At 39.3% G+C, this 57,731-nt stretch overlaps 5 protein-coding genes across 6 annotated transcripts; 4 read left to right on the forward strand and 1 right to left on the reverse strand.

Annotated features, from left to right (window-relative positions):
• The first annotated feature begins 1,219 nt into the window (after positions 1–1,219).
• Positions 1,220–2,656, forward strand: LOC134638756 (myosin regulatory light chain 2, atrial isoform-like). The gene is made up of 6 exons (XM_063489622.1): positions 1,220–1,336; positions 1,573–1,648; positions 1,824–1,928; positions 2,018–2,096; positions 2,405–2,453; positions 2,552–2,656. The coding sequence occupies exons 1-6, from the start codon at positions 1,301–1,303 to the stop codon at positions 2,654–2,656; spliced, it is 450 nt and encodes a 149-aa protein (XP_063345692.1). The 5' UTR covers positions 1,220–1,300.
• Positions 2,657–5,444: 2,788 nt separating this feature from the next.
• Positions 5,445–7,435, forward strand: LOC134638636 (myosin regulatory light chain 2, atrial isoform-like). Its single transcript, XM_063489404.1, has 7 exons — positions 5,445–5,555; positions 5,742–5,843; positions 6,215–6,290; positions 6,465–6,569; positions 6,659–6,737; positions 6,839–6,887; positions 6,985–7,435. Exons 1-7 carry the CDS (start codon positions 5,553–5,555, stop codon positions 7,087–7,089), a joined length of 519 nt encoding a protein of 172 aa, XP_063345474.1. The 5' UTR covers positions 5,445–5,552; the 3' UTR covers positions 7,090–7,435.
• A 3,556-nt stretch (positions 7,436–10,991) lies between these two features.
• agpat9l (1-acylglycerol-3-phosphate O-acyltransferase 9, like) lies at positions 10,992–18,973 on the reverse strand. Of its 2 annotated transcripts, none has more exons than XM_063489104.1 (14): positions 18,919–18,973; positions 17,804–17,993; positions 17,633–17,699; positions 16,225–16,373; positions 15,983–16,128; positions 15,574–15,648; positions 15,373–15,462; positions 15,189–15,282; positions 14,961–15,076; positions 14,662–14,717; positions 14,367–14,452; positions 14,120–14,248; positions 13,806–13,885; positions 10,992–13,619 (listed from the first exon to the last, which is right to left on the reverse strand). In XM_063489104.1, exons 2-14 carry the CDS (start codon positions 17,945–17,947, stop codon positions 13,493–13,495), a joined length of 1,359 nt encoding a protein of 452 aa, XP_063345174.1. In that variant the 5' UTR covers positions 17,948–17,993; positions 18,919–18,973; the 3' UTR covers positions 10,992–13,492. The 2 variants fall into 2 exon arrangements, with proteins under 2 accessions (XP_063345174.1, XP_063345173.1); XM_063489103.1 differs by lacking the exon at positions 18,919–18,973 and adding an exon at positions 18,290–18,335.
• Positions 18,974–21,164: 2,191 nt separating this feature from the next.
• Positions 21,165–40,102, forward strand: adamts12 (ADAM metallopeptidase with thrombospondin type 1 motif, 12). Its single transcript, XM_063489102.1, has 24 exons — positions 21,165–21,544; positions 21,687–22,045; positions 26,856–27,033; positions 27,188–27,396; positions 27,478–27,561; positions 28,334–28,458; positions 28,561–28,710; positions 29,519–29,662; positions 31,065–31,209; positions 31,297–31,389; positions 31,542–31,687; positions 31,870–32,039; positions 32,655–32,788; positions 32,964–33,084; positions 33,996–34,240; positions 34,451–34,592; positions 34,711–34,837; positions 35,491–35,701; positions 35,833–36,987; positions 37,083–37,235; positions 37,431–37,607; positions 38,083–38,229; positions 38,358–38,511; positions 38,701–40,102. The coding sequence occupies exons 1-24, from the start codon at positions 21,427–21,429 to the stop codon at positions 38,814–38,816; spliced, it is 4,803 nt and encodes a 1,600-aa protein (XP_063345172.1). The 5' UTR covers positions 21,165–21,426; the 3' UTR covers positions 38,817–40,102.
• A 7,183-nt stretch (positions 40,103–47,285) lies between these two features.
• On the forward strand, positions 47,286–54,031 carry fgf10b (fibroblast growth factor 10b). Its single transcript, XM_063490016.1, has 3 exons — positions 47,286–48,232; positions 52,872–52,975; positions 53,319–54,031. Exons 1-3 carry the CDS (start codon positions 47,773–47,775, stop codon positions 53,508–53,510), a joined length of 756 nt encoding a protein of 251 aa, XP_063346086.1. The 5' UTR covers positions 47,286–47,772; the 3' UTR covers positions 53,511–54,031.
• Positions 54,032–57,731: the final 3,700 nt, after the last annotated feature.

Here is a 57,731-nt window from a genome sequence, read left to right on the forward strand (position 1 = left end):
ATGCAAACCTCCTATGGCATTTACATCAGCAGGAAAACTGTGCACCAGAAGCTTCTTGGGATGTGTATGTTGCCCCAAACCTTTGTCCATATATTCATATGTATTATTAAATACATCAGGGAGTGCTTAACAGTGTTAAGCAATAAGAGGACCAGAGACTCTTGAAACAGTTTGCATGTCCTTGAAAAAGCCCTGGTCCAAACAACATACCATTACATAAAGAAAAAGAAGAGACAGATACCTAATGTACCTGTAAGTATTTTAACTTGAAAATATACTGGGGGGTTTTAACAATTACATTATTATTATTAATGGATTGCATTTATATAGCGCTTTTCGGGGCCCTCAAAGCACTTTACAATTCCACTATTCATTCACTCTCACATTCACACACTGGTGGAGGCAAGCTACAGTTGCAGCCACAGCTGCCCTGGGGCAGACTGACAGAAGCGAGGCTGCCATATCGCGCCATCGGCCCCTCTGGCCATCACCAGCAGGCGGTAGGTGAAGTGTCTTGCCCAAGGACACAACGACCGAGACTGTCCGAGCCGGGGCTTGAACCGGCAACCTTCCGGTTACAAGACGAATTGCCAACTCTTTAAGCCACGATCGCCAATTAAATAATAATTGTTATTTTTATTTAAACATCATTACTAAAAGAAAAAGAAAATAAAACAGAAAACTTTTGAGCAAACCCTTGCATTGCAGTATAATCCAATATTATTCTCTGTAAAAACTTACATCGTAAGTTAAGCTTCAGAGCTTGATTCAATCAGTGAATTATAAGAATTTATTTAAATGACTGTCAAATGTCCAAAGTCACTTTGCTGGTCTCCTTTCCTGTCGTCTCTGTTCTTATCTGTTTTTTCCAGCCCAGAGGAATCCTGTGTGCTTCAACACTTATCACGTCCATTCAGCCACACACTGAAACAGCTTTAACCATGTAAGGGTCTCAGCTATCCATTGCAGTCTATTATAGGAGAGTAGGAGATAACACAGGCTATACATAAAACCCACCTAGCATCATCGCCTGGCTGGGAGCCCACCTTCATTCATTCAGACATGGTAAGGGAGTCACTGTTTTTAGTCTTTATGGTGATTTTAAAAGTCTTTCGCAAAATTGTAGATGCTGTGTATTTAAAAAAATTCTTTAAGTACTGTGAAATCAGTTGTTTTGATCCGTTCAGTGCCCTCTATAGGATTATGTATAAGAGTTACTGTTTCTTCGTCTCAGGCAAGCAAGAAAGCTTCCAACAAGAGGCAGAGGGGAGGACAGAAATCCTCCTCAAATGTCTTTTCCATGTTTGAGCAGTCTCAGATACAGGAGTTCAAGGAGGTAAAGTACTGGCTTATGACACCACTTCCTTTAAATTCCTGGGGAAATGATCTTGGAAAAGATGTATTACTGCAAACTTATTTTTGAGTATTTCCGAAAAGTATTGACAGTAAGTCTCTAAACTTGTTATTCGATAAAAGTTAACAAACATTTTTTAATTATAAAACACTTTCAAAATTGAGAAATGGTTCCGTGTCACACTTTATTTGAAATATTCTTTGTTCTTCATCCTACAGGCGTTTGGTTGCATTGACCAAGACAGAGATGGTGTTATCAAAAAACAGGACCTGAAGGAAACTTATGCACAACTGGGTAATTTCTTTACTTCCAACATTTGATCTTTTCAACATTTCAAAGGTGGGAAAATAGGTATAAACTGATAACAAATAAACTACAATAAGTAAAAGCTGTAATGATGTTGACCTGCTACTGTTACTGCATTTAGTAAATGTATATTGGCATGTCTCTGTGTGTTTTTGTGTACCAGGGAAGCTAAATGTCAAAGAGGAGGAGTTGGATGAAATGTTGAATGAAGGGAAGGGTCCCATCAACTTTACTGTATTTCTGACACTTTTTGGGGAGAAACTCAATGGTGAGAGATTTACAGACGTTCAAAGAGATCTTTGAAATTCCTGTGAGGTGCTTTTAGGTGATGGAGAATTATATTTGATCTTCCTCCAGGTACTGATCCTGAAGACACCATACTAGCAGCCTTCAAACCTTTTGATCCTAATGGGACGGGCTTTGTTAATAAGGATGAGTAAGAAATCTTATCAATTAGCTTTCACGTTGTTCCGTGTGGCTCATAGCATTATAGCAGGGGTCTTCAACTGCAGTCCTTGAGAGCTACTCTCCTGCAGCTTTTAGATGCATGTTGAATTACCTCTTCAGTATGCCATCAAGTGTGGCAAAGGCCTGGTAACAAGCCATTTATTTGATTCATGTGTGTTGGAACAAGGATGCACCTAAAAGCTGTAGGACAGTACCTCTCAAGGACTGGAGTTGGAGATCACTGCATTAAAGTATCTTATTTTTCCTCTCCTTTAACATTTATTTATTTTCATTTAGATTTAGACGACTACTGATGAATCAGGCTGATAAATTCACAGCAGAGGAGGTTTGCGTTTTCAGTTTTAATGTATTGTTTTTGACAGATTCTTGTATATTTTTTAAGATATTATTCACTAGATAAACTTTCTCTTTATAAACCTACAGGTGGATCAGGCCTTCGCTCTCGCTCCCATAGATCCAACTGGAAACATTGACTACAAGTCTCTCTGCTACATCATCACACACGGAGATGAGAAGGAGGAATCATGAACAGCACAGTTGTGTGAAGGCATATCATGAAGTCCAACTAAACCCATTTTACCTAATATAAAAATGCAAATGACTGCTATCAAAATTATATCTGAAAGTATTACACTCTCTCCACCTCATACCTTTGTAAAACAATTGGAAATTAAGAATTTTCTCATTTGTAAGTTACTAATAACTACCAATAAAGTTTTGGCCTCCTCAAATATGTTCCTATTGCTTACAAATGCTCATGTTGTTAGGGAAAACTATATATTGAGTAAGACCAAAAATGCTGTAATTCCAAAAGAAATACATCTCCTGCATATGGGAACGGTCAGTAAAGATGGTACAAAATATTTTAAGAGATTTTTTTCTATAAAAGAAAAGAAAATAATTCCCAAGTTTAAAACCTAAGCTTGTCACAAATGCAAGATACTGCAGGCACAATGGTAAACCAAAAGCAAGCCTTTAAATATTAAAATAACTTCCCATAAAATAAATAAATTCTTCAAACAAGAATCCAAAAAAGCAAAACAAAAAAACAACAACAGCAACAAAAAAAAACAAACAAAAAAAAGGAACAAGCTGGGCTGCAAGAGAGGGAAATGTGTGATATCTTGGCACAGGACACAGGGAGGATTGAGCACACACGGAGGGCTGATCAGGGATTAAACAGGAAATTATTGATATATTAATGATCAACAACAGGTGAAAACAATCAGGGAATCGGGTAAGGACAAACAGCAAGCAAAGTTAACTTTGAAAGTGAAGTCAAAGGAGTTTGCAAGTGAAACAGAAAAGAGACAGACATGAAAACTAACACCAGACAAGTGAACACTGGTAAATGGACTGCTTCTCATATTGTGCTTTTCTACTCACACTCAAAGTGCTTTGTACAAATTGCCTCATTCTCCAATTTACACAAGCAGATTTTTGAATGCTTCTCACATAAGTGTTTTCTATCTAACATTGAGACACATTCACACACATTCATACTGCATTGGAGAGCAACTTGGGGTCAGTATCTTGTCCAAGGATATTTATCATGCAGACTGGAACAGCCGGAGATCAAACCCCCAACCTTCCCAACCAGTAGATGACCTCAACCTTCTGAGCTAAACATGGAAACAAGTCATGTTGGTTATGGCATATAGTTGTAAAAAGGGTTTCTGGCTACGTTGGAAGTTACCACATAGATTTCTCTCGCACTAGCTTGCATGGTCTGGCTCTAAGCAGTGAACACAATTATCATGGCCCTCCTCCATAGGCACCTTTATTCCACAACTTTAAACAGCTGTGCTCCCCTGGGTTAGCCCTAATCCATCAGTGAAATGTGCCGATTATGACTGAGGGATATGCACTTGGGGCACAAGTCACACCTTATATTCTTAATGTCACACAGGTTCGCCTAAAAAGCTTTGGATGTGACGCTGTTTCTTGTCTATAACAGGTGGAAATGAACAGCAACTAAGCTCTCCCACAGTGCAGGGTTTTCACAGTCCCCTAGCTCTGGAAGTCAGACAGAAATTGCCAACACCACACTTTCCCCCTGTCTTTACTCTCTGGCAAGTCTGACATATCTTCCAACAAGGTCAAATTTTGCGTTGGAAAATAAAATTTCAGTTCCATTTTATTTATATAGTGCCAAGTTTTGCACCGGCCTGTGTAGGAGAGACAAAAGCAATCCCTGAGAGGGGTATGGGGACCAGCTCTCTTCTGGCAAGGTAAGGTGACACACACGTATGCTGGACTATGTGGAAATCAAGGATTTGAAGAAGCCACGTATGCATAGTGTTTATATAGCTACAATGGCAAGTAGGGCGTGGCCACCACAGGTGATGTGTCTTAGAGTATCCATGTCATCAGTCCTCATACATATGGAATATGTGTAGGGTTTCCGGAGTGTCCACACAATACAGAACAAAACAGTTTCAGTGTAATGAATCCACTTTTGACCAATAATGCAAGGCAAAACTGGATGTGGTTTTGAATTCAGGTGTGTTCACTCCCATTACCACAGGTGTATGAAATCAAACAACTCTCGGCTTTTACAAACATTTGTAAAAGAATTCGTCGAATGGTAAATGGATACTACAAGTCAGTGTGTGAAATTTTCTTCTCTGCTAGATATTCCACAATCAGCTGTAAGTGGTTTTACTGCAGAGTGAAAATGTTCAGGAACTATTGGAAACCAGAGGCTTTGTGATACATGATCATCACAAAACCCGACAACATGGAGTGTCTGAGAATTATGTAAAGAGACAGAAGATAAAGAAATCGATAGCTTCTGTACCTGCCAAGTATTTTAAAATCATATTTTCTACCAAGAAGGTGTTCACTTAAGGAATAGAGCTGGGTTAAATAACTCTAGATTTATACTTATTTTAAATAGAAAACATACTAGGCTTTAAAAAGCCTAGTATAGCTGTTTCATTTGTTAATAGCTGTATATGTTGTTATTATTATTATTATTATCATTATTTCACTAGTTAAATAAAAATATAAAGTTAAGGCATTAAGAAAAAAATATTTAGGTCACACAGTTTTTGAGAAAACCCTTGCATTGCATTATAATCCAATATTATTCTAATATTTCTCTGTAAAAACTTTAAGCTTCATTGCCTGATTTAGTCGGTGAATTGTAAGAGTTTATTTAAGTGACTGTCAAATGTCCAAAGTCACTTTGCTGGTCTCCTTTCCTGTCGTCTCTGTTCTTATCTCTTTTTCCAGCCCAGAGGAATCCTGTGTGCTTCACCACTTATCACGTCCATTCAGCCACACACTGACACAGCTTTAACCATGTAAGGGTCTCAGCTATCCATGGCAGTCTATTATAGGAGGGTAAGAGATAAGATAACATGGGCTACACATAAAACCCTCCATCATCGCCTGGATTGGAGTAAACCTTCATTCAGACATGGTAAGGGAGTCACTGTTTTTAATCTTTATGGTGATTTTAAATAAGATTTTTTTTTTTTTAAATTGTGAATCCTGAAGATGCTGTATATTTAAAAACATTATTTACGTACTACGAAATCAGTTGTTTTGATCCGTTCAGTGCCCTCTATAGGATTATATATGAGATATATTTTTTTCTTTCTCTCAGGCAAGCAAGAAAGCTTCCAACAAGAGGCAGAGGGGAGGACAGAAATCCTCCTCAAATGTCTTTTCCATGTTTGAGCAGTCTCAGATACAGGAGTTCAAGGAGGTAAAGTACTGGCTTATGACACCACTTCCCTTAAAAATGAATTCAAATTCATATTTAACTTATTTTTCATTGTTGTTTAAAGCCGACTGAAAGACTAAATAGAAATTTTTAAATTGCTTAGAAATTTTAGTTAATTACTTTAACCAACTTCAAAAGAAATGCAAAGTTCCCAACATCCAATAAAAAGCATCAGGTTTTCACTTTTTTATCCTCCGTCTGAAAGAAATGTGTACAAAGTATTTCTAAATTTATTGACAGTTGGCCTCTAAATGTGTTATTTATTAAAAGTAAAAACATCGTTTTTCAGTTATAAAACTCTTTCTATGATTCAAAAATAGTTATGTGCCACACATGTGTTCTTCATCCTACAGGCGTTTGGTTGCATTGACCAAGACAGAGATGGTGTTATCAAAAAACAGGACCTGAAGGAAACTTATGCACAACTGGGTAATTTCTTTACTTCCAACATTTGATCTTTTCAACATTTCAAAGGTGGGAAAATAGGTATAAACTGATAACAAATAAACTACAATAAGTAAAAGCTGTAATGATGTGCCCTGCTACTGTTACTGCATTTAGTAAATGTATATTGGCATGTCTCTGTGTGTTTTTGTGTACCAGGGAAGCTAAATGTCAAAGAGGAGGAGTTGGATGAAATGCTGAATGAAGGGAAGGGTCCCATCAACTTTACTGTATTTCTGACACTTTTTGGGGAGAAACTCAGTGGTGAGAGATTTACAGACGTTCAAAGAGATCTTTGAAATTCCTGTGAGGTGCTTTCAGGTGATGGATGATGATATTTGATCTTCCTCCAGGTACTGATCCTGAAGACACCATACTAGCAGCCTTCAAACTTTTTGACCCCAATGGAACAGGCTTTGTTAATAAGGATGAGTAAGACAGCAATTAGCTTTTGCGTTGTTGCAAATGGGCTGTAATGGTATAATATTTTATATTGCCTCTCCTTTAATTTTTGTTTTTGATTTTTTTTTTAGATTTAGACGATTACTGATGAATCAGGCTGATAAATTCACAGCAGAGGAGGTTTGCGTTTTCAGCTTTGTGTTTTGTTTTTGACAGATTCTCATATAATTTTTAAGATATTTTTCAATAGACAAACTTTCTCTTTATAAACCTACAGGTGGATCAGGCATTCGCTCTCGCTCCCATAGATCCAACTGGAAACATTGACTACAAGTCTCTCTGCTACATCATCACACACGGAGATGAGAAGGAAGAATCATGAACAGGACGGTTGTGTGAAGGCATATCATGAAGTCCAACTAAACCCATTTTACCTTGACTGTTAATAATTTGACCTGTCTGCAGTGCAGTGCTGTCCTTGAGTTAGTGAAAGTAATAAGCCCTATGCCCAGTACATGTGAACTTAACTGAAATCTAAGCCCAATGAGATGTGGGATAATCAATATCAATCAAAAAGGAATAATCAAGCATGATTTTAAGATGGGGAATCCTTTTCTGACACATGGTCACAGGACCGCATGGTGTGAGAAGAAGGTAAGAATTTTTGCTCTAGAAATCATTTTTAAAATGGCATAAATTGTAAATGACAGATACGTGTATGTGCTGTATAGAGGGTTTTTGTCAAGTTTCGTGATGTTTTTTGTATATTGAATGTTCAGAAACTACGTTTTTCTTTTTGTTGCTTCAGGGCAACGTTGTGAAATAACGTGTTCTTCTGGAGGGAAACTTTGCTAACATTGTGTTGGAATGTAATCATATGTTATTTCATGTATTTGTGCACATATTTGTGCTCATTTTACATGTTGCTGATGTGATGCCTCTTGCACATTGGGATGCCATCCAAATAAGTCTCCCTTTCAGAGACAGTTGCCAGGCCACAAGAGATATGGGCGACTATGATAAGACAAGATTCAGCCTCTTCTGAATCACATGAAGCTGAAATGGCTTCCTATGCATTAGACATTGTGTGTGGATAAGCAAATGATGCCATTTAAGGGCAGTAAATTAAAGCAGTACCTACCCAGTGAAAAATGCTGTTTCAAAGTATTAGTCCTTGCTGGATTTATTTTATTTTATTTACAAAGTCCCAAATCACAACAATATGTGGCATAGATGCCATTCCACGCATTTTTGAAGATTACATTGAAAAAGCTGTCCAACTGCCTGGGCTTCCAGGTGTAGGGAAATGTGGTCTCAAATCCCAATTCGCACGGAGTTTGTGCAAATCCAAAGATGAAAGCAAGAAGAGAACAAACCAGTTGTGGGATATCTCAAAAGCGTTATGAGAAGAGGAAGAAGCAGGGACCCACGGCTCTCAATCCAAATCAGCATGTCCACCTGGACAGTGCATCACTCTGGCCAATATGTGACAACCCCCTCATCACCAACTGCAGATAACTACACCACCCTGAGATTGGTTCTGCTGGAGGTTTCTTGATATTAAAAGGGAGTTTTTCCTTCCCGCTGTTGCCAAATATTTGCTCTTTGGGGGTCATGTAATTGTTGGAGTTTCTTATATTGTAGGGTCTTTACTTTAAAACGTAAAGCATCTGAGCTTAGTGCTGTTGTAATTTTTGGTGATATATAAATAAAATTGAATTGAACAAAGGAAGATGGAGGGTGCCTGGGTGCACAGGACATCACAAGTGATTTGTATATTGTGCACCTCTATTTGACACCACAGAAGAACTGTTTTGTGAAGTTTCACACAGGGTGACAGCAATATCTGCCAACATGAGAATCAATATGACAAGACACTGGACAATTGGAACCTAGCCTATTGTTGTTAAGTGTTTTTCAGTTTTTCGTTTCATAATTTTTTGACATTTTTTGAAGATTTGCTGATTGTGCTTTTATTGGTCTCTAACCGTTGTCTTATGAAGTGAGGATGTCTGGAATATTTTTTTTTGAAGTTGTTTGAGAATAAAATGGCCCAAACCAAAACAGTAAATGGTGTTGAATAAATTTCATCATGTACCATTGAAGTGTGTAGTAGAGGCCTAAAAATATCAAAATGATGTAATCATTTTAAATAAGTAACTAAGAATACATTTATGACATCTTCAAAAACGTCCTTATTGATTTTAAATTTGACTGTGTAATTGTTTACAGAGTCACCTAAAAAGCAACGGTAAACAAATCCTTTTTGGGGTTGTGTCTGAAAGGGCATCTGTGGTAAAACTCCTCCAAATCATGGTGAGCTACCTGCTGTGGTGACCCCTTGTGACAAGGAAAAAGGCAAAAATAGCTTATCTGTCTCCTGTATTTCTGTAATGCTTTAGATATAATTATTGATGTGTGTGGGCAACTGTGTATGGCGCATCTTTTATTTTATTTAACAACTTTCCTTTTAATGTACAGCACTTTGGTTAACTTTTTTGTTTCAAATGTGCTTTATATTTATATATAAAAATGATTGGATTGGATCAAATAAAACATCAATCAACCATAAATATCATATCAACCATATATCAAACCTCAAATATATCAATTAAGACTCCAAAATAGAAAACAACAACAACAACAAAAACCCAGACCAAATCCTGATGACCATGAATCCATAAATGGCAATGACATTATTTTATATTGTCCTCTGCTTACAAAAAAGATATTGCATTATATATTCTTATTGTACTATTATTTTTGTTCCTATAGTGAGAGAGCTGCAAGAACTGATGAATTACTTTCACTTCAACCCTTTCTGACTTTGGTGTCCTATTTAAAGTACAAAAACAAGAATGCATCTGTAATCAAAATACAAAATACATCTCATCTGTTATTTAGAAGTCTGCTGAGTATGATGTGTTCTTTTTTGAGAACATTTCTTTAAAATATTTTTATAACAGATTTGATGTTAGTTTTTACTAAAATTGAGTCATTTTTTAAAAATGACTCATTTAAAAAAAATAAATCTAACAGCAACAAACAAATATATATATAAAAATACATATATACTTTTTAAGAATTAAAAGTAAAGAAGGTGGCCCCGACTGCATTCATTGCAGCCGCAGGCACTGCTGTTTCATTCTTTTGGGGGTACTGTTGCCATGGATACAACAACAAACATCCACATAAACTGCAGAGCCACACTTACCAACTTACCAACATATCAGCCAAGTCTACAAGAGAACAAGGAGTGTGTGAAGTCCCGAAAGGCAAGCTCCTCTTTCAGCTACAAGAGCAACTGGGCATGTTTGCATCCACATGACTGAGAGTTTTGGTTTTGATTTGTTTTTTTCTGATATTTGTACTTCTGCTATCAAACATGCCAATTGCATCTGGAGCTGCAGGCAGGGTGGATGTAGGAATAGACACAAGCAAAACATGGACACCACAAGGACTGAAAAGGAAAACAAATTCTACCCACAGAAGAAACGACTCCTATCTGCAAAGGTGAGATTACTACAGATAGTGATCAAACGTAACTGCAACTTTTTAAATATGCTTGATCAACAACATTTATAGCCTCGTCTGAAGACAAACCACTGGACAAAATTGTGACTATTTCATCATTAGATGAAATTGTGTTATTGTTTAACACAAACTGAACAGCAGTACTTTATAATACAGCGATTTAAGATGTTTTTGCTGTGAAACTGCAACTGTATTCGGCATTCGTCTGTCTTACAAATGAATACTCTACATATACTGCTGGTTTTATGATGACCAGCTGGCTCATGTTAGAGGCAAGACTGCTCTTAATGGAATAACCACTGCATTATACTATGTTGTACTATAGACCTGCTAGCCTTTATTGCTAGGAGATAAATTTAACTCTGTCCATTTGAATCAACAGCAACCTGTTTGTCATCTGAACTGGGCAGTGGAGACGCAGATGTTTGACACTAATTCCACTCATAAATATTTCACCATCCCGTTTGTTTTTCCAAACCGGGTTACTAAAAGAAGAGACAAAAAGACTCGAAAGCTGTGACACACGGGCTATATTTACAGTTAGATCCTTTTTTATTTGGACAGTGAGAGTTTTTGTAGTTTTACCTCTGTACCACACCAAAGGACATTTTAATTCAACCAATCAAAACGAAGATTCTTTAATTCAATAGTTAAGATCAATTTAACATTAACTATTTAGAAATCACAGCCATATTATACATAGTATCCCATTTTCATAGGTTTAAAATGAGTTTGACAAACGAACATAGTTTTATACATAAAGACCGGTTTTGATACTTGGCTGAAAATCCTTTGCACTCACTGACTGTAAGTCTAGAAACCATGGACATCACCAAATGCTGTATTTCTTCCCTTGAGATGCTCTTTTCTTTTTCTGCAGTCACTTATAGTTGTTGCTTGTTTGTTGGTCTTTCTGCCTTCAGTTTTGCATTTTTTATAACTGAAAAGCTGCTCTACTAGGTTCAGATCAGGTAACTGACTTCTTAGCCCTTCTTTGCTTTGAGAAACTCTTGGTTTGCTTTTGCTTTAGGTAATTGTCCATTTGCACTGTGAAGCGCACTCTGATCAGTTTGCAGCATCGTCACATGCTCACCTAACCTATAAACACCAATAACCCAGTTGCACTGGCACATCTCCATAATTTCTCATTATTTTTGTACAAGTTCATCTTGGTTTCCAAAGATTTTATTTTTTCCAGAATTGTGCATTTAGATGTTTTTTTGGCTTTCTGAGTCTAACCAGTGGCTGTCGATTGTAGACTTTGACAATATCACACCTACCTCCTTCAGTTTGTTCTTGGCTTGTCTAGATGTTTCAAAGCTGTTTTCATAATAATTCTGTCATTGTGCACTTCAGTTGTCTTCTATGGTCTTTTAACCCTTTCGGTGTTGCTCAGCTGGCCAGTGGATTTCTTCTTTTTAAGAAACTTTGTACACATTGTAATTATGGCAACAGACCTTGCAAGATCACAAAACTGCTTGTCAGTTAATTGTCCAGTTACTTTTGAGTGTCTGAAAAGGAAGGACCATGTATAAAAATAGCTGTATATTAACTGCGTTAAGGGACTTTGTTAACACCTTGAATGAAAAAAAGAATATTCTTATCTGAATACTTATGGACCTAACTATAAAACACAAAGTCATTCATCTGACTGCAGAGTTTCTTAGCTATGATTTCTACTTTGTCATTAATACTTGCAGATATCAGGAACTCAAAGCACAACAGAGAAAAAGGGACTCCTTGCAGGTGAGTACTTTCATCAGTCAAAGGCCGACTGGTTTAAAGGTTTTCAGACAGAATTTCATTGATTCAAACTTGTTTTTAAACAGAGCACTCAGGACAAAACAGAACCCAGTGATCACGAAAATGATGGTGAGATCATTGACAGTTTGACAAACAAACAGAAAATATCAGGACACGCAACATTCAAAAAGTCTCCCTAAAACAAATGCTTCTCCAATCTGCTTTAAGGGCCCAAAGAGGAAGTCCCAGAGAAAAATGGAGGCCATGAGGATGAAATTTCAGGAAAAGTATCCAGTGAGAAGCCATCTAAAAAGTCTGCTCTGTGCGTTATACTGTGAAGCAGTTACAGCTCATGTTGTCATTAAATGAACTGGACTGTCACGCACAACAACGTTAATGTTCATTATTCAAGTGTCAAACTCGTGTGCTTCTTTTGAAAAGCAGAAGAGGTCAAATTTCCCTTTTGAATAACAACTGCTAAGCTGCTGTCAGTTTTGAACTCAAATGTGTTTGTTCGTTCAAGTTTACTGAGAACTAGCACGGTTTGGTAGCTATCGGTGTGAATTCTTTTGCAGTATTACACGGCAACACCTGAATTTGTTTGTACAGTGCAACATTTGTACCATAGGCTTTTGACATGTAGACAAACAAACAAACCAAAAAAACACAACAAGTAGAACACATTTAAGTCGACAAATTAGACATTCATCAAGCCAGTTTGTTGAACCAGTGGCTCATCTGCAATCACACATTTCACATCAGTAAACACTGTGCTCAGTAGTTTGGGGTCACTTAATACGTCTTTGTTTCTGAGACAAAAAAAATAGATGCTTGTTTTCATCTAATACCACTTTTGACGAAAAGGTTGTAGAATCAGTAGAACTTAAAATCATAACTTATGATTGCAGCAATGTTATTCATGTATTACAAACACACAGCTACCTACCACAAATGTATCAAATTTATCATGTTAGCACAGCTGAAAACTGTTGTACCCTTTAAAGAAGCAGTTCAGTTGGTTTATTGAGTGCATGAAGCTTTGTTGCATTATAGTTTTTAAAATCCTAAAGTTGTTTTACTGGAAGTGTTTGAGACTATGATCAAACCGACAAGTGCTGTCAGTCAGCCTTTTCATATGTTGAACTTGCATTATTTAAATCAATGTGCCACTGGAACACTGCAGTAATCATTGCTGAAACAAAATGTCTCTGTATTTTCTAAAAAATAAAAAATATAGAACATGCTGTGTGACCCCAAACTCTTTTTTTAAAGCAGCAGTAAACACAGAGAGCTTGCCTTTTTCAGTTCCTCATAATGTTCAATATTGCACTTGTGTTATCTATGAATCACTGAGACTTCCCTCTCTTTGGCTGTACCTAAGTTCTCACAGTTTTTTAAATCTACTGTCGTGTATTCCCAGTCAGTTACAGCCAGAGAGAAAACACTGGAGGACCACTGCATTTTTTTTCCAGTAGATATTCTCCAACACAAGACAAGGCCTTCGTTTATTAGTCTGACTGAGGATCTAAGTCGCTGTTGCTGCTGCTGTCATCTCTCACCACCATGTTGCTGTACTTCTTCTGCTGCTGCTCTTTGAATGTCTCCTTCACCTTTGCCCTCTTGAGGCCTCCATCCCTGCATGCAGACAGAACAAAACAATTATTCAGTGTCATATGTTCCCCTATGGCCAGGTCATAAAAAAAAAAGAGCTGACTGACACTTGATTAGCATTCAGACAAAGGACTACATCTTTCTCTATTACTCTTCTCTGTGAAATCATTAAATTAGAATCACTTTAAAAGGGATGAGGTAAGAGCTTACCATTGCAGATCTACCAGCCCTCCCTGGTGAGCGATGGCTGACTTCACTCTGTTGGCAAACTGGACAGCATCTTCACCCTCCTGACATTTTTTGGGGAAAAAAACTCAGTCCATTTTGATGCAATACTCATGTTGTGTGAATAAGTTTATTGTCACAAATAAAAGCAGTTTTATTATAAAGACTAAAGACCAACAGTCAATTTAAGCAAGTTAGGCAAGTTGAAGTCTCAAGAAAACAAATGTGATCCGAGTTAAAGTCCTCCTAAGTCTATACAGATATGTACATAGACTTCATTCATCACATGTTACACACACCTGTTGGTGCATGGCTGGCAAGTACCAGACATTGCATACAAGGGCCCAGCTGGTCATCATCCTCAGCAGGTAACTGACCATGCTGTGCTTGGAACTGTTCCAGAAAGCATCTCCAAACTTTGGGTCATACTAGGAAAAGTTTAAAAAGCACAGAGACAAGCATTAAGTAGCAGAAATGTGTGACCTAAAGGGCTCAAATATACATGACTGAGAGATGAAGGATGAATGCTAGACTGGGTTGAAGTACCTTAATGGCGACTGGGTATATTGTTGTTCCAATTTCAAAACTTCCCTTTTTAAACATCATGACAGATGTGTTGTTAATACAAGTTCCTATAGAAACGGGAGATTAAAGAGACAGCTGTGTGAGCTTCTTCCAAACCCACATAGAAAATATCTGCTCGTGTGTCACAGCTCAGTGGCCAGACTGCCATCAGACACGGAGCTAAAATAACAGCACTCACTCAGGCTTTTCTTTGATGATACAAAGATCAAACTGCAGTGGATAAAGTAACTTTATCTTTCTACTTGGTGACACTTACCCTCTGGAAATATCAATATAGGAAGCTTTTTTTTGTCGTTCACATGGTCTTTCAACCTGGAAACAACAGAACAGGTAATGGAAACCATTTATAAATACACACAATAAAAATACATTCAACAATTAGAATGAGTGCCTTACTGAGAAGGGATTACAGTAAGGAGACTGGAATCTAAACTGCAGTGAATCCAGCATCAGCGTTCCCAAACATACTCGTTCTTGTTTTGACGATAATAAGTTTGTACTTCCAAGCAAAAGACCAGAAAGAAATGTGTTGAAGTGAATGAGTGAAATATGAACCTTTTGGTCACTAGATGGCGATCTTTCATCTCTGACCTCTCAAACCAGACATGAGGACAGGATCTCACCATGGCTCTCTGAATAATTCCCATCAGGCCTCCATGGACCTGACCCACCTAAGAAACACATAATGTAAAAAAAAATTGTTTTACAACAAATCAGTTTCTAAAAAACACTTTATATGTAAACCTCCAAATAAATTGATTTGAGGGTGGCTTCTTTGCATACCATAGCATAGCAGCCATCTGTGCACAGAATCACAATGTCGATCGGAGAAGTATGATTGGCAACACAGATTCCTCCTTTTTTGGGTTTATTTTCCCTGCGGAGGAAATGACAACACTGAACTCAAAGACAAAGGGTAAAATCAGTCTTTTTTTAAGGATGGTACATAACAGGAAAGCATTTGTACCTGTTGTGGTAGCGAATCGTGGCAGAGAGTCCTCGAGCACAGATTCTGTAGCACATCACGTGGACCAACTCACTGAGCCAGAACTTTATCCTAAAAATAAATGTTTACAAGAAAAAAAAATGACACACGGTTGGGAAAAGATTTCCATTATAGTACTTTTTCTAATGTATAAGAGAAAAAAAAAAACATGTTTTTAGTCACCTCCAGTTTGGAAGCAATCCAACTGCAGATGTTCCTATTACCAACCAGCTAACACCGATGATGGTCAATGTTATTCTGGAGAGAGAGTGAGACATTTCACCTTCAAGCAGCAGGTCAGTTGGAGTTTAGAGTTTTCATTGAAACTTAACAGAAATATAAATTACTGCAAGTTATGTAAAAAATGAATTTTAAATTGCACATTTTTATTCCACATTCTTATGGCATTTTAATGGCATTAACTTCTTCCTCTCATACAGCTTGCAATTTTTTCAGTAGGTTTTAACTCAGTTGAGATATTTTTTTAACACAACCAAAGGCACAGTGAGTCTTGACTCTGTCTTCCACATTGCTTCTCTGTGGAGGACAGAGTAAATTTGGGGCAGGTGGACTCTGTGCAGTATTTTTCTACCTGAGGGGGGCAAGGATGCAGTATCTCACAATGATGCCAAGGCCATAGACCAGTGTCAGCTTCAGACTTATGTACTGGAAATCATTGTTGGTGCGAGTCAGTAAGTTCCAGGACACCAGCTCCTCAGAAGTGAATCGCTGGGTCACCTGATTTTAAAATAGAAAGCGGACAAACATGACTAAAACATTTTCATTTTAAAATTAAAACCAAGGTTTGCAGATGTGTTAATAAAAAAAATGTACCTGATCATCTACAATACTCTCAATCCCTTGTCGGGTGAAATAGAAACAGTCACTTAGTGTAAAATCACCACCCACTGGTGGTTTTGGGCGACTTCGTCGAAGTTCCTCGAGCTCCTTCTCCATTGATCCATTTTCTCTTTGGATGAGACCTGACACACATGCAAACACACACACAGACACGCAGACACACACCGTGATGCAATTAAACTAGCTGATATGATTTTTTATCTTAGTAACAATCACATAGATAAGTCAGCCTTGCCAAATGTCTTAAGGCAATGTTAGTGTTAGAAGATTAAAGAATTTGCCAGGGAGTTCAATCAGGAATGTTTTCCTTGGAAGAGCATTATGTGCTGCACTTTGACAAAACGCATTTAAAAAAACAACAACAAAACATGGAGACTGAAGCCATTCAGGGCATGAACTCAAGATAAAAGGTCTTTAAAAAGAACAGAACTGAATCTGCATCACCTCAGTGTCATATGGCACAACAGGCAGGCATGTAATACTTTTAGTGATAAGATACTGTATCTGGAGTTCTCATCATAGGAGGGACTTTACAAGAAAGATCAACTTAATTTATGAAATGTGTCGCCTAAAACATGTCCTTACACCTTCTTACTTGTTTTTGCTTGCAGTCTTTATTAATAATGGTCATACTGAACAGACTGTAAGGCAAACAGGTCTGAGAACAGTTTAAAAACAGCCTCAGCTTGGATTCCACATTACCTCATATCTCAGCAGGCAAAGTTCAGAACCTACACTAACACACGCCGTGTTCAGTCAAAACATTCAGTACAATGTCTGCCCTGTTTCTGTTCTTCAGGCACTTTTACTTCTTGCACTCATTGCTCATGTTAAAAATGTTCGGCTCACACACTTTGAACTTTGGAGAGAGCAATTTTTGCTGACCAAACTGTCTTTCTGTGCTCCAGCATGGGAAACCATCCTGTGAAGCTTGGAGATTGATAAAGAGTTGATTTATTGCATCTTGTGAGATAAGACAAAGTTCCCAGAGCAACTTTACTTATTACCTATCATAAAAGTTACTGAGCCTCAGCACCACAAAGAGAGTTTTTAGTGAAAAATTAGCTGTAGTATGGTAGAAAATATGAACATTTTTCCTTAAGACACGGCACGTTTTGCTCCGAGAGTATTTTATATGCATGCATTAAAAAAAAAACACTTTAAAGGTAAATCAGTCTATTTTTTAAAATGTGGCCATATCATTGCAACATGTCAGCACAGACTTATGATGAAGTATCTGATGAAATCTCATATTGCAGCAGACACAAAGCTTTCCTTAAACCAAAGTTTCACAATAAGGGATATGACATCAACTTATCTGTAAAAGAGTGCCCCTGCCTCATTTTCTTTAGATCTATCAATCAAATTTCTTTCTACTTACCATTAGATGATGAGGGTTTGAGTGTTCTTTCATCTGAATTTGCTTTCTGTATATTCAGAGTGGCCCACTGTGGAGAACAGACAGCATATATTAATGGCCAAGAATCAAAATATCTCCACCGCTTAAAGCATATCAACCTATGAGGGACATAAAAATTACGTGTGTTAGTACCTCCAAGGTTTTCACCAATATGGTCATGTAGATCTCGGAAATGCCCAGTGAGAATCCAAACATGGATGGGATCATGATGAGGATGATTATGAGGTACAGCCAAATCTCCAGTGCCCAAAGGGCTCCCGCCCAGAAATCGTCCATCTCTACTTTATTCCCTGAGGTAAACAAGAGCAGCCCTGTGGCTCAGCTGCATGAGAACAAAGGGGGGAAAGAAAGACTTCACTTTCCTTTCTTTACTTCTTAGACAACTTGGAAACATGTAATCATAACAAGGGGGTGAAAAAGACAAACGAAACGCTGAAACACTCCGGGTCACACTACACGGTACAGGTACACACTGATCCCACGTACAAAAACACTGGCGATCAATAGCACATGTAATCCTTCCAGTAGAAACAAATTCACAAACTCTGACAGAGCTCCTCTATACTTTAACTACACAGCTACATTTATCCTGTTTCAGATTGTACGAGATCAACTTACCTGTCAAACTTCAGTCCATTTCCTTTCCTACAGCGGGTAATTTAAGAGACTGAACACACACAGAGCAAACACGCCCATTTACTAACTAGAACAAAGTTCATGACCTACAGCGCCTTCCTGTGGACATCTTTGGACACTATCAAAAAGACTTCCATGAGGTCTACAGGTTTGATTCATAAAAAGTTTTATATTTTAGTCCATAGGAAGACACTTTAGTCAAACGTAGACCAAACTAACTAGTTACTATACAAGTTGACCCGGCTAGGATCACATTTGAAAATACTTTTTGGAGACGTGTTATTTTTGGATGAGTCTGAGCCAGAGGAAGCACTCAAAGCAAATGCCACTAAGGTTGAGTTAAAGTATGTAGATGGAAGCTGCTTCTTATAATACTGAATTTGTATTTACTGATCGTATCATAATTTTGTAATTTTAAGAAGTAAAGCATTGTTAAAAATGTAAAAACAAAACAACCCCCCCCACCCCCCACTGTTTGAAAACCAAAAGTTGCTCTTTCATATTTGCCAAGCCTCCGTATATATCAGGCATCCAGGTTGTTTAAAGCTGACATAATTGACTGAAGCGTTAAGAGAATCAGTAATATTAATAAAATGCCTCAGACAACTCACCAGAACACAGGAAAGCCTTAATGAGGAATGTGGCAACAGTCTCTGTGTGGCAGAGCCTCCCTCTCTGACCTAAAACTAACAAAAGGTCCTGATTATTTTCTAGGTTCAGACATTTCACAGTCTGTTGCTCATTACTGTAACAGGGGACTTAAGGGGGGCGGTTTGGGTAACGTCTCTGGGAATGATAAGAGGTTCACTTCATCCTTCTCTGGATGGGGTTCAGTTCATTACGAGAGCTTTCTGCACTACAGCGTGGAAGCTTCATAAAGATGAATTTTCAAAAGACAGTGGGCTACAGAGACACGCACAGATATTGTGCCATACAATCTTTAGATTCACTGCAAAATTTTTGGACCCTTTAAACATTTTAAATCTTTGATTGATGACACTGTTTATTGTTAATAAACCAAACAAACTGCTCAAGCCTAAGACTCTAGATGTTTATTGAAATTCCTGTCAATGTTTGCCCTTCATTGGGTGTGTTAGTTCCAGTAAGGCAGTGCCTGTTAGTATGAACGAGCTCATTTTTATTGTAAGTCTCAACACAGACAGCTCACCTCGTGTTTCAAGTTGGTTTTACTGGGTCCTGTTATTGGACCTCCCCAGTGGCGCCCATTAGTGCTGTTGTTGTTGTTGGTTTTTGGTAGAAGAAGAGGAAGGTTCCATATATTCTGTATGGAACTGTGTGCTATCTATTTTTTGAAAAGTCTTTTGTCAAGACCTAAGTTTTCCAAGATTATCTCCTTTCAGTTCTAATATATACTTGATGGAGATGGAAAAAATCTATGCATTAATATTTAAAAGTCACTCCTCTATAACCCAGCTAGAAGATAAGTCTGTGGTAGGCCCACAAGTCTTCTCTTGTGTTTTAGATAGATAAATGAAAAAGATAACACTGATGAAATCAGATGAGTTCACTTTGTCTCCCTCTGTGTCTCCTATGTACAAAGGCAACCCGGGTGGCAATGTGTCATGTCTCAGTAATCTTTTAGTCACACATAAGTCTCCACCAGGGATAAATAGTAGACACCACACAAATATGCGGTAAGAAACTGTGGCTTTAAGGCTCTATTTAAGAGGATATATTCAAAGTTCTTAAAGAAACCTCATATCTTTTAAGCGTCAGAAAAACTAAAGGTACAAAAAATGTATCTGAGGATAATTTCCTTGAATTCAGTACATCCTGCACACAGGACATCGATGAATAAAAACAGAAAGAGAATACAGCTGAAAGCCAAGCAGTTCAAAGAACACTGTTGCCATTGCAACTTGATCTTGATACTAAGGTTAAAAGTATCCGTCCATCCAGACGCTAGTGTAGATGAATCACTGCAAAGAAATTTCACGTCTAAAAGAGCGTCTGAATGTGCCTTCCTTCTATAGCAAGCTTTTGAACGAGTGAATGAGATGAGTCGCCCCCTGCTGGCTATGAGAAAAAAAAATGCAAGTTTTAGACAATCCCGGATTGCCCCCTTGTTTTTATATAGGTTAGTCTCTGGATGTTTGAGAGTGGGCAAAGACCAGAGCATTAAATAATCTAGCATTCATTTATTCAGTAAAACAAGCCGGCTCATTTAAATATATTTTCCACACAGCTTGACAGTGGAGTGATCCCGCTCATGGCGCCGATTGGTTAATCGTTCATCTTTCACCACGCCCACTCACGGACACTTATTTTTAATAATTAAGAAACCAACGTTTCACGTAACATTATCACGTCACTCAACCTAGTGAGGTGGACAGTTGGTTGAAAGGGTCAAGGCCAACACATATGCCTATAAATAGAAACTAATACGTAACTATACTGAGCTAATTCATTTTTACAATCTTCAAAGCACAGCACGCTATTCCTCCTTTGTTAGCAGGGCTTTGATTTTTGAATGACAGGTATTTAGTCTTATCATAGAGCCGATATTGCTCCTATAAAACGGGATGATGGACTTCGTGCGTGCACGTTTGCACATCTTTGCAAAGCTTTAGAAAACTCTGCAAACTTTTAACGCCCATGCACTAGTGATTATGCCACTGGTAAAGGCTGACTACGTAGCGTAGACAAATGCAAACAACAGTTTTGATTGCTAGAGCTGCTGGATTTAAACTGATGCAAGCAATGGTCCATTAATTTTATTTGCGCGTCGAGTCGCATTAATGATGCGCCATCTGCGGCGCAGGAGACAAGTCTCGACACAGGACGAACCGGGCTACTCTCTGAAGCTTGCTCTTCTGTGGTAGCTTCTTGTTCTGCTCCCTCTGCTCCCCCTCACTCCTGCAAGGAAAATAGACACTGGTCCAAAGAACACTCCTCCCCTCCTTCCTCCACAGAGACATTGCTTTCTCCCTCTTTAAACCATGATCTGGCTCCCAGCTTTCCTCGGCGCATGTTTCCCCTCTGAGCTTGCTCGTGTCATGACACAGTGCAGCGAAGGGTCGCAGTGGTCCCCTCTAACGCCACGGGAACCCCAAAGACGTGGACTCTTTTCCAGTGCTTTGAGTTTGGTTACATGAAATATGCCATGTTCGCAGGAGTGCACGGTTCTTTTTCTGCTGCACTTTGTTTTGAGTTTGGCAGCTGGCCACGAAGGGCTCTCGGTCTCTGGCAGTCTCCTCTCCTTCTTTGCAGAACAAGGTCAGTGTGCTGTGGTGCAATTCTGTGCATGGCCCGACTAAGTGCGTGACTAAAAGAATTTGTATCGTTAAGTGCATATCACAGTCAGTATGCACTAAAGGTAAAAGGTCTGTATAACCTGTGTTTAAACGCTGTTTTGTAGGTCATTTGTCAGAGTCAGAACTGTCCATTGTCCACCCAGTGAAAACCGGCGCAGATGGAGGATTCATCTCCCACTCTTTGTCTCACCACTTTAATGGTGGGAGAATCAGGCGAGACTTGCAGTCCCATTCTCAAGAGAAACAGGTTTACTACAAGGTAATCTTCAAGGGAAAAACCTTAATGTTCAATTTGACTGCAAACAATCACCTGGTTTCAAATGACTACATCGTGGAGAGCAGGAATGGCAGTGCCAACAGGACTGAGCATCGTCTTTCTGATGGAAATTCTTGCCACCTTCTTGGCACCGTGGAAGCGTCTGATGTGCGAGGAACTGCTGCCATCAGCACCTGCAGTGGGCTGGTAAGGTGTCACAGTGTTTTATAGCTGTAAAGGTAATTTTATGCTCACTCTCATTCATCAAATTGAGCTGGTGGATGCTTGTGTTTAAATCAACATGCTTTTATCATGATTTTTTTTTAATTACACCAGATAGCAGCTATCACTATGGGTATACTGGTATGCGGTTTAGGCAACTCCTCCATCTGACAGTGCCCTGTCTGTTAGTTTGCTCTTCAGAGACTTCCCGACACTGTTTGCTGAAGGACTGTGCTGCAGACCTTCTGACGACTGCTGCTTCTCAGACTGACATGAGACCCTTTCCGTCTTCCTTGTGGTTCAGATGTTTTCGTCTTCTTTCACCCTCACTCACTCATTCAGAAATTTGCATTCATGGATTATCTGTTCCTTTAGAGACACTTTGCAAACGCCAACAGGATGTGAGAAAGTTTCAGTAATAGATCTTGGCACATTCTTGTGCGTGAGTGGAGCAGTAAAGTTTGACAGATGGAGAGAGAAGTTGAGTGCTTTTTTTTTTTTAACTTGGGCTATAGTGTTTCTGTTCAAATAAGCAGTTTAACTACAAAGCAGAGAGGACACCTGGAAAAAAAATCAGAGTGATCCAATATATGAAGAAATATTTTTTTAAATACGACGTGAACAATTTGTGGTTCACTGATTTCTGAAAATTTTAAGTTGTAATCCATCTATTCAGCACACAGTCTTATTTCAAAATGAACTCTGGGGTTTTTGTTTACACAATATTACAACATTTTGAAATGGCTAAAAAGTACGAGTATGTAGAAGAGGATGAACTTCCTGCCTTTGAAATGATAGGATGTGTCACTTTTAGTCACAAAGAATGTTTCAGTGTTCATGTTTGATTGTGTCACAGCAGGAATTCCACTCCTGCAGGGTCTTGCCTCCTGCCTCTGTGCTATGTGTGTGTGGGTTTCCCTGCATGTTTACACAGTTCATTTGTAACATGTGACTCAGGACGAGACCAGAATGACAGCCAACCTAGCAACATAATTTATATCTGACCCATTTCACAGCCGCTCATATAATCATAGAAGGAAAAATGTGTTGCGTCACTCAAAAATCCACATATCTGCAGCCTAATGGCGTTCTGGGGATTTTCCTGCAACACAGAATTCCCCAGTTAGTCCCTTCACTCCAACCTACGAGGGAAACTGCTCTGATTTATTACACGGACTTTCTGTTCTGTGAAAGAAGGTTTATAGCTGCTAAACCCAAACAGAGACCACTAAACAGCTAGACTCAGCCAGACAGATGTGGGAGTGAAGCCCTACCAGCTGCTGCAGAGATTATTCACCCTCACGAGACAAGTTGAAGTGGACTACTTACAAATAGGAATTCAAAATAATTATTTGTTAATGTTGCACAAAACATGAGTTGCATGCTTTTGCATGAATAGGAAGCAAAAGGGATGGAGAAAAATGCTTTATACAGCTCAGTGATTCCTGATTTTAATTTATATCCGCAATTAAAATTAATAATAACACAGAGTTGGTTCAGTTAAATTGTTCAGCTCCTTTGTGCTTTGTTTTAGTGAAGATAATTTCTCTATAAATCTTCTCTGTAACAGTTAGCATTGTTGTTGTCTTTAAATTCAGAGCTGACTGAAGAAAACAATATAAAATCTTTACCTGTCTTCCATCTTCCTTTGGTCGACCAACAACACCAAAAAAAAGATATTAAGTTATTTATATTGTCAGAATTTTAAAAGTTGGAACCAAAGGCAGTTTTCACTTTTTATAGTCATAATAAATGAGTTACAATTAAAATATTTGACCAAACGTGACAAACTCCACCCATTAGGCAGCAGACAATAGAGCAGTGCCATGATTCTTCGTTGTCGTAAGGCAACAGTGAAGCTGCTGTTACATTAATACCTCCAACTGCAATTTTAACATCCTGCTTCTGGTTGCAAAAACAAGGGTGCAGTTGCTCAAACAAATACACTTTTGCATTACACTGTGTCTTTACAGCATGCAGGTAACCCCTCACCTTTTCTATTTACTGCAAACATGGAACCATGAGGTGGATAGCAAAAGGGTGGAAAATGCTTTCACTGTTCCTTTTATGTTTCTATGGTAAAACCATTAATTTAGGTAAACCTAAAGCTTTCTCAGTGGAGACTTTTCTAATCCCTGAGGCCCAACACGAAACAAGAATTTACAGGTTCAGACCTATTATACTGGTATTTTCCCCACTTAAATGCATGTTTGTTCCACCATGCACATGAAAAAATGGCAATAATCTTTTTGACCTCTCAGGAAGAAATGAGCTCGCACATAGAATCATCTTATGAATTAAAAAGAGAAGAGAAGTAAGTGTAGGGAAACATGCAACTACTGATAAAAAGCTAAGAATAAATGCACGTTTGTTTGCCAGTAAATTGTTGTGATTAATCATATTGCAGTAACAAGCACCGTTTGACCCCACCTCTCCTCGTGTCGCTCTAATCACTGCAGAGTCCACAGGCTATATAACAGAGACTTTATTTCAGACCTAGTTGGCCAGCACTCAGAAACCCACAGAAGCAGGAAACAGAAGAAAAGGAGTTCCATATGGCTGATGTATTTAGAGCACAGACCTGTGTTATGGTAACCTCCCCTGGCTTTGCCACCTCACACCCAAACAACATGCTGCCTCAGAGAAAGGGGATTATTGGTCAAGGGGGGCTAAAGGGGAAAGAGCTGGTCAAAGTGAAGACTGATATCCAGTTTAATGCTGTTGTCACAGAAATTCAGGATTTCATTCTTCAACATCCTTCACTTTGTTAAAATGGGAAGCAAAGTCCTTGTTAGTATCCTTGCAAGTTTCCTTTGTTTGTTGAGCAGAGGCATCACAGAAGATCTGTACCTGGTCACAAGTAACATCATAACCATACTGTATAAGCAAATGCAGACCGTGTTCCACAGTAGAACAGCATTTGGTATGCACATCATGCAGAGAAATGGTCTCAGTGTTTGGAAGGGCCTCCCTGTAGCATTCCTGCTTGGCTGATCTGTACTCCACCACCTGTCTGTGTCTGCTGGGACTGACTTGTGTTTTCCCACAGGAATACATACAGGAGACTATGATAGCAAACATTACCAACACAACTGCCCATCACATGCTTGATTTATTTTCATACAGTCTATGTTTTTCTTGCAGGAACACGATACAACTCCAAAAGCAAAGATATGATGTTATATTATTCCAGTCACATAGTGTTTGCATGAGATATAGAGAAACAGTGAAATCAGCTGAGTGTTCTCTGCACAGGGCCTTAGGGAAGTCTTCCCAGCTGACTGTAGATATATCATCGTGCATGCCTTGCAGATGAGACCACCGCAGCTCTGGGAGCTCTGGCTGAAGGCCACGCTCTGAATAAGTCCTCTTTGACCTTTATCAAAATTGTCTTTAATTTTCTTTAATTTTTTTCTTTAATTCTTTAATTGTCTTTAATTTGATATATATATATATATATATATATATATATATATATATATATATATATATATATATATATATATATATATATATATATATATATATATAGGTAAAGTTTGTTTAGTACTTGCAACACCGTTGCTTTAGGAATGACTGAAAAAACAGTCCTGAGCAGCTTGTTTCATAAATTCATTACAGCATATAGGGTAAAGTAATCTTTTCAAAGATTGAACTCCCTGAATCAAGCGATGGGATATTCAGCCAGTGACTTTTTTCTTCTTTTAAGAAACAGATGTGAAACTTGTCAGGATGACCCAGAAAGCTGAAACTACTACTACAGTAAACAGTGGGGTAGATCCCCAGAACCACAACCAGCCAAACCATAAATACTGCATGGCCTAATTTTTCACATCTGCCCTTGGCTGCTGAAACTATCTGAAAAAATCCAAGAATCATGTTCATGTTTTTAAAACGTTATTTTTTTTGTTCATTGTGCAGTAAAGAAAAAGAGCCTCTCTTTGCTCAGCCGCACTGACGCAGACTCTCTTCTTTCCATTCTACTGTTGAAAGACTGTTGGTCGTATGTCTGTCAGTCTGTGTTTTGCCAGTTGGTTTAATGAAGGAGGGACAGGTTCATCCTGGATCAGTCTGGGCATGTTTGGACTTATCTTGATTAAAAAAATAAAAGCCCATACAAACACTCACAGAGTCACTTTAACTTAAACAACTTGCAACATTCCTCTTGAATATGTTTATAAGCAGAAAAGTGAACAGATTTGCATTTTATGCCTGATTGCATGCATGTCCTGTATTTTTTCATTTGCATTTATGTGTGTGTTCACCAGTAGACCTCACTGAGCGGCAAGTGAAGAAGCCGCACCAGTAAGAACACGTATTGGCATACTTAGCAAGAAGTTGTTGTATTACTGCAGCAGCATAGAGAATGTGCCTGAGGGAAAGGGAAAGGCTGATATTCAGATCTGTTCACTAATGACAGCTTCCACTCAGATGGAAATTACTCTGGAGCAACGTTTTTTAGCAGGTTTAAGGGAACGCCAACGCCTCAGCTTTGTGGTGTGGAAATTGTAGAAGCACTATACTTTTTGGTGATTTGTTGTCAGGCTTTTAAGTGGTGCAGCACAATAGTATGCTTGATAGGCTTCTTGTTTCACTCACAGTCTGAGAATGCCTGATGTTAGGCTTTAATCCACATTAAGTCTTTGGCATGATTTGGGGATAAAATCTGTGACTGAGTACAATACAATGATGTTGATTGAGAGTGTAGATTTGCCCTAAAAACTAAGCTTGCTATACCCACACTTAAATGTTTTTACTGTACACATTTATTCCATCAATGTATTATTTTCCACAGAGAGGCTTCTTCGCCTTGGCAGAGGGACACTATTTTATAGAGCCTGTCCAGAAATCTTCTGATGATCCTGCAGGGAGTCGAGAGCCCCACATTATCTATGCAAGAGTTTCTACACAAAGTCAAAGAAAAAAACGAAGTCCTGAGTCCAAAAAGACGCCCAATCCCTGTGGAGTTCGAGGTGTGTATGTGAGTCCTGAATTAGTGTATGGCGTGTTTGTGAGTATTCTTCTGCTGGTGTTCAAGGATTTTTTTTTTCCTCTGGCTGTTCTTGTGTCAAGAAAGATAAGCCACAAGTGTACTGCAAATAATGTCTTCAATTATTCATGCTTTAGATGCTCCAACTGACTCCATCCAGGTGGAGATGGAGAGGGAGGAATGGGAGAGGGAGCATCGGAGAGGGGAGGACCAGGGTCAATCGCGTTCACGGCGCTCAGTCAGTAGAGAGCGTTGGGTGGAGACCATGGTGGTGGCTGACTCCAAACTTATCCAATACCATGGCAGTGATAATGTGGAGTCCTACATCTTCACTATCATGAATATGGTGAAGGGTTTGAATGAACTTTTTTAGTTGGTGTAAAGGTCTTTTAAAGCCTTTTACAATGAATTCTCTCACTGTTGACAGGTGGCCGGAATCTTTCATGATGCTAGTATTGGGAATGCCATCCACGTCATCTTGGTGCGCCTCATTTTGCTACATGGAGAGGAGGTACTCTTCATCTGAATGAAGTCTTTAAGAAACCTCAATGTGCTTTTATAACATTTGCTTTGGCAATTCTTACACTAAATGTGGAACAAGAAAAACAGAAATGGATTTGTGAAAACTGAGCTCACTTTCCAGGTTAGTCTGAGATAAGCTGGACAAACTTCTACAAATTTGCATAGTTTTCTAATGTGTAATAAGGAGCTCTGATGTCTTGTATATAATGTGTATGCCTTGGCTTACGGCCTTACCACACCCCAACACACCAGATCTCGTCCAAAGCTAAGCAGGACCATGCCTCGTTAGTACTTGAGTGGAACACTAGGTGCTGCAAGTTTAGAGTGTATGAAGCTTAGATGTTAGAGCAGGCTGCTTGAGTCTGCATGCCAAAAGGTCTTTGGGAAAGATACTGAACCCCAGTTGATCTCTGATGTGTGCATCATCGTGTGACTGTTAAACAGAAAGCACTTAGGTCGAAGGAATGTTGTATAAAGCAATTGAACTGTTTGCGAAGAAGAGTGCAATATAAGAACAAGTCCATTTAATAACCACATTATTTGGAAAATGTGAATGAAAATTAATCAGTTCTGACGTCTCACCCCTCCTGACAACATCTGAAGCTCTAGGTTACTTCTTTACACCTTATAGTACACACTGAGATCTGCAAGTATTGAAGACAAATGTTATCAAGTTATTTGTTAACTGTTCTGTAGCTATAGTTTAAAAAAAAAACCCAGAACAACAAGTATGTGAAATTATTTGTTTGTGCTCGTTGCAGAAAGGGTTGAAAATTGTTCACCATGCAGACACCACCTTGGCTAGTTTCTGTGCTTGGCAGAAAAACCTAAACCCCCAGAGTGACACACACCCGGCTCATCATGATGTGGCTGTGCTGATTACCAGGCAGGTGGCAGATAACCCAGCATACATCGGCACCCTCAAAAGCTTAAATGAAATGTTTATACAGATGACATACAGATGACTTGCATGCGTCTCCCCCTATAGGAAAGACATCTGTGCTGGAATGAACCAGCCATGCGAGACTCTGGGTCTGTCTCATCTGTCTGGGATGTGTCAACCCCACCGCAGCTGCAACATCAATGAGGATTCGGGTCTACCTGTTGCCTTTACAGTAGCTCATGAAATGGGCCACAGGTCAATATGTGTGTGTGAGAGAGTCTGGATTTGTAATGACTGTGAAATACTAGAATATTGTAACAAAGAAAGCATCTGTAGTTCCTGTGTTCGGTTACTGTCTTCAATGTAGTGTCATAAAATCTCCTACCATTAGCTCACCAGCCTATTAGTGGACTGCTGGTGTGCAAATAATGACTAAGTTTCTAATAACCTGAAAGAAAAGGAAAGGATACCTGAGAGTCCTGTTGTATTGTGGGTGTAGATCATGTAATAGCACTAAAAGTGAAATGACAGAGGTGTTGGGTTTCTTTTTAACTTTAAAGAGACACAGAAAATGATTATGTCTCAAGTTTAGTTAAATCCAAAGAATCATTTGTTCCATCAGAGGAGGCTTTAACTATAAAATGAGAGCTGTTCCACGTTCCATTCGTGGTTAATTTTTGGTCTTTTGTCATGTTCAACTTTGGTTAAGCACCGTTAATGTCAACAGCTCGACTGATGTCAAACCACACCATATAATGTAGAAGTTATGTCTATTTGTCTTCTCATTATTTTGTTTGTGCAGTAATTTAAAGTGCTTTTCCACTTTTTACTGTCATGAAACTCTAGAGTAAGAGTTATATGTACACAAACAAAAGTAAGTCAAATATCTGTTGACCTATTTCAAATGTGGAAACAAATGTGTTACACGGCTGGGACTCAGCACATTCACTCATTGTGATTGCTCCATTATGGCAGTGTGAGCCATAAAGACCACTATCCTTGTAAAATACTTCTGTGTAATCATGTTATCATGAATATTAATGCGGATTGTGTCTGAACACAGCTTTGGAATTCATCATGATGGCCAAGGGAACGACTGCGAGCTGGAGGGGAGACATCCGTTTATCATGTCCAGACAGCTGATGTATGACAGCTCGCCTCTCACTTGGTCTTCCTGCTCCAAAGAATACATCACACGTTTCCTTGAGTAAGCCTGAATCTGTACTTTTGTCTAAAGTGGGTTAGTTTTAGATCTATTTGTCTTTGTCAAAAATGCATGAGATGTGTGCAATCTGTGGGAATTTCCATGTACCTTTTTCTCTCTTTTTTTTTTTTTTTTGACAGCTGCACGGAGATTTAACAGATATGCTAGTGTGGATTTGTATTGAGGTTGTGAAATTGATCCAAAACACACATTGGGTGTGGTGTGTGTTGGGGGGGGAACACAGGCTATTAAAACAAACATGCAGTAAACCATGGCTGCAATGGCAAGTTTAAAGTGAGGCAAAGAACTGAAGCAGGAAATTATGTAAATGACAGAAAAGTAAGAAGAGCCTAAAGTAACATTCAGAGGGTGGCAACCCCTGCACAAGTATCTGCAAAGCTGGTTTCACTCATTAACTCTGGACAGCTTAGGATGATCAGGCCATAGCATTGTTGGGAATTGTTCTATTTATACAACACGACTTAAACACGTATGCAATCCTGGAAAAACTAAATTTCCAGTTTATCTGGGCCAGACATCTACATCCTTACATGAAGATCCACTGGTAAGAAATTTTACATCTACAGAAGTGCAAACATATATGGTCAATCGATTAAAAATATATTTGTTCACAACACTTTAAAAGTCCTTTTTTAAATGTAAAATCCTTCTTCTCACAAACAAGGTCCTGAATAATCAAGTCCTATCTTATCTTAAAGACCTCATAGTATGATATCACCCTAATAGAGAAATTGGTGCTGAGACTGCTGGCTTACTTTTGGTTCCTAGGATATTTAAGAGTGATGTGGGAGGCAGAGCCTTTAGCTTTCAGGCACCCTTTCCATCGAACCAGCTCCCAGTTTGGATTCAGGAGATAGATCCCTTCTTTCTTCTCTGTTAATCATTAGTTATTATTAGTTATTAATTTCTGCCTCTCTTGCACAATGCGTCTTGTGTCCAATCTCACCCCCCTAACACCAAGCCAGTCATGCCAGATGGCTGCTCCTCCCCAAGCCAGGTTCTGGCAGAGGTTTCTTTCTGTTAAAAGGGAATTTTTCCTTCCCACAATTCCCAAGTATTTGCTCATGGGGGTTCGTCTAATTTTTTAGGTTTTCTTTGTATTATTGTGGGGTCTTTACTTTACAATATAAAGCGCCTTAGACCAACTGTTCTTGTGATTTAGCCAGTTGCCACAAAGTCGAGGTCAGAGCTCATATATGTGAACTGGCATATTTTTGCTATTATAATTTCTGCCTTTTTAAGTAGTTTTCCCAGGTTCTTGTCTATTTAAGTGTTAATGTCTAGGTCTCTTTGCTTGAGTTTGAGCATTCAGATTTTCTTCTTTGACTCCCAACCACCATACCCTGTGATAAACAAATATCATATCTTTGTTTATCTGCCTTAGTCGTGGTTGGGGTTTCTGTCTGGATGACCGTCCTTCAAAGAGGGACTTAACCACGCCGCTGGCACGCCTCGGTGTACGCTACACCACACATCACCAGTGCCAGCTCCAGTATGGACCAAATGCTACCTTCTGCACTGAGGTTGATGTGAGTATTGCACAAGCACAGAAAAGTAAATTTTGTAGAAAACACTTTCTTCACTTTCTTATTGTTTTGGGGTTATGTTTCTTTCAGAATGTTTGCCAGATTCTTTGGTGTTCAGTAAATGGTTCCTGCCGCTCTAAGCTGGACTCACCTATAGATGGTACTCGCTGTGGACCAGAAAAGGTGAATTGTGATAGTCTAGGTTTTGTTTCCTTGTGTAAACAGGGAGGTACCAGCAGCATCAAGAAGGTGGTACTGTCACAGAGACATCAGCATTGTCTTATACCAGCTGAAGTGGTATTTAACTTATATCACTATTCTGTATTCTAATCCAGTGGTGTATCTCCGGAGAGTGTGTGATTGTGGGTAAACTCCCAGAGACAGTGAATGGAGGCTGGGGACAGTGGAGTACCTGGTCTTACTGCTCCAGGACCTGTGGTATTGGAGTTCAGTCAGCAGAGAGGGAATGTAACAACCCCAAGTAAGAGATGAGTCTAACACCCATTTGAAATAGTTTTCACACTGTATGGCTATAGAATTGTTTTTTTGTTTTTTTGTTTTGCAGTTCACAGGTTTAATGTCATCTGCCCCCAAAATACTGACATCGTGCTGATTTTTTTTTTTTTAACTGGTTCGTTCAAAGTGTGCTGCTCTTTTCCACAGGCCAGAATTTGGGGGCAAGTACTGTACCGGTGAAAGAAAGCGATACCGGACCTGTAACACAAAGCCCTGTCCAAATAATATACCAACTTTTCGAGAGATGCTGTGCAGTGAGTTTGACACTGTGCCTTACCACAATGAGCTCTACCAGTGGATCCCTGTGGCAAACCCATGTAAGTACTCACAGCCTTAAATATGCAAGAAGCTTGATTTTTCAACATGCCAGTGATCACAAACACTGCCAATGCATTTAAATCACACCTGAATAGCAGATCACACAATAGAACACTGTCAGTCATAGGCTGGTCTCACAGTACAGTACTGTATATTTTACTAAAATTAAACTTCCTTTCTATTGGTAATGATTATTTTGTGTAGTGTGTGAGCCACACAAAAAAAATTGAGACCCACAGATATAAAGTGGAAGATTAGTAGATGTAATAGTATGTGTCAAACAAAAGGGGGCAGCATTTGTATTTAAAAGTCCACACTGATGCAGCTGCCAACTACATTACAGCTCAGCAGGAGCACAAAACTGTAACTCACTTCCTGTCTGATGTATTTTTGTCTTTCTTTTCTTTTTTTGTGTTCATATCACTTTTATTATTGTCAATCACTATATCTTGAAAATAACAGAACAGAATTCTTTTCCCTTTTTAGCTCTTTAAAAATATATAACAAAATACTCTCACGTCTTAAGTGAGAAGCATGACTCATAACTGGCTCAAATAGACATTTTAGCAATTTGACAACATTAGCAATTTGTTTCATCTCACCGTTATCCTCAGTAAATCCCTGTGAGCTTCACTGTCGACCAGTCAGCCAGTATTTTTCTGAGAGGATGTTTGACACCGTGACAGACGGAACACCGTGCTTCATGAACAACAAGTCCAGAAACATCTGCATAAACGGCGTGTGCAAGGTAGTGTGGCTGGGTAAGAGACAAATAGAGACTGGGGAGGGCTGTAGTGAAGCAGGCTGATACACTGCAGAGTTACTAAAATGTTAAAAAGGGATGTTTTATGGAAAAAAAAAACTTGCATTGAATTGTTATGTTTTTGTTTTATTTTAATGTGTTGTGTGTCTTTGGTTTCTAGGAGGTCGGCTGCGACTATGGCATCGACTCAAACGCAGTGGAGGATCGTTGTGGAGTCTGTTTGGGCGACGGCACAAGCTGTGAGACAGTTTATAAGTCATTTGATGAAGAAGGAGGCTTTGGTGAGTGCAACACAAGGAGTATTTTCAACAGCTGGAAACAAATTAAATTATCTCAACATGAGACATCATGCCATTACAAAATTGTGTTGTAACGCAAAACAGACAACCTATTAATGAGGAAAACTTTGATGTACCCACTAGAAGAGTGTGAAAACAGAGAATTCAAACATGTCTACAGGCACAAAGTCATTCGAGGACAGTTCATTACCATTACACCATTGTGTTGTTTCTTTGTTGTCATGGCAGCCATCTTGTCCACATAGTGCAGCTGTTTGTCCTGCTGTACTTGGCTGCTGTTACGTTACGGTGTGTGCGTGCATGCATTTGTAGCTACAGGCCCGTGTTTGCATTTGCCTAAAGATTCGCATCTTGTGCTGCTTTTACTGCGCTCGGAAAAGTATAACTCACCTGCCAAATCAACATGCCGCCAAGACAGATTCATAGAAAAATTCCCTCCTTTCTCTCCTCTCGCTCTCTTTCTGTGTGTTTGCCCTGCAATGCATCCTTTCCAGATAACCAGCCCAGATGTGTGAGACTTCAAAAGACTTAGACCAAGGGCAAACCTCCCCCTCCTTTCACAAACACACACCTTCCCACAAACATCATTAAACTCCAGAGACCCACTCACTGCTGTTTTCGTCCTCCCCCACCCCGCCCCCCCATCTACACAATAAAAAACAGAGACAGGGCAGTGCCCCCCACGCTGAATGCACACACGTACAGTCACAGACATATGCACAAACGCGTGCACACACACACACACACATGCCAACCACCCCCACAGACGTATCCCACCCTCTATTAAAGATCAGAGGGAAACTGTCTGGTAGTCTGGATGTGAGTGTGGCAGCAGCCATGGTGGGCCATCCATTACTCTGCTGTGACTCTGACTCCCCTCCTGAATCTCCCAGGGTACGTGGATGTGGGTGTAATACCTGAGGGGGCACGGGACATCCTGATAAAGGAAGTGGTGGAGGCAGGAAACTTCCTGGCTCTGAGAAGCGTGGGGTCAGACGAGTACTTTCTCAACGGCAACTATATCATCCAGTGGAATGGGGAGTATGAGGCCGGCGGGACGACGTTCTTCTACGAGCGCAGTGGGAACATGGAGAATCTCACCGCTCCTGGACCCACCAAGCAGCCAGTCATGCTTCAGGTAGGTCGTCATATTACAGAGGTGAAACATTTTTGATATGTATAGAAGCTATTAGAGAAGTAAATAAAGTTCCCTGCACTTTATTGTATCCCATACAATTAAATATCTCTGGACACTTAAAAGCATAAGACAAGGAGTACAATATCATATTGATGAGATGGTGAATAGAGTCTCCTTGGAAAGGTACTCATAGTTCATGTGGTTGTTCAGTTGCTATTTCAGGAGAAGAATCCAGGTATAAAGTACGAGTACACCATTAAGAAGACCAAAGAGACAGAAAATGAGATCCTTGAGCCTATTTACAGATGGAGACACGGAGCATGGACAGACTGCAGCACCACCTGCGGCTTAGGTCTGAGTCACATTTCAGTAAAACAATTTTCTTTCTTTATTCTCTCATACCTAGTAGGATAGTTTAAGGATTTTTGATAGGATCATGATATTCTTTCTGGATTTTTGTCCTTTCTTAGGTGAGCAACACCAGCCTGTGCGCTGTTTTGAAGTGGATGTGGGCGTAGTGGATGAGTCTATGTGTGACCCAGACAGCCGTCCAGAAGATAGACACAGGAAGTGCAAGAATATGGATTGTCCTGCAAGGTCTTAATATTTTATATTTTTTAGCCTTTTTTTTTGTCACAGTCTGTACTATTATGTCCAAAAGAATTGCTTGAAACTTAAATATTTCCATTTATTTTTATTAACTTTCATTTAAAACCTTATCCTTACAGCTTTGGTTTGCAATTAACCTGCCCTGTTGCACTGTGCTTGATTAAACTAATTAAAAACAGTGAAAATAAAGGATTTTTATCACAGATAAAAATTCACTTTGTTGGTTTGAAATCTCAATAATTTGTTTTAATGGCTAAAATGTGTTTGCATCGAAAGAAGTTTAAATTTATAGTTTTGTTTGCTTTAATCGCATCAAAGAGTTCATCAAAAAAAAAAAGAAAAACGAGTTCCTATAAATCACCAGTTGTGGACAACATTTTATTTAGCCAAGTTTGCCATTTTAAAAGTTTAGCTTATTTGGTTAAATAACAAAGAACTAAATTCAAAAAATGCACTTCTTTGGTTTTGGCACTGAAATGCAGGTATTGAGAATACTATAAAACATTTTGAAAGCTACAGCTCTGTTCGCTGTGTGATAAAGATAACAACATTGTCCGCTTGCCTTGCATTCCCCATTTATTTATTTGTTGCCAGTGGTCTCTTTATTCACCTTCTTTTCCTGTCTAACTCCTTGCCCTCAGGTGGTGGGTTGGGGGTTGGCAGCAGTGTACAGCCACCTGTGGCTCAGACGGACTGAGGAAACGAACGGTTCTCTGTGTCCGCACAGTGTTGGGAGAAGAAAGAGTGCTCCACCCTGTGGAATGCAAGCATCTCCTAAAACCAAAGCCTGTGGTGCCGTGCAACAGAGACGTACCCTGTGGACAGGAGTGGCTAGTTGGCAACTGGGAAGAAGTAAGCCTTTTTCTATGAATTTTATTTGCTTTTGACTTGAATCTTAAAGATCACAGACTTTCATAGCATACTGTAAAACCTTTCTTTATTTGTAAGGTAATGTCTTCTTTGTGTTCGTTTCTTCTTTGCAGTGCCCTGTCACATGTGGAGGAGGTGTTCGCTCCCGTCTAGTCACCTGTGCACTGGCACCCACAAAGACCTGTGACCCCTCGACTAAACCTAGGGCCAGATCACTGTGTGGCTTGCAAAACTGCCCAAACTCAAGTCTTCGTAGACGATTTGGGCCTGCATCTAAATACCGCCGCATAAACATCACTAAACCTCACTCCACTAAGCATCCTGGTTCTCCTTCATGGAATCCCATGACCACCCCGGCCACTGCTGCACCTACAACTGCTATCACTAGAACCAACAAGCAAATTACAACTACCATTTCTACCACCATCTCCCTTTCAACTCCTGAAATAATAAATGCAGATGATCATGACTTTAACAGCATGATGAGGAAAAATGAGGGTGAGAGAAGGAAAGTTTTCCCAGTTAAATCCAAATCTGCTGAAAAGGATGGGGAAGCAGATGAAAAAAAGGTAGACGAGGTAGAGGAAGAAGAGGAGGGTAGCACTCCAAATGTGCTGCTCTTCACCCCAGGATATGATTATGTTGTTGATCCGATGACAGAGGAGGACAGGATTATTGATCTAGATGTTTTTACCACAGCTTCACCACTGAAAAATCCTGTTAAATCAACCACAACAGTATCACACTCACTCATCACACCCACTCTCCAATTAAGTCCACTCACTGTGCACATAACCAGGGCGCCAACCACATCTGCATACTCCACCCCACACACCAGTACTGAAACGTGGGCGAAAACCACTCACTTTTTATCTGACCCCCACACCACCTCACATGTTAATCCCCCCTGGACACACCGGGTCGCGCTGACCACTCCCATGTACAAGTACCGCTCAGTCACATCAAAAACTGGTTATCACGCAAGGAAAGCGCCTTCTACAACAGCAAGCAAACAATCCACCATGACAGCATTACCACAGCCCACATTAAAGACGAATAAAATGAAGAAGCTTGCTGTGACACCCAAAAAAACCACCACTGCCACTCGTGCTAAAAAGCCTACATCCAGGGACAAAGGTAGTCAGTCTAAGAGCCAAAAGCAGCGATCGGGACATCATAAGAGCAGCTCAGGAAGTGACCAAAGCAACTTGATGGCCATAGAGCCTGTCGATGTGGATGTATTCTGGGTTGTAGGAAACTGGAGTGAGGTACTTTATCAGGATGCTATCCTACTCTCTAACTACAGGCTTGACATTAATGGTAATGTCTGAAATGTTTTTAATCAGAAGTTTCTCCTCCTCAGTGTTCAACAACATGCGGGATCGGAGCAGTGTGGAGGACAGTCAAGTGCAGCTCCCAGAACGACGAGGACTGTGCCAACGTGAAGAGACCTGAGCCTGCTCGTACCTGTCACCTGCAGCCCTGCGCCACCTGGCAAAGTGGCAGCTGGAGCAAGGTGAGTAACGTTAGATTTCCTCCAGTCACTGAATCTGATAATTGCGCTTCTTACTTATTAAATATGCTTAATACTTAATTGTACTTACACTCATTGTCTATTACTTTTCCAAATGAAGTTGGTTCATTCTGACCCGATTTTTTTTTTCTTGCCGTTTGTTTATGAGTCATTTAGTGTTTATAATTTTCTCCAAAGTGTTCGGATGATTGCGCGGTGGTGGGAAGGAGGTACCGTGATGTCCAATGTGTTGATTCCCAGACTAAACGTCCTCTCAGACCCTTCCATTGTCAAGTAGTGTCCAGCAGACCCCTTAGCACCTTGATTTGCCCCCACAAGCCCTGTATGAGCTGGAGTGCATCACCATGGGGACCGGTAGGAAAAGCATCCACTCACATCTCTATATATGAGACGTTTGTAATCATGTTTATAAATTTTTTTTAAAAAAAATAGAATTTTTTTGTCTTTTTCATCTCCAGTTGTGACTATAGTTTGGACTTTACCTGCCTTGGCTTTTTAGATTTTTTGTCCCCCTTAAATTCAACAATGCTTTGGAGCCTTGTGAGCCTGATTCTTTAATCTTGAAAATTATCATCACTGTTTCTAAAGCTGCCCATTTTTATTTATTTATTTATGTATTTTCAGATTTTGGTACCATTTCTACTATTTTCATCACAAGCCACAGTTATTTCTGTTCTACTGGAAGATGTGGCCTGAACTGTATGGCACTGAGGATATTTTTTGCCACATGGTTTTTCTTGTGTTACCGTTACAGATACAGTTAGAAGAGACTTTATTACAATCTTAGAAAAAGAAAATTCAACCTTTTGAGTGCTTTTGTCTCTCTCAGTGTTCTGCCAGCTGTGATGAAGGTGTCAGAGAGCGCCTGGTGTATTGCCCTGAGCCTCATCGCTGTAGCAACACACTCAGGCCAAACAGTACTGAGCCGTGCAGTTTAAAACCGTGTACTTGGTGGAAGACTGGGGACTGGGAAAAGGTCAGCTATACTTTGCACATTTAATGAATCTTTAAATGTTTCTGTGCAATATAAATTTATATTAATTAGGTTTAAAACAGAAGTAAACTAAACTATAATTTTATATATTTTTTGGTGTGAATTTGCAGTGCTCTGTGAGTTGTGGTGGAGGCCAGCAACAGCGTGCTGTCAACTGTGTAAGCAAAAAGGATTTGGCTGTAATGCCAAACAGCCTCTGTGAGAAGATTTCCAAACCAGAAACACTCAGGAAGTGCAATATGCAGGAATGCAAGACAAACAAAGGTTTGTATGCCAAAGTAAATTATTTGGATGAAGATTAGCAAAGCAGATTACCTGTTAAAACATGAATGCAGTTTCCATTACGTTTTGTTTCTTGAGTGAGAGAGGGAGGTGTTTTGGTCAAAATCACTTAAATTTGATATTTGTATGGCTTTAAAGTGTTTGCTCTAAGGTTGTGTTCCTTGTTTGCAGGTCCACTTTGCAAGAAAGACACCATGTCCTCTCGCTTCTGTGACAAGCTGAAGCGATTGGGTCGCTGCTCTCTCAGGTCGGTCCAGAAACAGTGTTGTATCACCTGTGGGACATAGGATGTATACGGTCCTGGCTAACTACAATACTTACTGTATCCTTCTGAAATACTGGTATAAAGCCATGTCATCCACAATCTAGGAGACCAAAGTATTAATGACCACATCAACAAGCTCCTCTTAATCAACACAAACAAACAAGGATTTCTTTTTTCCCACCAATTTGGGGTTTTGTATTTTATTTTATTTTATTTTTTCTTGAAATATCAGAAAGGAAACAAACCAAAGCACTGATGGTACACATTTGGACCGTTACAAATATTGGAGATGTTCAGTGTTAGAAGAAATGCTTGAGCTATACGATTTTAAATATTTTCTTGGTAAATCTAAATGATATTTGAGAAGCACAATTCAAAAGTTATAAAATCTCACCACGTAGTGTCATAAATTAGGTTATAAATTAAGACAAACAATGGACATTTCTTCTTTCTTAGTCCTTCGGAAAATATCTTTTTGTACTAAAGGTGCTTTTATAGGTGATGTGCTGATGATTAACAGCACATGTTACTATTCTTTTATGTCTTTCTGAGATGAATGGTAAATACAGAATGTAAATAAAGATGTTCTAATACTGATAATCTCAGACCATTTTCACACATGAACTTGGGTGCAGTCATTGTCTGAAGTTATCCTTCCTTCATTGAGCATTATGGAGACGAGACAATGACCTGCAGTACTCATACACGGGCTTAATTGGTAATCGTATGGACTTTGTGCTGTGGAGCTGGTGGAGCAAAGACACTTTAATGTCTTTTAATTTGAATTTGCTGTCACACAAATCCCATGAATAATTCCTAGAAAAGTTCAGGGCTGCAGTTCAGTTCATGCGCGAAAACGGTTTAAGTCGATTTATACTTTTTATGAATGAATTTCTTTTTTTCTTTTAAAAAAATGCTTGAACATGTGTTTATGTTCTGAGCTGGCACTGGATGTTTACATTATCATTGGTATATGTTCCTGCTTTTAGTCATTGTTGTTACGATTTTAAAGGATAATTAAATCAGCTGCAGAATCTGCACAATCCTGCAGTTAAACCTGTGGTGCTTCTCCTCTGGTGTGAGATTTACCAATGAGAAGAGGTGTTGCAGGTCATCCCTCTCAGGTCACTCTAAAGTTGGCCACTGTGTTTAATGTGATGTTGTACAGGCATTATCATTGTCACGCCCTGGGTATGTCACCCTGACTGATTTGTCCTTCTCATGGCTCCATCAATAAATGTGACGATAAAAGAAAATTGTGCTGAACATCCATTTGTAAATTTACACCTACACTGTTGCTTGAATACCACAAGTATAAATAACAATATTAAAACCCAATCCAGCCTTCAATAACCTTCTTTCCATAAGCGACTTCTACTTTGGGACCTTTTGTGTCGACAAGGTCATTCTCACCTGAAAGTGCCGCATGCTGATGAATGTGTAACACCTGAATCAGCAGCACCAAGCTCTGTTTCAGGGATTGGGTTCAGCTGGCCCAGATTTATCAGGCTCCTCTGTGCAGGATAACTTGACACGAATGGACTTTGCCCTGATACACGCACCCTGCGGCTGTCATTCAAGCCAGAGACCAAAAGTTAGTCAGCAGTAATGGAAGGAGTAACACAATACAGGGTCAGTGTGGAGACTCGTGTCCTAAAACCCACCAGTGAGTGTGTGTGCGATCTCTCTGCGTGTTTTCATGACGAAGCAAACACCCATCAGTCGTATTACTCAACCACATGTGTTGCTTAATAAGCAGTTGACCTCAAAGTTGGGGAATAACTAAAAATATCCGGTTTGATTTCAGTTTCGTGGTGATTGTAACTTCCTTAGTATGAGATTCTATAAACAATGATTATGATTAATGACACTGGTTTTCTGATGTCATACGTAGTTTTAATCAATGTCATCTTGGATTTTTCATGCAACAATACAGTGTTTTTACTCATCAAATTATTGCTTAAGTGACTGGCCCGGCACAGCTCATTTTTAGCTGTTTTGAAAGCAACATAAGTGTCTGATTACTGCTTTTTCTTATAAAAGGGCAAAATGGTAATAAAATTACTCTCAACAGCTTGTGTTCTAAAGCCAAACAGTTGTGGTTTGGGATTCAAAAGTCAAATGTTTATTTCATTACTGTCTGATTTTCCAGACCTTCTCTGCACAATGCCAACAGTAGCGAACAGATTTTGCATCCAAATCTTTAGGGCATATTACAAATGATGGTTAGAGCATGCATGGCAGGTATGAATTTTTTTTTGATAAATAATATCACCGTGATGTCACCCACTGGTTTGTAGACTTACTGTTAGCATTTTGTCACTGATGATGCTGTTTTGTTTTTGTTTTGTTTTTTTGTTGTTGTGGAAGCCAGGTGTGCACAAGGGCGCAACGCAGAGTTGCACATACCTCCTCATTAGGACTTAAAAGTAAAATACTAGAATTTTACTCATCCAAACCACACCACAATATCTGTATCTCACAGTAGGTCACATTATTTGCCAGAAAAATTATTAAAAAGGTAAAAGACTAACACCACAAAGCCTAAAAGTCCACTCCAATTAGTGTCTAGGACTGTGAGCCCTAGACAGCTTTCACTTATACTGGACTGCGTTAACAGAATACCAGTGGATGTATTAAACAACTAAATTACCTACTCCACAGTTCCAGAAAGGCCAAAACAAGTTTCATGTCAGGCTATAAACATGGTTTTTAGTGCTGTTAAGTTGGGCATTTTAACATGGAAGTAAATTCGATTTTTCGTATTTTTGGCTAAAGCCTCAAGTGGTCACTCCAGGAACTGCATTTTGGCTTCATTTTTTTTTTTTTTTTAGCCACCGAGTTTATCTATGACACATTTAGATAGATTTGATTGATTGGTAATTTATTTCAAACATGTAAACAATATACAGGAACATTTAGAAAAGAAAATAAGAGAGAAAAAAATACTATACAAAAAAAAAATCAATACATTTCAATATAGCTATCGTAGCATATTGTTCTATTTTTCAGAGTCATATGCATCATTGTATTGCGCTATTACTGGGGTGGGCGATATGGTTACAATTTTCTTGTCAAAATACTGAATAAATCACGATGATGTTTTTTGAAAAACCAGAGGTGCAATCCTTATCCTAACAGGAATGTTTTTTTTCCTAATCCTGCAAATGCATAACAATACAACATATCTAAACATTTAAAATCCACAATTAATATACAGTATAATTTATTATTATTCATAAAGCTGACTTAGAATTTTGCGCACAGAATCGTCACTCTAATAGAAGAGCTGCTAAGGTATGTAGGTTATATATAAGGTTATATATTTATATAACAGTATGGTAATATTGTTTGCCATTATATTCCTCGGTGTGGTGAAAAGTATAGTTATTAAAATGCACTGTCACCCCATATTACCCTGCAAAAGTCACAAGACATCTCTGTGTGGATCAGTTGATCCAGTGACTGACCTGTAAATAAATTCCTCTGCCCTGCTGTAACTGACACTCAGCACAGGAGGATGATGTAAGTCCTGTTCATGACCGGGGAGATAACACGACAAATATCTATGGATCACTGCAAAGCAGGAAACAGCTACCTCATCTTGTGGGTTACCAGACACCCCCCAACACAACAGCCAGGAACACATGAAATATTTACATTTGATGACCAAGGGAAAAACGAGGCCTCCCGTATGAGCCCGGCAAATGTTAGCAAGTTATCTGCTTGGAACATGAAATAACACATTTTCCTGTGATCTAGCAAAAGCTATCATTAAAAGAGAATGTTTCTCTAATCTAGTCGCTTAGCCCTCAAATCCCAGAGTAAACCCAAGCACAGGCTTGAGGAAGAAGGCAGTTCTATGTAATCCCTACACCAATCGGCTGTTTTTGAAGGAAGAAGTTCAGTCTGGTGACTTTCATCTGGACCCCATCAGGTTGCATGTCCCCAGGCAGTTAGACTGGTATCTCTGTACCAGGCGTGTTCCTTTATTAAAGCCTTGGCCTCCTCTGACCCAGCACACACAGTGCAGGCCCCGGGGAATACAGACACACGCGTACACACACACAGTTCCCACAGGCCAGTGTAGCTGTTTGCGAGTTTAATTCCTTCATGGACCACATATGGACTTGCGCTTAAGTAACTGAGAGTGAGGTGATTTTCTTTGTAAAACATCTGCTTAATGATGGTGTACCAAAGAGGAGGGGTCATTATTCCCACAGTGAGGCCAAGCAGAATCAGGGACATATGATATGAATAAAGTGCATTTCCACAGTGGAACTTGTTAATGTGATACAGAAAAATGGATCGGACCATTACTCTGCGCACAATCCACCTGCCATAAAGGTCAAAATTATAGTAAAATGGGCCAGAATTGACTTCAACAATTCATGCTCCACTTGGCATGCAACAAAAAAAAAGAACCTCTAATTTATATTGATATACCAACAATATGACTCCTATGTTCAAATAAGTGCTAAATTTTTTGACAGGGCTGTCAAAAAAATATGATTCAGATTCAGCCGCCAAAGACTCCAAACCGGCCCACAGGAAAATGTGAAGACGTTGGACTTCTCATTGCATTTTCAGTTTTTCTTTCACAGCTTTTCCTCCTGATAAAGACATACCCTGTGGTCATTCATACTAGACTAGAGTAAGTGATAAATACATATTTAAATGACAGAAACGTTCCTGTTTTTTTTCACTATCGGTCGTAGAAATTTCTAATTTTTTATAGGGGGTCACTAGTAAAGAATAAAAAGGGAATTTTCTGTAAATTAATACGTTTTGTTATGTCAGGACACTATAGGAAATTCGTTTCCTTAACTTTTTCTTTAATTTAAGATGTCTGTTTCTTACAATTTAAAATTCATGCTGACATCTCCTCCATTTACGACAGTAGCATTTCTTTATCATGTAGAAAAAGAGAAATGTACTGTTGATAATAAAGGGCTATTCTATTCTTTTATTAAACTGCTTTACACTGACAGACTGAAAAAGGGGTTTCACTGGTTTGGCACACTTCAAAGTGAGCTGTTTGTGGCCTGTGGTCTAAAATGAGTTTGACATTGCTGTTTAAAGATGATTACAATATTTAATTAGAAATAAAATCAGAGTAGAAAATTGGCAAAGAAAAACTTTGCTAGACTTATTATGTGTAAAGCGGCAAGACTTCAGGCACATTTTGCTAAGTGAAAAAAAAAAGGATTTCAATTTTTTTTTAAACTTTCTAGAAGACAGAATTCTATTTAAGTAGTTTAATAGTGTGCAAGTTGTAAAATATAATATGAATATAAAATATATTCAGTATTTATATTATCTCAAATAAACATACTCAGAATCATAAACATATTATAGCATAATTATTGATTAACTGATGTGTATCAATCGCATCCCTGTGCTGATTCTCCTGGAGGTTTTCTTTCCCACTGTTGCCAAGTGCATGCTCAGAGGAAAACATGCAAAAAATGTAAACACAGAATGCTCATTTAAATAAAAATGCATTAACCTTTTAAAGTAAAAGGGAAACATTTTGAAATATCAAATAGTGTTTCACCTAGAAAACACTGCCAAAAGTAAGTCTACTTGTGATACACAAATACTCTGTTTTGAACCCCATGTTGCTCCAGTGTAATAATATTGCAGCTACAAGTAATACTGTTTCTGTGCTTTCTTTCTAGTACAAATGCTGGTCACTGAATAATCAGCAAGTGTGATTATTGTGTCATCTTGTCCGTTGTATGACCCGATTTTTAAATGTGAAATCTAAAACAAATCAGAGTTAAGAGCCACCTGATGTGCTTTGTCAGTGCAGAAACAAAAGAGCCGTATCGTGTGAAAATTTTACAATTACATGGTAAAAAGAATAAAATGAATCTCTTCCATGTGTGTCACCTTGACTCATTTTGCTTTTTGGCAATTGGAGCTGTGTGAAATCAAATCTCCTCTAATGCGTTTAAATTTCCGGTATTTGCTTTTATTGTAATTATGTTTTTACTTTTGAGAATAGTGTAAAAACAGAGCTAGAGCTACAGCCTGTAGGGAAGGATCAGAAGAACATTTGTCTGTTCTATTATTTTTTGTCTTGAACTTTGAAATGCAATTCGGGGAGATAGATCTATAAAGATAAAACTAAATGCTAAAGCTGTAGAGCGAGGAGAGGAGATGAGTCCGTCTCCAGGCCCTGCAAATCTCACTTATATTGCATTTAGCTGAAAAAAAAATAGACAGTTATGGTTGTGTTTACAAAGAATTTGCTCCTTGGCCTCTAAAGAAATCCTCCAAATCTTGTGAGTCTGTCAACATCATTTGAAGCCTACATCCCTCTGAGGCATCCACAGATGACAATCATGTTAGACCTGTAGGTATTTCTGCAGCGTTTTAGACTGTTACATCTCTAAAGGTTTAGCAGCATCTGAAAATGTAATGCACGCTTTCAATGTGAATTTTTGGGGGATTATTAAAAGTGCATAAGGTGTAAAACTGGTCTTAGCTGTAAGTGAAATAATCTACGAGCTTGTATATTACCCCTTGGCAGCATTTAAATTTAGTATGTCATTGTCTAATTAGCAGAAACAGACAGAAGAATGTCCATCCATCCATTGTTGGGCATACAGTATTTATTCATATATTCTGCATCATTTAAGTGCTTCTAAGTTGTTTGAGCCAATTAGTGGAACATTTTCATTCATCATTAAATTTAATACATTGTAGATATATGCAAATGTACATGGAATTAATTGTGCACATGTCCTTGATCCCCTGTGTCCACTACGTGGATTCAGGTTATCACAGAAGGAACGGACGCCACAAAGGAACTGCTGATAACACTGTTTTGTTTGCAACCTCAGATAAAACCAAGACCAGAATTGAAGCCAAACTGCTTCTCTGGCCATGGACCGTTGACAGACATTAAAGCAGGCCCTAAAATTGAGGACTTAAGGGAAAGAAAGCTGGGACCAGGAAATATGCTGACATTAAAAAGAGGAGGATTAGGGAAAATAGATAAGAGTCCCAGCAGCAAGTTTTGTTTATCATGTTGGATTGTTAAAATGCTACTTTATGGTCCTTGATAATGGTTAACCTCATAATAAGCTACAAAAGCTCAGCTAGTTTTGATTTTATGTCCAAAACACACATAACAGACAATCAAATAAAACTTGTAACACTTGATATATTGTGATCTGGAGCTTCAGCATCGATGTGCTTCGTGAGACGACTGACCGTCCCTAATATTTTGCACACTCACTGCACATATTCTACATTGTTGCCTAGTCCACTATGACATTGTCCATTCTGTGTCTGTCTTGCCTTTAGGAGCAAATAATGCTTCGTAAGACAGTCTTGTTGGCTGATGTCCACTAAGACACCTGAGTCACAAAGGAATAGAGGTCTGGTGAGTGAAACTGGAGAACTGGAGAACTTCATTGCATTACAGCACTGCAGGGGAGATAACACTCTACGATAAAGTGCCTTGAAGGAAGAAGAGAGGCATTAGAAAGATGGTAGTGATAAGGCAGCATCCAGACTTGTAACTTAATATGATTTTAATCTGTAGAGGAGGAAGGACACTTGTCAGGATTATCACCTTAATGAGGAGCAAGTGAATTTATTTTCAGTTTGTAATACTTATCTGCTTCACACTCAATTATAAAGCCCTTAGTAGGCCCCCTTTTTACATCCAATACACACAAAAGAAACTCCTGACAGATCACCAGTGTAATCTGTAGCTGTAGGGAATGATCCAACGCCACCAGGCCGCTTCTTCTTCCTCGTCGGTAGCATCTATGAAGATAAACCCCCTTTATCACCTCTCACCCACTCTCATAAGTTAGACTTGCTTGTACATAAGCACCACACCGACACACATGCAGACCAGTACTTGTTCCCATATGTGAGGAGGGGGGTGGGGGGGGGGTTGAGTAAAGGAAGAAGGGATCAAATAACCAAGAGTCACACACAGCTACACACGACATAAAGTCATTTTCAGTGATCAATCTTCAGTGAGGAATTCTCAAATAAAGTAGAAGAGGTGAAAAATTCTGACTCAATCCAGCAAAAAAAAAAAGACCTCCCCAGACCGTTACCTCGATGCTGTGTGAAGGTGGAGTCATGGGGTGGAGAGAGAGAGAGAGAGAGAGAGCTAAATGAGGAGAGAGCGAGAGGAGCTGGGCACCCAAAGAGGACAGATATTCGCCTGGACTGACCAACCTTCCTATTTAAGTCTTGAATCCTGTTTTTCGTCCTCAGAGTAAAATCTGGAAATGTTTTCCTGCACATGTGGAGTTTAGCAGCTTGGAACAGGTAAATGGTGTGGTGGCACCATTTTATTTTTATTTTTTTATTTCAGTGGAACTAAAGACTTTTACCAGATTTTAGACACCTTTCTACATGGATACTATTACATTTTCTCAACTGGATATTTGTTTTTATTAGTTTTTTCTAATCTTTTTTTTCTTGTTAAGTTGAAAAGCAGTCTGGGACTAAAAGGCTTACACCGGAGCCCCTTTGAGCAAGAGTTAAAAGTTCACAAACAATTTAAGAAGAATTAGTAAAACTCTGGAAAAGTGCAGGGGGAACAAAAACAGGTTTTCACCAGAATGCACACATAGTCTGCCTGCTTTTTTCACTTCCTTTTCTTTTTTTTTTAATCTTTGTTCATTTAGACTGAGATGTTTTCCAAAACAGATTGGAATTTTTGATAACCAGCCTAAAACCTTGCAGCAGTGGAGAAGAGAACTGAGTGGAGTACCAGCTTGAAAAATAGAGACTTACTGAAATTACATTATCAAAAAAAATCACCCAGAAGGATATCTTGACATTTTTATACCTGCGCTGAATAGTTTGGACTCAGTGCAGGGACACCTTCACTCTGGTCTGTGGAGGGCTTCCCTCCCTGCCTTCTCAGGCAATCTTCACCCCCAGCAGCATGTCCCAAGCTCCGAGGCTGCCTCTAGTCCTCCTCACAGCACACTACCATGATCAGATGGACTGCTGGAGGGAGTAAGGCTGCCTCTGCCTCGTCCTGCTCCAGGGCTGGGTTAGGGGCTCGTTCAGGCTCTGGGGCCACCTTCAGACTACGGTCATCAGCACTGCTTATCACCCCGTCTTTTCCTGTACTAGTCACCCTGTTGGTTTTTTTATTATCCCTGCATGAGGCTGCCTGCCATCAGTTCCACCGTGACACAGATAGGGTCTCCAGCCCACGGACTCTCAGAGCTCCAGTGAACATTTCTGAAGCTGAGCTGATCTCTAGAGCCAGAGCCAATGGGGGCCCTGTGGGTCGGACTGGTGGAGCACAGGGGAGGCATGTGCGCAGTTACAATCATCTACTAGGGGACATACGAAGGAGAAAGCTGTTCTCTTTCCAGAGGTTTTTCCTGAGGATCGATAAGAATGGAAAAGTCAATGGAACCAAAATCAAGGACGACCCCTTCAGTAAGTAACCCTTTCAATTAACAAAAGTAGGTAAAGAAGAGTGAATCAGAGCCAAAAAGTGATCTGTGTGACCCTATCCAAGGCTCATTTAGCCTGAAATATTTGAATTAATTTTACCTTTTAAATTGTGAGTGTGATATCAAAACTTTTAAGCTCTATAGCCCAAACCTTTGCCTTTGTTTTGTATTAGTATATCAAATGTGACAAAAGCACCTGATGAAGTCTTTAAGTGGGACATTTCTAGTAACAAGAAACCATATTAAATGAGAACTTAAATCCTGACAGTTTATTTAAAAAATACATTTACATCTATATCTATATCCTATGTAACACCAAAGTAAATATGTAGATTGTACCTATAGAAATATAACTTGTGCTGCTAACTGTAAATGGTGAGTTTAAAGGAAAAACGTGATCCTTTCATGTTACGCGAATGAACCGGTTGGCAGTTCATTCACTGGTAGTTTGGAGGAAGCAATCCTAATTTGAGTTGTCTTTTTGTTTTAAACCAGACATCCCACTGATATCTCTCCTGTCTAAACACTCAGCACAATGATGGTAGCTCTCAGATGGTCTAAAAAGGAGCAGGAGCAGATAACCCAGCCATTATCAGGCAGTCTTCACAGCCCAGGGTAAACAGCACTGATAACATCCATAGAAGAACAGGGCTGTGGCAGGGGGAGGATATGAATGTCCAGCTCATTGATGCTTTTAGACCCTTTTTGCTTCTCTTTGGCTGTTTCGCTATGACTCTCCCACTCAGTTTGCCTTCTGCCCGCCAGCATCAAGCAAATTACACACCCTCAGTCACAGATCAGACATTTGTTTAAAGCAGCTTGACGTCCTCGCTCAGAGAAACATGTCTTTAAAGTGATTACATGTTGTATGTTTCAGTGTATCAGTCAGTAAAATAGCATTCTCATTAGTCTCCCAGCATTCCCACTGAGCAACGTGTGTGTGCCTATCAACCAGCAGGCAATCACATGCTCCGGTGGGTGTGATCTTATGGTACCCAACAGCAGCACATGTGCTCAAACACACGCACACATACATCCATCTTAGTTGTTGTTATATACCTTTTTTTTTTCAACTTTTTCTCTCTGTTTCCCAATTCCATAGTAAGTGTATCTGGAAGTTTTAATGATCCTCTTGGGAGAGCTAAACCGCACTTTCAATCAAAGTGACTTTGGGGGAAATGGCACAGGAGGCAAAATGTCAGGGGAGATGTTTGTTTTGACAAGGTCATGACAGAAGCAGCTTTATTTCCTGACCATATTACACCGTGATGCCTTTACTGTTGCTTTTGTTAGCAGTTTCCTTTAAGTTGTAAAACTGAAGTGGTGCAAGGAAGTCTGGTGTAAAGTCACTCTAAAGTTTATGTATCTTTCTGAGATAATTTATCCCTCTGTCTTCCTTTTTACTGACCCACAAATCCACTCTCCCCCCCCCCCCAGTGCATTGCTTTATTCAAAGGTAAGTCTGAATTAGCAATGAATTGAGGTTCAGGCAGGGAGGTGAAAGTGAGATTCTCTAGAGGTACAAGTTCATAAATGACATGCCTGAATATTATTGTGGCCACATCAAAGCCGTTCATCTTCAGTATATCAATGGTGGTGCCATCACAAAGCTGTGTCCTAAGGGGGTCTGAGGACACTGTATGGATTATGTGCCCACATATCAGGTTCACATGGTAAAGAATACTACACAACAGCAGCTTCAGTCTTCGCTCTAGCCCCTGAGGCTAGACATGATCCCTGGACTGACGTCCTTTGTAGACCCTTGATGATCCCTTGAAGTGACAAAATATCACATTTTCTTTCCAAGTACTGGAAAAAAGTTTTTTGAAATCAGAAATTGAAATGCAAAGACACACTACATTTAAATTCATCAAACTTTAATTAATTAATCTAAATTAATTTATCTACAAGCTGTTTTTTGGGGGGGCTCCCTGTGGCCCTGCAAGGAGCAGCATGCCTCCCACAGATTTATGGGGATGCCAGTGCAAAACTGTCCCACATGGCTTTCCAACCCACTGTGAGCCTTTGCTGAGGTTACAGAGAAACAAGGAGAAAAGGGAGGCAGATTGTGCTAAAGTCAGCTAAGTAGCTAGCTGCGTGGCCTAAGCACAGCAGAGTTCTCTTAAAATTTACAGACATCTAGCAGCTCTGAGTAAAACATTGCTAAACAAGACTCAGGGAAAGGCTTTGTGGTAATAAATAAATAAATAAATAAATAAAGTCTGGTTAACTATCCATGGATGTGATGGTGTGAAAGGTTGAGCATGTAAAGACTGTATGTATACTTGTATTGGGCCAGTGTGTGTCTATGTGTGTGTGTGTGTCTCAAGAAAGAGGAAGGCTAAAGGAACCAGGCCATGTGCACAAGACAGTTCTTGGCATATCCTGTGAATATTGTATAAATAATTTCTTTAAATATAGCAGCGACCTTTCACTTGGAAAAAAACCCCCAGATGGTGCTCTTATGGAGGTCTGAGGAGGGAGATGTAGCCAATAGCTTTTCTCAAAAGTAGTAAAAAGGTTCCTTTCCATGTAAATACACTGAGTGTGGTCCTTATCAAGTGTTATTACTATATTTCCTGATTTACGCCTCACTCTGTTCTATTATTCTGCATGGAAATGATAACAATCAACATTTTAATCCTGACTTATCTGCCCAAATACTGCTTTATTCAAAACTAGAACATCTATTTTGAAAAAAAGTAGTTTAAGAGTGAGAAAGAATAACAATGCTAAGCTGCAAAGCACATATTTTTTTGGCTCCCCACTGTGGAAAAACCACTGTTAATTCTTACTGGCAACATCTACCTCCATTCCACAAACAACGCACCATTTACTGCTGTAACTCCCACCAGAGCGTATCGAATAAGCCACACATTAGGCGCAAAAAGCTTGCAAGAGAAAAACTGCTGAACCTGGCTGGCTTACTTTAGGCTACATTTTAAAAGGGGTTTGTAAAATAAACCCCATACGAAGCAATACTATCCCATTAACAGCGTAAATAAAGCTAAATGATGAGCACATTTTCCCACATTGGCAGCCATGACCTTATTACTTCCCTATTGTGGGTCTACATAAGCATTTAGCCTTTCAGCACGGAGCAGTGTATGGAAATTTTGTAGTAGTTTCACAGCCAAGTTGAGTTAGTGTGTTATATGCAAGTGCACATTCACCTGCTTCAAAACAACTGTGCATATGTGTGTCTATGTGTGTGCGTTTCTGTGTGTGTGAGTGAGTAAGTGAGTGAGAGAGTGCATTAGTGCATGTGTGTATATACAACCTGTCTCGCCCCTGCCTCCGGTGGCTTACTTTGATCAGTGATCATTACAGCCTTTCTAATCCTCACTCCACCCCCAGTCTCACTGTCATGGCTCCTCTGTCCTCCTCTGTTCTCCTTCCTTTCATCACTCCCATGTTTACAGAGCAGCCAGAGACTGCCATAGATTGTCTTACATCCTCACTCCATACCCGACATCCGATCCCATACAGAAACCAGCTCTTCTCAGATCTTCAATGACCGTTGTGTCACAGTCCCCAACACCGCCTTGCAGCTTCAGACCTCACTGCCCTGAGGTGCTGCTGTTTGAACTAGAAATTGATACAGTCAAGACCTCACGGACGAGGAGAGAAGCTGCTGTATATTTAACAGAGGGATTGTTCTTTTGGGCACACCTGCATCCTCTGCTGTCCACTCAGGTCCAAGGCTGGCAGCCTCCAAGCCCCCCCCCAGCCACTTTGGAGTGAGTCTGACAGTAGAGCAGGGTGCCACACAAACAGTCATCAGACAGAGGAGGGGCCCCTGATCTGATCAAAGGATGTCGTTGACTTTCTGGAGTTCACGCCCCCACTCTCTGTGTGTGTGTGCACATACACATATGGGTGTTAATTGGGGTAAAATGACAACAGCTCACAGGAAGTGGGAAAAGGAAGGTAGGGAGGGCGGCATGAAATCAAACATCCCATGGGAAACAGTGGGGTTCACTAACACACACACACCGGCATGAGATGAGACAAGTGGGTTCTGTGGTCAAAGGACACATTAGGAAGTTATAGCTCTCCGACCTTTGATACTGAGACCACACAAATAACAACAGCTGTCTACAGCAAAAACACACCCATTTTAGCTGAGGTATAAATTAACCTCCCCTAATAGTTTACAATAAACCTGACGTATTTGCACAGGGACCTGGAAAGCTAAATACCAAACTCAACATAAACAACCCGAGAAATCTCCGGGGGGAATCCACCTATTAATCTTCAGACTAAATGACCTGAGCAGCTGGAATCTTTTATACAGGTGTAGGCTGTAAAGGAACTTTAAAATATCAGAAATGAGAAATGTGCCCAAGAATAATTGTAACCTTGCACAGAAATCCCACACATTCCCCCATGTAAATGTCACAAAATACAAATGCTGGTACTCATTATACTATTACTGAAAAACCTGTGGATTCCTCCAGGTTTATATCTGCATTTCACGTGGGTGGTTTGTGACCGCTGCCAGAGTGTTAATTCTTCTATACTCTGCTCCACAGCATTTATTCAGTTGTTCATGACATAATAGCATGCCTACTATTAATGTTGACACATATTAATGTCACCTTCTTTTTGCTGATCCCTAGGTATTCTGGAAATCACATCAGTGGACGTGGGAGTGGTGGCCATCAAAGGGCTAAACAGCAACTACTATCTGGCTATCAGCGAGAAAGGAGAGCTGTACGGAGCGGTTAGTATCCGAGTCAGAGGTCAATCTGGAAGCTCCAGAGAGAGAGAGCTAGTGTTAGATTCTTCAGTCCTTATCAAAGGAAGCCTTATCTATAGTTCTACAACTGCTGGGTCAACTCTGAATCACAACCAGACCAGTGCACACATGTGAACCACTGAGAAAACTATGCAGCTTTAAAAAAAGCGCACAAATCACACACACAGAAAAGCATGCAATGTAGATTCAGGAGTAGTAAATAGGCACTCAGACAACAATGCATTTTGCACAAGAAAATGATCTGCATTTGTCTTAACCTCACACGCTAAGGTTATAACACTGCAACATGATACCTGCTTTTTTACAGAGAGAGTTTGGTGTCGACTGCAACCTGAAGGAGCGGATTGAGGAGAACGGCTACAACACGTACGCATCAGCCAAGTGGAAGCATGGGAAGCGGCAGATGTTTGTGGGTCTGAACGGCCAGGGGAAGCCGATGAGAGGAAAGAAAACCCGAAGGAAGAACACAGCCACACATTTTCTTCCAACTGTTGTGTGAACCTGTGCACTCAGCTGGAGAGGGACAATATGAAACTCTGAAAATGGGAGGTTTATAACTCTGAAAAGTAAGAAATCTCTCATTTGATTAAAAAAAAAAAAAGGCCTAACACTGTCATGCATACAAGTGGTCTCTTCTTTTCTGGGAGATGGTGTTACCTGTGTTTTCACTGGCACAGATGCAATGCTTATTCTTTTTTTCTTTTCTTTTTTTTTGTCTGTGCCAAACAGTTTGCAGCTGGACTAAGTGTGTGATGTGGACACAACCGAAGCTACTGTTTCACTAAATAAACTGTAGTAGATGCAGAATTATCTCAAGATGTTATTTATATCCATATTCTCCTGTGAGACACATAAACAGAACAGAAAATGTTCAGGATGTGGGAAACAATCAGTGAGTCCGTTTATCATGGCAGCAGGAAATAATAAAGGATAGAACACATTTAAAGCAAATGTTCAATACTTAACCACTGTGTTTTTGCCTGAATTGTAATGATTTATTTATTTTGTGAAATATTTAACTGAAGGGGAACACAAGCATTTCTTTGAACTCTTTTTGTTTTATAAGAACTCTATTATGTGAAAAATAAAAGTACCATTTCTCCCCTGCAATGCAGTGAACGTTCCTCTGTGGTACTCCAAAGACTGGGAGAAGTGCATTAGAAATGGTAAGGTTTACCAGACGTACTGAGAGACCCTGGTAAACGTTCAGGTCATGGTATCCTTATCTGGGTCTCTGAGGTAGGAAAGAAGGGACAAAAGGCAACCATTAATTCCTAGCCAGATATACCATGTGGCAACCATTGCACTAATGATTAGTGCACAAACAAACTGAAAACACAAGACCAACCACAACAAAATGGGAGGGGGGAAACTCCCCTGGTATGGACTGTAGATGTTGACATCATTTTCTAATATCAGACCATTACTGTGGAACCTGCAACCTTTTCCAACTGCAAAAAGACTTGCTTGGTAAAGATAGCTGGTTATGAATATAAAAATTGCTGCCCATGGGTTTGTATGGGCCTTGGAAGAGGATCTGAATGTATGCATGTAAGAAAAGAAATACAAAAGAAGTGCATAAAAAATATATATGACCTGTGCCTGACCACCCACTTCCTTCAGTAATCATCTACACACTAATCATAAACACACTAATCAATGGCAGCTGCCTCAATCCCAGATCAAAAGAACATAGGGAGAACATTAACACCACAGGCTTCCGGACCTTGTGTTCTCTTATCCTGCCTTTTAAAACAACTATCTCTGGATGGGCATCAGAAATTGGAAGATTATAGGAAGATAGCTGAGAGAAAGGCTTCAGAAGTTTTCCTTTGTCTTCAGTCCTAAATTCATTCAGCTTGGTGTGTGATTCGAGACCGGAAAAGAGACCGGAAGGAGTGAAAACAACAAAGGCGGTCTGATCTATAGCCTTAGTATATTGTCCTTTAATGGCTGTTACTGCGCTGAGTGATTTATACTGAGGAATGCTGCAGTGCATTCCACCAGTAAAGACCAACCGAGCACATCTCTGCATCCTGCACGGCCCTGTGTGCTCCATACTGCTTAATTGAGCAATATGGTGTGACTATTGAACCTCTGAAGCCAGACTCACAATAGTGTCTTGAAGATAAACCATAAATGTTACCTAAAAAGAAAGATTAAGAAGGTGAAATTAGGGTGCAACTTTTGAACAAATACAAATACATACATACATGTCTTGATCCCCAACTTCATCCAAAGACTTCAAGGTGTTTTAAAGGTGATTCTGAATTGACTTAAACCATATTTTTTTTATAAGAACTAAAGCACGGATATGCACTAGGAGTTTAATTACACCACATACAGTAGCATTTTCTTTCTTGATTTGTCCTTAATTGCTGTGCATGAGGAGATAAAGATGCAGTCAAATAAATAACCGAGGATTTGACCTACATAATGTGTACTGCTGACCCCAACCCCCACTGACTTACCCACACACAAACACACACAAATCCAATTCATTTGTCATCTTCTGCATTCCCTTGTGAATGTTTGAACTCTCTCCAAGACACTGGCACGGCGAGGGAAAAAATGGCAATAACACAAAATAGGCACAGTAATCTTCTATCAAAGCAGGTCTCTGCATTTCTGGCACTGGAATTCTCTGTGGCATAATGTGATCCAGCTTTGAGAAACAAGTGGAAAATGACTGGAGGCTAAAACAACTAATGAATACTTACACCGAGATGTCTGGTAGAACACATGTTTGCAGCGGGCAGCTACTGAGTGAGCTTGGGAGAGGCACTTCTCAGGGGGTTGTTCAGGTTCACAGCCTTTCCTCTTTCCTCTGGGATGGATAAATAATTTTCTAGCATTTTAGATCAACATGAGGCCCTTTAGCACGTGCTCATTGTGTGCAGACAACCACGGATGCTGCAGATTGCACACACCCAAGTTGTGACCTTAGTATTTATTTGGAGATAGTCTTTTCTTTTAAAACAAACCAAGCATGAGTTTATGTGCAATAAAAAATTTCACACAAAGTTTTGGAAACATTTTTTCTCTAAATGCAACTGAGACGGAAAACAAAACTGCAACCAATTATAGATAATTAATTAATGTCTAAGAAATTTCAAAAATCATCACCTTAATTCCTGGTAATTATCAGAAAAATGATTTGTCATGGAACTTGAAGCCTGATGTGATTTTTTTTTCAGTACATATCAAATCTGATGGAAAAAAGTTAAAAGATATTCATATTTCACACAATCCTTTTTTTAGTATAAAAAGAAAACATGTCCAATTTTTGTACAACAAACTGGACAGTGTGCACCTCTACATTCAAAAGCATAATCGCTTATGAATTCGAAGATTTCTCCTATAATTTGTTAACATTTTTGTCATGGTCACATTAATATACTGGTAGTATATTGTGTTCATTTTATTACAAATATAAGCAAATAATATGATTACTCCCTCTACCAACATTTTCACCATTTTCACCAACATTGTTAACTAGAATTAAACTGAAAACTAAAACAAAGCATGACAAAACATTTTTGTCATTTGAAATCAAAAAATACTGTAGTCTAACTAAAACGATATGCAGTTCTTTGTAAGTTTCATCATACATGAGGAGTGTAACAGGGCGGCCTTTCGCGGCTGGATTTACTGTGAGGCAGACCAAGACAAGTACAGCGGAACAAGAGGTATTTTTTTTGCCATATAGCGCTCAGGACATGACAGTCACTCATATGTTAAGCCTTCTATTCTCACAAAACAATCACCCTGTCTAATGGCAACTGGCAGCCTTAAATACTCTCAGCTGTCACAGGATAAACCATTATTCCATTAACAGGTGAGTTCTCAAATCCCAACCTTCCACCACATTATACAATACATCAATTTCAATAAATAAATACAGACATACATTTTACATTTTCTTATGAATAAATATTTTACATTTTACCCTTGCACCTTACCATTATTATAAAAACACCAAAAACACCAAGCACAAAGATTCCCCACACTCCCTTCACCAATGGCCTCTCCTGGAACCTTTAACTGGTATCTGGACACCTGGGGAAACATTTGCTCAAACATCCTGCAGAGGACACAGGAAGGGAAGGTGAGTTATCACATCTCTGTAAGTCACTTCTTTGTGTACCACCTTTACCTCTAGACCTTGCACACATTTGCGTTAGTTCTCCTTACCTTTTGCTCCCAGTAACAATTCTTTTCTCCTCACAGACAACCACCACATTTCTTGATGAGGAGCAGCTGTGTAGGACCTGGAACAAAGTCTACTGGCTAATTATTAAAATACTCAATAAATATTCAATAAATAATTAAACTTCTTGTATGCAAATGTTATTGATGTGCTTAAAGTGCGATGCTAAATAAAGTGCAAGTTAAGGTGCTTTTAATAAAGTGAAAGGTAGTCCTAAAGTGCTGTACAACTTAATACAAATAATTGTAGGAAGGGAGTCCTCTTCCTTACAAGGAGATTATCATATTTAAAATTTTGTATAAATATCTGCATTTGAATGATTTGTCTTTAACTCTATTACTACTGCTACTTATGCTAACATTAATATTAATAATCCTTACAAAATTCAACAAAACTTGACATGTGGAGGATGAAAGAAGGGATAAATAACATATATGATCATTCTAGCAGATGAAAAGTGTCTGAAAATCAGGTAATTAAGAAACAAGAAAAAATCCAGCAAAGACCTGA

The sequence above is a fragment of the Pelmatolapia mariae genome, linkage group LG12, assembly GCF_036321145.2.
Source record: "Pelmatolapia mariae isolate MD_Pm_ZW linkage group LG12, Pm_UMD_F_2, whole genome shotgun sequence".
Taxonomy (NCBI): domain Eukaryota; kingdom Metazoa; phylum Chordata; class Actinopteri; order Cichliformes; family Cichlidae; genus Pelmatolapia; species Pelmatolapia mariae.

Coding starts and splice junctions, on each gene's coding strand:
- LOC134638756 (XM_063489622.1), top strand. CDS start 1,301: ATGTTTGAGCAGTCTCAGATACAGGAGTTCAAGGAG. Junction 1,929..2,017: donor TTTTGGGGAGAAACTCAATG/GTGAGAGATTTA, acceptor ATCTTCCTCCAG/GTACTGATCCTGAAGACACC. Junction 2,097..2,404: donor GGCTTTGTTAATAAGGATGA/GTAAGAAATCTT, acceptor ATTTTCATTTAG/ATTTAGACGACTACTGATGA.
- LOC134638636 (XM_063489404.1), top strand. Junction 6,738..6,838: donor GGCTTTGTTAATAAGGATGA/GTAAGACAGCAA, acceptor TTTTTTTTTTAG/ATTTAGACGATTACTGATGA. Junction 6,888..6,984: donor ATAAATTCACAGCAGAGGAG/GTTTGCGTTTTC, acceptor ATAAACCTACAG/GTGGATCAGGCATTCGCTCT.
- agpat9l (XM_063489104.1), bottom strand. CDS start 17,947: ATGGACGATTTCTGGGCGGGAGCCCTTTGGGCACTGGAGATTTGGCTG. Junction 16,374..17,632: donor CAAACCCTCATCATCTAATG/GTAAGTAGAAAG, acceptor CATGTGTGTCAG/GTCTCATCCAAAGAGAAAAT. Junction 14,453..14,661: donor TATATTGATATTTCCAGAGG/GTAAGTGTCACC, acceptor CCGTTTCTATAG/GAACTTGTATTAACAACACA.
- adamts12 (XM_063489102.1), top strand. CDS start 21,427: ATGCCATGTTCGCAGGAGTGCACGGTTCTTTTTCTGCTGCACTTTGTT. Junction 32,789..32,963: donor GCATAAACGGCGTGTGCAAG/GTAGTGTGGCTG, acceptor TTTGGTTTCTAG/GAGGTCGGCTGCGACTATGG. Junction 34,593..34,710: donor CAGCACCACCTGCGGCTTAG/GTCTGAGTCACA, acceptor GTCCTTTCTTAG/GTGAGCAACACCAGCCTGTG.
- fgf10b (XM_063490016.1), top strand. CDS start 47,773: ATGATCAGATGGACTGCTGGAGGGAGTAAGGCTGCCTCTGCCTCGTCC. Junction 48,233..52,871: donor AATCAAGGACGACCCCTTCA/GTAAGTAACCCT, acceptor GCTGATCCCTAG/GTATTCTGGAAATCACATCA. Junction 52,976..53,318: donor AAGGAGAGCTGTACGGAGCG/GTTAGTATCCGA, acceptor GCTTTTTTACAG/AGAGAGTTTGGTGTCGACTG.